The sequence below is a fragment of the Eriocheir sinensis genome, unplaced genomic scaffold (assembly GCF_024679095.1).
Source record: "Eriocheir sinensis breed Jianghai 21 unplaced genomic scaffold, ASM2467909v1 Scaffold909, whole genome shotgun sequence".
Lineage (NCBI taxonomy): Eukaryota > Metazoa > Arthropoda > Malacostraca > Decapoda > Varunidae > Eriocheir > Eriocheir sinensis.
Genome location: NW_026112285.1, coordinates 1 through 60,000, shown reverse-complemented (window position 1 = coordinate 60,000; position 60,000 = coordinate 1). Strand labels below are relative to the sequence as shown.

Genomic DNA, 60,000 nt, shown 5'->3' with positions numbered 1-60,000 from the left:
GAGATAAAACAAGGCAAGAGGAACACATCATATAAATCAACGAGCGAGTGTGCAATCTGAGCTTATAAGGGCGAGCGATCGGCGGCCTTATTTGACTTCTTGATGTAAATTTGACCCGGCTTAGGACACCGATTGCAAGCTGAGTGTTTCTTTGCGAGATTAAAAATGTTGGAGAGAGAGAGAGACGAAAACAGAAATAACTTGCCTCACACACACACACACACACACACACACACACACACACACACTCCCCACCTCCCTCCACACACTTCCCCCCTCCCACACACACACTTCCTCTCCCCACACACGCACAACACCCCCCCTCACACACACACACACACACACACACACACACACACACACACACACACACACTTCTAATCCTCCCCCCTTCCCCTTCCACACACACTTAAGTCTTCCATCTTCACGACGCGGCCTCTGTCTTACTGTTTCTTATTCGTATTGCCGCGGTAACACTTCGCTCGGTTATTTATCACGTCCCTGACTCGAGAGGCGCGCTACAGCATGCTTTATTCCTGACCCTCCCTGTGTTTTTTTTTGTCCCTTTTTGTGTTATTTATCTTCCCTCGCTTCCTTTTTCGCGCGTCCAAGGTCACGGGCGCCATAAACCAAGCGGCAAATAGATCGTCTGGTTTATTTGTGGCCGCCGCGAGATAGATGTATGGCGGTGATATCGAGTGTGTGTGTGTGTGTGTGTGTGTGTGTGTGTGTGTGTGTGTGTGTGTGTGTGTGTGTGTCTTACTGTCTATCCGTCTTTTTTTTGTCGGCTTGCCTCGCCTCCTCCTCCTCCGCCTCGGCTTTCCAGGGTCCCGATGGCGTCAAGGTAAGCTCCGATAATCTTTCCTTATTTATTGGTGATGGGTTGGTCGGTTGCTGGATGTGCCTTGCTCAGCGCCCGGCCTCGTGTGGCGTATGTCTGTGTGGCTCTGTGTGGATGTTTATGCATGAAGTGGTGTATGTCTGTATATCTGTATGTGTGTGTATGTTTCTATGGCTTTGGATGTATGAATGAATATGGTTTGTCTGTATTTCTCTGAGAGTAGACGTCTGTGTGTGTGGGTGTATGTATTGGGATTATGTATGACTGTCTATGGAGTCTAAATATCTGTCTTCGGAAGAAAGGAGGAAAACAAATAGTTCAATGTGATGACTGTTGACTATTGCATTAAACTTATCAGTATCAACAAGAGAAGCAATCTGGAAATGGATGAAGCTACGTATATTGAACTCACTCATCAGTGACTACATGTTTTCCCTTCCTCATTATGCTATATAGTCTGTCAGTGAAGGGAATAAGAGAGAGAAGAATATATGAAGAGGGTAACGCTTGCTTCTCCTCTCCCTAGACTAAGATATAAATCCTGCTTGCCGATGTCCTGTGTTTTATGTCCGTTTTGGTTTTCTCCCTCGTATCTCTCCTTGGCAGGGCCGTGATTGCATTGGATCGGCCTGATAATCTTCTTATGTTTATAGGCGATCGTATTCTCCTCCTTCCCCTGTTTGTAAGGTTCGGTACTGATGTCGTATTGTATATGCTCTTTTGTTTTCTTCGCTTTTTTCGTCCTTCGGTGTTCTGATGATGGTCATTTTTGCTTCTTGGTTCCCCTCAATAAACAATCTTTCTGTATTTATTAGCGATCGGTTGCTGTTCTTAACCATGTATTTAAGGGATGATTGTGATGTCGTATGCTATAGCTCTCTTGTTTTCTCATTTTAGTCTCGGTGTTCTACTGGACATGGCCGTTTTAGCTTCTCAATTTCCCTCAATAAACAATAGTTCTGTATTTATTAGTGATCGGGTGCTGTTCTTTCCCGTGTATTTAGGGACTGATGGTGATGTCGTATGCTTTGTGCCTGTGTTTTCACCTTCTTGTCTCGTTTTTACTGGTCATGGTCGTTTTTGCTAATCCAATGCCCTCAATAAACAATCTTTCTGTATCTATTAGCGATCGGGTGCTGCTCCTTGCCATGTATTTTGGGGTTGATGGCGATGTCGTATGCTTTGTGCTTATGTGTTCAGCTCCTTGCCTCGTCCTTTTTACTAGTCATGATCGTTTTTGCTTCTGGATTCCCCTCAATAAACAATCTTTCTTTTCTTATTAGGAATCGGGTGCTGCTCCTTCATGTGTATTTAAAGGCTGATGGTTATGTCGTATGCTCTGTGCTTATGTTTTCACCTTCTTGTCTCGACGATTTTACTGGTCATTGTCGTTTTTGCGCCTGATTTCCCCCAATAAATAATCTCAGTATTTATTGGCGATCGGTTCCTGGTGGCGGACTCGTAAACTAGGCCTCGATGACGCCGATGACGCCCCCGATAGCCCGAGAGTGTGAGGCGGTGGGCGTTTTTTGTGTGTTCCCGATGGCGCCAGATAGATGACTCGTTTCCGTGTGTTTTGGGCCGTGTGTGTTGGGACGCGCCGATGACGCCCGATAGCCCAGGGAAGGGTCGTATGTGAGGCCTGAGTGCTGGTTTGTTGCTTCGTTCTTGGTTGTCTGGCGGTGAAAATCTTGTATGTGGGGAGTTTGAAGTGAGTATTAGTAAGGTCATTTGTTTTCTTTCGTATGTATTGTTCTTGTGGGTTCGTACGTAAGGCCTTCTCGCTGTTCTGTTCCTTCGTTCCTGGTTTGTCTGCTGTTCGAAGTCTTGTATATAAGGGAGTGAGCTGAGTTTATTAGTACAGCCTTTCTTCTTCTTTCCTGTGTATGTATGTAAGTAAGGGTTCTTGTAATCTTTCCTATGTATTGTTCACGTGTGTTCGTACGATGAGGCCTTAGTGCTGTTTTGTTCCTTCGTTCTTGGTTGTCTCTCATTGGAAGTCTTGTACATAGAGAGCGTGAAGTGAATATGTGAGTGGGTCTTCTTGTATTTTTTTCTGTGCATTTTGTATTTGTGTATATATTGCTGGATTCTCTGAGACGGCTCGAAAGAGTATGCGAGAGGCGTTATAAATCTTTCCTGGTGCTTGTCTTGTTGGTATGCGTGAGTCTTTATATGTATCTTGTCTATATGTTTATTTTCACCTGGAACTCCCCGACGGATACCAACACCCTGCTCTGTTTATCCCGACGTTATAACATACAGTGCTACACAACCTTGTCCGTCAGTTATTAGTAAGCGTGCTGCCTCCTTATCATCATTGTTTCTTGCTGTGAGTCCTGAGAGATCCCCGATACCCTGCCAGGCTTGTTGGTGTCTCGCGCTGATCAGTTTTGCGACATTGATTACTCGTGTGATATCCTGATAGTCCGTGCGAGGTGGTAATGTGTGTGCTTTGGCGACTCCTAATGATTACTCGTGTAGTGTTCTGATAGTACATGAGGGGTGGTAATGGGGGTGTTTTGGGGGGAGTCAGGTATGTGGTTCTTTCTTTGTTTTCTGCTCACCTGCAAGTTTTGACTACTCCAGTGTCCAACAAGTTAGGTGTGTGATGTACTGATAGGCTTCTTTAGGTGGTAATACGTTTCTTATCGATGTCCCAGAGTAGCATTAACTCGGCGTCTAAATGGCCCTCAGAATCTTCAAGGTGTAATAAGATTCTGTTAACACCATGATCCCCTTGGGCTTTACATGAATAACTCTTTTTGTCTTCTCGTAGGCTTGATTTGATCCCTCTAATGCTCATATGAATTTCCTAGTTCTTTTCTTTTCGGCAGTAGTGTTAGTGATATGCATTCATCTGCGAGTTCAGGGACCGCCAGTGCCCTTAAGTTCCATGTAATAACCGGTCCTCCTTCTCTTACAAGATCTCTAAGTTCCACGTAATGCTTCTCTTCCTCATCCAAGGTCTCTGTGACGTATATTACTCCTCCTTCTCTCTTCCTAGATCTCTTAAGTTTCATCTAATGCTCCTCTTATTCATCCAAGCTCTCTTATATATAATTCTCCTACCTTTTCCAAGGCCTCTTAAGTTCCTTGTGATGCTCCTCGTTCTCCTTCAAGATCTTAAGTTTCATGTAATCCTCCTCTTCCTCCTTCAAGATCTCTGTTTTATATAATGCTCGTCTTTGCCTTCTGTCGAGAGTACAAGCAGCTCTTTTCGTCTCAAGGTCTTCGCGTGTCGGTCCCACTTCTCGATGGCGCCAATATTCGTGTAATTCTGGTGCGCCGATCATCTGTTTGCCGGCGGGGCGTCCCAAGGCACCCCGATAAGTCAGTCTTTCGCATGCCGATCGTCCGTTTCTTGGCAATCCCGATGACGGCTGATAGGCTGCGTTCCTCACCCGCGGGAGACGATCGGGAGGAGGAGGAGGAGGAGGAGGAAGACGAGGCACTTAATTTACCTTTACTTTACTTACTTACTTACTTTACTTACCTTTTGCATTTACAGGTTTGAATCATTCGCCGAAGTCCATATTATACTTTTTAATCATATAATCCTTTGTGTGTGTGTGTGTGTGTGTGTGTGTGTGTGTGTGTGTGTGTGTGTGTGTGTGTGTGTCAGTGTATGTATGTATGTGTGGCTTTCTCTGTCTCCCTATGTCTAGCTAGCTTAACTATGTATGTATGTGTATTTGTGTATGTGTGCGTATTTGTGTATCGGTTCTATATCTATATCTATCTATCTATCTTTATGTGTGTGTATTTATGTATGTGTGAATGTCTGCAATATAAACTTTCCCTTCGCAATGTCTCGGTGGGCGGCAGGAAGCATGCGAGAGAGAGAGAGGTCGGTCGTTGGGTCGCGGCGGCGTTGTAAATAATGGCAATGATCGTCCACGGCTTTGTAAGGACCCCGCGCGCCTTGTATCTGCGGCGAGGATCGTGAAGGAAACATGAGGCATGTCCCGCGGGTAGTGGTGGGCCGTCCAGGTTGTCGTGGGGGTCATTTAGGCTCCGTAAATCATGGTCAGGCCGAGTCGAGGTGTCGTGGAGGCGAGGAAGAAGTCATGTCGGAACTTGGCGAGGGCTGGGCGCCGTGTACGAGGTCGTGGGGAGTCTGGTTCGTCGTCTTGGGAGGGGAGGAAGTGGGGAGAGGAATGGTGGAGTGTTGCAAAGACGGTTGAAGAATAGACGAAAGCTGGAAACTATATAAGGGAGATAATGCAGTAAGGGAAGGGAGATATGTAGTAAAAAGAGGCAGGAAGATGAGGAGGGGGAGAAAGAAAGAGGGGGAGGGAGATTAGAAAAAAAAGAGGATAGGAGAAGGGGTAGAGGTAGGGTGTATGTTCGTACGTTCATCAGGGCAGGAACACGAGAAGGGTTATGATGGGGTGGGAGCCGCGGCTGACCCATCCATCTTTTTTAGCCCTCCTCCTCGCTTAAGGGGGGTGTCTTGCTTGCCCTGTGTGTGTGTGTGTGTGTGTGTGTGTGTGTGTGTGTGTGTGCGTGTGTGTGTGTGTGTGTGTGAATATGTAAAGTATCGAGTGTTTTATGACTATTCCACACTTTTTTTTTTTTTTTTTTTTGCGTATTTCATCCATCGTGTTCTGTTTAGCGTAGTTTATCCTCATCTCCCTTTTCTTTTTAATGTTATATTTCACGAGGTCTTTATTCCACATACTTTTTGGTTATCTTTTTCCATCGTGTTCCTTTTAGTGTAGTTTATCCTCACGACTGTTTTCTTTTTTGTCTTGTAATCGTATATTTCACAAAGTCGATATTTCACGTCGCTGGTTGGCATGCAAATATTCTACCTTTTCTCCCTCTACTTCTATCTTTTCCTCTTTTTTTTTCTTTTTTTACATATAATCCTCGTTTTCTCTTTATTTTGCTTTTCCTTTTTCTTTTTTCTTTTTTCTCCTATACAAACGTTCTTCCTTTTCTTTGTTTTACTTTTCCATTCTTTATCTTTTTATTATTATTTTGTTTCTACTTTTCAGCTTTCATCACATTTTTCTTTTTTATTTTCTTCTCCTTTTTCTTTCATTTCCATTTTTTCTCTCTCCGTTTTATCTTAGCTTTTCCTCATCCATCAGATCTTTCTCGCTCTCCTCTGTTCGCGTCGGGTCGAATGTTTCACTCTGGATGTTGTACACGGATGTTTCAATGTTCACTACACGCGTTTCTGGCCGGCAAAAATATATATCCATTCTTCTACTGTTTATTCTCCTTGTTCCTATCTATTTTCCGTCCATCCATCACTCCGGTACGCTCAATTAGGAAGTTGCATGTTTTCCTTTCTAACTTTGATGGGTTAAATGTGTTTTTTTCACTTCGCTGTGGTCTACTGAAGCTGGTGTTTTTTTTTTTTTTTCGTTTATAAAATTTTTGATTTTGTTTGTATCTTTGTTTAATTTATTTGCCATCATTTTTTTGCTTTCTTCTCTCCGTTTCAGGAAGTTAAATCGATAACTTTATTTCTAGTTTTTCCTGTATCTTTTTTCTTCCACACCTCCATCCATCCTTTTAGTTTTAATCTTTTCTTCTATTTCATCTATATATCGTTCAACTATTTTTATTTCATATCCATCCTTCTCTTCTCTTGATTTTTTTCTTCATTTATTCATTTTAATCCATTCTCTTTATTTTTTTTTTCCGGCATGACACTGTTTCTCATTTGTTATTTTCATGTACCTCTTCCTATATTCCTCTCTCCATGTGTTCGTCTTTTAAATCCATTCATCTATTTCTTCCGTCTGGTAAGCCGCTATTTCCCCTCATCCATCCATCACTTTGCTACGCCAGCCGATACTTCTTTTCTCATACATTATTTTTTCCCTCCCTATGTACTCAGCTCATCCCGCGGTTACCTTGCCACTCGGTCCTCCTACCTACGACCGTCTCCTGTTTACCCTCTAATAGCACACACACACACACATGCTCCTCCTCTTCCTCCTTCTCCTCCTCGTCTCCTGCAGCTCCGGGAATTACTTTAGTATGCAAACGATTTTTTGATCAACCAAGCGTTTAGGTGGCGATTTTATATTCGGCCCTTATTGAAAGCTACGACTCCCTTAAGACTCCTAGGCACGGGTGTTGAGGCAATATTCGCTGGCATCTATTTACATCGCGGACGAAAACTACCCTCGTATGAAAGCCGATGGACAGATTAAGGAGATAACGCGATGAGGGAGAGTTAGGCAAGCATGAAAGTTGATAGCAGCGACGCAGGGCCCATAAAAAATACGCAAATGAGAGGTGCTGAAGGAGGGAATGAATATACATCGTCTCAATGGGTAATATAGATTAAATTAGTAGATCATGGAGATAACGCGATGGGGAGAGGGAAGTCAGCAAGCCAGTAAGTAAGTATGAGACACGCGGAGGCCGGCCAAGGGAAAAAACTAGCTAAATGAAAGGTAGTGAGAGAGAAAATTAATATACATCGCCTCATTTGAGTATTACATAGATGATGAGATAAGAGGATTAAATAATGGAGCAGTAGGGAGGGAGAGTTGTAGGCAAGTAAACAGAGCAGACCAAGCGAGGCAGTAGAAGGGAGGAGGAAGAGGGAGAGGAGGAGATGAAAAGGACGAAGATGCTAGGACGAAAACACTGATAAAAGGAGACATAGAGGAGGAGAGAATTAATGTATATGTACTTAGCGCTTCATAGGAAGACTAAATAAGTAGATTAGAGAGATGAAACACGATAGATAGATAGATAGTTAGATAAAGACAGACAGACAGACAGAGATAGAGAGGACGAACGAACGAAAGAAGAACCAGAAATTAAATAGAAAATTAAGTAAAAAAAATGGAAGAGAGAGAGAGAGACAGAACGACAGACATAGAAGACGGACAAGCGAAAACCCAGACCCCAAAAAACGAAAAAAAAATATATTGAAAAAAAATGAAAGGAGAAGATGGAGCAGGGGGAGAAAAAAGAGGAGGAGGAGGGGGAAGCAGGAGGAGGTAGTGAAAGAGAAAATGAATATATATCGCCTGCTTGAGTAATATTCGTGGGCGTCGTCCCCGCGCCAGAGAGTAATACAGCGCCGGGCCAATACTTTATCCACGCCAGCCCAATATTTAGCTCTTAGTGGACGGTATTACGGGAGGCTGCGGGCCGGCGCTCCACTCTTTCCCGACATAATTAGATCGTAAAGTGAGGGATCCAATCTCGAGCTTATCTCCCTGACGGGGCTTTGAGGGAGACTGCGAAGACAAGTAGGAGGAGATGACGAAGGGAGATGAGCAGAGAAGAGGGATGAGGGAGAGGGATGCAGGTGAGGAAGGGAGATGAGACGTGTAGGAGATCAGGATGGAGGGAAGTATTGTGTTAGGGAGGACGGGAGTGTGGGAGGGAAAGGGGGTTGTGAGAAGAGAAGAATGAAAGTAAGAGTAGGAGGGAGGGAGGGAGGGAGGGAAAAGAAGGAGGAAGGGAGGGAGAGGAAGTGTTATGAGATGGAGGGATGGAGGAAGAGGTAGAGGGAAGGCACGATAAGTAAGAATAAATAAGAGAGATGAAGGAAAAAGGAGAGAGAAGAGGGATGAGGAAACAACGGATAGGTAAAAGGGAGGGAGGGAGGGAAGAAAAATAGATGAAGGAGAGAGAGCAGATGAAGAACTGGAGGAGAAGAAGAAGTGTAAGAACAGTAGCAAAAACAAGAAGAGGATGAAGAAGGAAAAGAAGATAGCGGGGAAGAAGAGCAGAAAAAAGAGAAAGAGAGGATGAAGAGCAGGAGGAGAATAAGAAAAAGAAGAACAAGGGCAAGAACAATAGCAAGAACAAGAAGAGGATGAAGAAAGAAGAGAAGCTAGCGGGAAAGAAGAGTAGATGAAGGAGAGAGAGAGAGAAGATGAAGAACAGTAGAAGAAGAAGAAGAAGAAGAAGAAGAAGAGCAATAGCAAGAACAAGAAGAGGATGCAGAAGGAAGAGAAGAGAAAAAGTAAGTAAGATAAATGAAAAGAATAATAACAAGAAGTACAAGAAAAAGAGAGGAAGACGAAGAAATACGAGAAGAAAAGAAATGCAAGAAGAAAAGAAGAAGAAAAGGTAGTAATGAAAATAAGAAGAATAAGAAACAGAAGAAAAAATAAAGAAATGGAAATAGGAGATGAAAAAATGAAGAAGGAAAAAGATAAATAAAAAGTAAGAAAGAGGGAAGGAAAGAAAGAGAGAAAGACAAGTGGAAAAAGTAGTGTCAGAAAAGAATATAAAGAAAACAGAAGAAAAACGAATGCCGTGTTTCTTAAAGTACTTGTAATAATAATAATAATATGAATGTGAATATATAAGTGACTGCCATCATAAGTTAACGTAGAAAAATAGCGACTGAAAGGATTGCAAAGTATGAAGAGAGTAAATAAAGAAAAGGAAAGAAAGAAAATACGTTAAATGCGCATACCGAGGCATTATTTTAGAAGGTATGAGGATAAGGACTTAAAATACTTGCACAACAATCTCAGGTAACAACAAGTGAGCATGTTATAAAGCGCTGAAGGGAGGAGGAACATGTACCTGGTAAACAAATGGAAATAGTCGAGTAAAGCATCAGAAGGGACGAAGAGAAAGGTCTGGAAGAGAAGAAATGGTTAAGGAAATATAAATGGAAGGAAGGTCAACAAAATAGATTATGAAAATGGAAATGAAATATGAGAGGACTAAGAAGGGAAGAAAATGGAAAGAAACGAAGAAAACAAAAGCAATAAAATAGAATATACATCACAAGAAGAAGTAACAGCAATAAAATGATCTTAAAATATGAAGAATAAAAATATAGAAAAAAAAATAACAGCCGTAAGGAAGGGAGTGGAATTTGAAGGAAGTGAGAAGATGAAGAAGAAGGAGACGAAGACGAAGACGAAGAACAAGAACAACAAGAAGAAAAAAAAAGAGGAAGCAGTAGAAGACGAGGACGAAAAAGAAGTAAAACAACAAGAACAACAGCAATACGAACAACAACCACAAAAAAATAAACACAAGCAATACAATGATAAGCTCGTATATACCATAAGTAAAAAGCAATAATAACATGGGTGCCAAGAGCCTCGGTTACCATGATGTATCGCGGCCGTAACCCTCAGTGAGACCATCGGGGCGAGGTGTTAGGAGGGGGGCAAGAGGCGAAGGAGAGAGGAGGAGGAGGAGGAGGAGGAGGAGGATAAAGAGAGCAGCGTGCAATAACTGAAGTGTTGAGGCCGCAGTAATAATAGTAAAGGCGTGAAGTGCTTGAGTTACGACGATAAATTATGGTTATTGAACTATAAATTTGCATCATCATAGAGAGAGAGAAGTGTGTGTAGTAGGCAATAAGAGGAAGGGAAGGAGAGAATGGGAAGAGAGTGGAAGGAACGGAGGATGCAAGGGAATGGAATGAGGAATAGGAAAGAAGGGAAGGAAAGGAAGGAAAGCACAAGGAAATTGAAAGGAATGGAAGGTGAAAGGGAATGGAAGGGAAGGGGAGGAGGGAGGGAGAGAGGAGTAGTCAGAAAAGGGAAGAGGAGGGAGGGGAATGAGAGGAGATAAAGGGAGGAACAGGGTGGGGAAGAGAAAGAAGGGAGGGAGAGGAATGGGAGATATGGGAAGGAGGGACTGAGTGGGGAAGAAGGGAAGGGAAGGAAGGGGAGACATAAGGGGAGGAGGAGGGACAAGGTGAAGAAGAATGGAATGGAACGAGGAAAGTGAAGGGAAGGGAAGGGAGGAAGGGGAACGAGAGGAGACATGAGGGGAGGAGGGACAAGGTGGGGAAGAATGGAATGGAACGAGGAAAGTGAAGGTAAGGGAAGGGAGGAAGGGGAACGAGAGGAGACATGAGGGGAGGAGGGACAAGGTGGGGAAGAATGGAATGGAACGAGGAAAGTGAAGGGAAGGTAAGGGAAGGGAGGAAGGGGAACGAGAGGAGGCATGAGGGGAGGAGGGAGAAGGTGGGGAAGAATGGAATGGAACGAGGAAAGGGAAGGTAAGGGAAGGGAGGATGGGGAACGAGAGGAGACATAAGAGGAGGAGGGACCAGGTTGGAGAAGAATGGAATGGAACGAGGAAAGGGAAGGGAAGGGAAGGGAGGAAGAGGAACGAGAGGAGAGTTGAGGGGAGGAGGAGGGACAAGGTGGGGAAGCGGAAATACCAGCGATGTACGAAACAATTTTTTAACATGGGAACACAAACACACGTGGACCATTAGGGTAAAAACACATTGGAGCATCGAAGGAAACGCCGCATAAGAAGAGCATTGAAGAGCTGACGAAGAGAAAGGAAATGCTAATAAGGGAGGAGATGAAGAGAGGAACTAACAGTGAAATATGATGAAAGAGTGAAAGTAAAGGTTAAAAAGAGAACAAGTGTAAATATGATAAAAGAGGAGGAGGAGGAGGAGGAGCAGAACATCAAAACATGCATTACTCAAATAGGACACTACGTTTAAGTCGTAGAATCGAAAAAAAATGCATCAGTATATATCTTGTACAAATGTTTTAGCGTCTTGTCGAGTCTAACGTTATATAGTAAAGAGTTCGTAATGGATTCGTTGTTTTCTTCTCGCTTGTTTGAGTAACGAAAAATTTTAACGTCAACATGTTTTCAGCGATGATTTTCCGGCGTTACTTATTTCTTCGGGGAGTTATTTGTTCAGTGTTTTGCAGAACCTAACTTTTTCTCTTAAACTACTTCTAATGGATTTGTGAAGAGCGTCGCCATGATATTTTCTTTCCCTTTTGTTTTATCGTGTTGTCTTGCGAATGTTGTTCCTCCGCGGTGATTTATTTTCCGACGTGAATTATTATTTCTTTGGCTCAGAAATTTGTTTAGCGTTTTGTGGAGTCTAATGTAATTTTTTTAGTGCCGGTAATGGATTCGTAAAGAGTGTCGCCGTATTTTTCTTTACCTTTCGTGCTGTGATTTATTATCCAGGCAGCTCGTTAGTGTTCTGTCGAGTTAACGTAAAGTGCTTGTAAAGACTTCGTGCTTGGGTCACGTGAAAAATTAATTGTTCAAATTGTACCTGTAGATTTTGAAAGAGGTAGAATTTGTGCTTAGATAGTTTTAGATAGTACTCGGATAGTTAGACACTACTACTACTACTACTACTACTACTACTACTTTTACTACTAGTACTACTACTACTACTACTACTGCTACTCCTGTTTGACTACCACTATGGATACTACTCTCAAATGCTATACACGGTCCTGCTTCTTTAAGTGGTAGTCGGGTGGACTCATATATACAAAACTAACACTGCTTTAGGAACCACCAAATCATCTCGTACAGGCAAACAAATGTTGACCAACGTTGAGAGTAAATTTAAGAATACCAGAATATAAAGTAAAATAATAAGTGTACGTATTGTAATGTATATTAAGTAAAGTGTTTAAAATCCCTAGTACAAACAACACCTGCATGGAACTAAACAAGAAACGGAAAGGAAAAATAAACGTTTGGACGGGAAAGAGATATGAAAAAACGTTTAGCAGACAATGAAAGTTAGGAGTGAAAAACGTTGTGAAATAAACGTTTGGAAAGAAATGAAGAGGAGAAAAGTAGTTGAGAGAGAGAGAGAGAGAGAGAGAGAGAGAGAGAGAGGAAAGAAAACAAAGAAAATCCCCCAAAAAGCCAAGAAAAGAAAGGAGAAGTGAAATAAAGGAAGAGAAGAAGAAAGAAGATGTAAAAGAAGACAATACAATAAATAGCGAAGGAAAAAATGTAAGAAAAGGGAAGAAAAGAGAAGAGGAGAGGAACTAATAGAAGAAAAATCCAAGAGACAAGAAGAAAAGAGGAAATGGAAGATATGAAAAGAAAAGGAAGATATAAAAAGAAAAAGATGAGAAGAAAAGAAAAGACAGGAGAAGAAAAGAGAAGAAAAGAGCAAGGAAGAGAGCGAGCAAGGGCGGGCGTCGTGCTCCCCGGGCCGCGCGTGGTGGGCGGGTTACGGGATACAAGGTCAGGCTACACACACATACACGGGCATATTCGGGGGGTCCGGGGCGGGCGCGACCCTTACGTGGCCGGCGCCGCGCGAATGTGTGTATGGACTAATGGACGCGGGCATAAAACAGCTTGCATCGCTTGTGCCGGGCAGGGTATGCTAATATTGATCCGCCTCGACTCGGGATATGAAAAAAGAGGAAAGGAAGAAGGCTGACGCGCGCGCACACACACACACACACACACACACACACACACACACACACACACACACACTTATGCTTACACAGATGTACACACGCTTTCACTCTTCTCATATAAACAGACGCAGATGGCTTTTTATGAGCGTACAAGGTTGTATGATATCGCTCTCGTAGACACACACACACACACACACACACACACACACACACACGCGCGCACACACATGGAGTGACTTTTAGACTAAGTGTGTGTGTGTGTGCGTGTGTGTGTGTGTGTGTGTGTGTGTGTGTGTGTGTCTCTCTCTCTCTCTCTCTCTCTCTCTCTCTCAGTACAAGTGGTAAAGAAGGTTCCTGTTGAGTTATTTGACGCTAATATTTCTCGTGTGTGTGTGTGTGTGTGTGTGTGTGTGTGTGTGAGTGGGGGGGAGGAGAGCGCTAATATTTCTCGTGTTGAAGATGTGTGTTTCTGCGAGTGTGTGTGTGTGTGTGTGTGTGTGTGTGTGTGTGTGTGTGTGTGTGTGTGTGTGTGTGTGTGTGTGTGTGTGTGTGGCGAGGTGTCGACGGGGAGGAGAGATACGATCGCTTTCTTGTTGTTGTCGTTGTTCCTGGCGGGGCAGATGATGGAGGAGGAGGAGGAGGAGGCAGAAGAAGAAAAGGAAGCAAGAAGAAGAAGAGGAGGAAGTCTCGGTCAAGGAATCTGAATATTGTTAAAAGAAATACGAAGCAACGCGTTTCTGTGCTGTATTTTATCTCACTTTTCTTACTTTTTCACGGAGCGGAAAAAATAATCAAGTGATGTTATCTTCGAGGGCGTGGAGGTGGTGGTAGTGGGAGGGGATAAGGGGGAGGGTGGTGGGTGGTGGTGTGGGTGGTGGGTGGTGGTGATGATGGAAAAGGAGTGAGGAGGGGAGGTGGTTAGGTAAGGTAAGGTCTGTTGTAGTGGTGATGGGTAAGGAAGGGAGGTGGAGATGGATAATAGTGGTGGTGGTGGTGGTTAGGGAGGGGTTTACATGGTCAGGTGGTGATGGTGGTGGTGGTGGGGCGGTGATCCAGTAAGGATAGGTCAACATCAATGGTGGTGGTGGTGGTGTTTTGGTGATACGATAGGAAGGGGTCAACATTGGGTGGTGATGGTGGTGGTGGTGGTAGTGGTGGTGGTTGGTGTGATTATGGTAGGAAAACAAAAGAAAAGTATGAATACAACACAAACAAAACTCAAATACTCTCAGAAATAATTATATAAACGTTAAAAAATCGCAAACGTTAATAGGTACAATTGTTATAACCAAATGAAAAGAAAGACCTAAAACTATCTAACGTTTCAGAATCACAAACGTTATTAAGTACAACAAATAATTCAACGAAAACTGAAAAGAACCTGAAATTATCAAACGTTTCAGAATCACCAACGTTGTAAATAAAAGTACAAAGGTTATAACAAAAAGGACCCAAAATTCAAAAGCAAATGCGTGTGAGATATTACAGGACCTCACGATGAGGAAAAAGGAAGAAATAAAACAGCTGATAATGGCGAGTCTTTTCTGGGGATAATGTTCGTTGTGGGAGGTCCTCGGTGTGTGTGTGTGTGTGTGTGTGTGTGTGTGTGTGTGTGTGTGTGTGTGTGTGTGTGTGTGTGTGTGTGTGTGTGTGTGTGTGTGTGTGTGTGTGTGTGTGTGTGTAGATATAACCTGAAATACGAACATGTCATTTTAATGTTTCTTAGCAGGTTCCTAATGCTTCTTTATTTTTCAGTTTCAGTATTTTCAAGTCCCTTCACCACAGGCCTCATCAAAGGGTCAATGCAACGGAGATGAGCACTGAAGCCTCGGGCAGCAGCAGTGTTTGCAACCAACTTTACCTTAACTTTTCTACCCCTATATCAAGTACATACATATTTTTTTATTTGATATATATATATATATATATATATATATATATATATATATATATATATATATATATATATATATATATATATATATATATATATATATATATATATATATATATATATATATATATATATATATATATATATATATATATATATATATATATATATATATATATATATATATATATATATATATATATATATATATATATATATATATATATATATATATATATATATATATATATATATATATATATATATATATCAACGACAAAACAAAGACCAAAAGGATAGTGTGAGTATGAGTGTGTGTGTGTGTGTGTGTGTGTGTGTGTGTGTGTGTGTGTGTGTGTGTGTCTGTATGTGTGTGTGTGTGTGTGTGTGTGTGTGTGTGTGTGTGTTATCCAGTAAATTCCAATTTCTCTTCAGTCATATATAACGTCATCTCCCTCACACTTGTTCCGTAATGAATTACCTATGTATTTTGTCCTTCCCTCTACTATTATTATTATTATTATTATTATTATTATTATTATTATTATTATTATTATTATTATTATTTCACTCTGCTTCATCCTATAATCCTATATAATTTCATTTGCTTCTATATACATTATTTTTTTCTCTTTCTTTATTTTAGTTTGGTTTATTATTTTTAATTATGGTATTTTTTATTTTGCCGAGCTTCTATTATGTATGTATATTCTACCACTGTTATATTTCTAACTAATGTTCAGTATTCTGTATTTTGTATATTTTTTTGTTCCAAGATATATTTGCATTATTCCTATTTTTTTCTTATATATCTATTTTCTTCACTTTTGCCTGAAAAGCTTATGCTTATATAAAGGCAGGCCTCTAACAATACATACATCGACATATGTAACTGCACCTAGTAGGCTATTAATAAATGTTTCAAATGTTATACAGATGAACCTTCTCATAAGTGACGCCAGACAGCTTCTTGACGTGGCTGGGCACAGCAGTGTTCTAAAACTATGCAACAGTAACAACAGCCTTGTATACACACGACTGTTATAGCGCGTCCCCCAAGAGGCTGCAACAACGGCTCCGAGTTACGATAAGAAGTTTTGAATTATTCGTCAGATTACTCGTAGAACCCAAACACCTGCATGTGTGTATGTATGGGGGAAGGGGAGGTTGTGTTTGTGTTTGTGTGTGTGTGTGTGTGTGTGTGTGTGTGTGTGTGTGTGTGTGTGTGTGTGTGCCTATAACTGTCTGCGTTTGTTGTTTGTGTATCGGATTGTGTGTCTGTGTATTTTTCGGTGTGTGCTTGTGTCTGCCTGTTTGTTTGTCTCACTCTGGGTCCCCGTGCGTGTTCACCATTCTGTTTGTGTCTGCGTGGTTGTCTTTCTCTCTGTCTGTACAGCTGCCTGTGTGTGAATATGTGACTCAAAATATTTCCTCTTCTGATACCAACACGAACGCCATATTTCCGGAACAACGAACTCATAAAATCTATCTAAGCCAGTCCATTATCGATACCTTCACTAACGCCATCTGTGCATTAAAAACACAACTCTTCTGTCAAATACAGTGAGCACACTTTGACTTCTGTCAGGAATTTTTGGAATACAATTATACGAATACTTCCTAATACGGTTTTCCACTACTACTACTACTACTACTACTACTACTACTACTACTACTACTACTACTACTACGAGAATCAGCACTCTCTTAATCAATCAATCAATCAATGGGGGCATACGCCAGGGGGTGCGTCGCCTCGCCCACCCTACGACGCCAAGCCCGGGGGTCCCTCCGGGCGAGTCTCCTGCAGGCCCCCTTCCCAACCCGAGTACCTCCCGGCAAGATCTATCGACTTGCTTAAGCCACGAACTCCGTGGGCGTCCCCGTGGCCTCCTCCACTCAGGATTGTCTCTCACAGAGACAACCCGATGAGCAGGATCAGCTTCCGGAAAACGTGCCCGTATAGCCGGAGTTGGCGTTGACGGACTATGCAGGTAATATATGTCGAATCAGCCTCACGGAGTAGTCGCCTGTTTGACACAAAGTCCTTCCAGCGATATCCCATGATTCTGCGTAGACACTTATTACTAAAGGCATCAATCCGCCTCTCCAAGTCCCCGTTTAGTGTCCATGTCTCACAACCATGGAGTAAGACAGGGAGCACAAGGGACTTGAAGATCCGCGTCTTTGTACACCTGCACAGGTATCGACAACGCCATATACTCGTGTTGAGCGAGTCCATAGCACCGTGGGCCAGACCAATCCGCCGTAAGACTTCCTGGCCAGACTCACCGTTGTTATGAACTACGCTACCAAGATACGTGAAACTTTCCGAGATTTCAACGTCCTCGCCACGCATGAACAGACTGTACTGTGTCATCCAGCAAGCCTCCAAACACCTGTACCATGGTCATGGCACAGGATACCTGGAGTATAAAGGTCTACGCCGCCTCGTGCAGTGCCTCGAGAGCCATCACCAAGACCTCCAGCGACTCCGCCAGGATTACTGCATCATCAGCAAAAACAAGGACCCTGGTATTGCCAATGGATGCTCCGCAGGTCCACAACTCTGCCCAGTACCCAGTCCATACAAGTGTTGAAAAGCGCTGGGGCCTCACTCCCGCATTCACGGGAAAGAAGCTGGACAACCCCCCACACACACACACACTTCACAGCACTCTCTGTCCCAGAATACAGGCCAGTCAGCAAACCAATAGTCCTCGCAGGAATCCCACGGAGTCGCAGAAGATCCCAGAGTGCCTCACGATCGATGCACTGAATCAAACGCCTTCCTGAGATCGACACAGGCTGCAAGCATCCCCTGTCGAAACTCACCTCGGCGCTCCACCACTCGTAAACCTTCTATCAGTCGATCAATCTCATTCATTCATTCAGTCAGTCAGTCAACCAGTTTGTCTGTCAGGCAATCGGTCAGTCTGTCAGACAGTCAATCCATCATTCATTCAGTCAGTCAGTCAACCAGTTTGTCTGTCAGGCAATCGGTCAGTCTGTCAGACAGTCAATCCATCATTCATTCAGTCAGTCAGTTAACCAGCTATATAGTCAGTCAGTATATCATGCGGTCAGGCAGTCAGTCAGTTAGTCAGTCAGTCAATTAGTCAACCAGTCAGTCAGTCAGTTAATCAGTCAGTCAGTGAGTCAGTCATTAGAGGAAACAAGAACAGTTTTGTGGTGAGGAAGGTGCTTGAAAAATAGTGTCTGTTGAATGCAGCACTTATATTTACCGGGATGATGTCAGCAAGGAGAGTCAATTAACAGTTTAACTGGAGCACACGAGTTTAGCAACTAGACGAATACAAATGAATAAGAGATAAATTTACACATCATAGATAGACAACTATAATATAAGGTAAGTACAATGTTCCAAGTACGACAATTTCGTATCGCTGGCGAGTCACACGGGCGTGAAGTTGCCAGCTCGTTACACTCAGCCTGTTATATTTGCCGATCTCCCACCCAAAACCTGTCTCTGGCGCCCAATAACGAGACTCAGATATAGTTATCACTAAAACCGTTGATTCCTGATGTGTTTTAGCAATGGTTAAGCGTCGAAAACCGGTACATGCACGAGGGCGAGATGATGAAGGCAAGTTATCCCAGCATCGTTTCCAGATTGTCGTACTCGGAGCATTACATTTACCAGCTTCTCCCGCATAAATATCACCAGGAAACATGAATAATAAACCATTTCAACAATAACTACAAATAAATATCGTTATTGTGACCCAGGAAACAGTTTTGGGGATGGAAATTGGGAAACATGAGAAACTGAGTACGACAATCTGGCAACGTTGTACAATAATCCCAGCCATCAGCTGTTCAGTGTTTGTTTACCTCGCGCGGGGAGAGAGGAAGGGCTGTGCTCCGTGCTTCCCCTTGTTATCCTCGTGCTCCCGGCCTTGTAGCGGTGCCGTGGCGGGGCGTGTAGGCGTTGACATGTAAGCCCCGGTCGTCTACCCTCCGTGCCCTATGGGGGTCCGTGGACGGGGCAGGTAGTTTGGGTTAACCCGTCCGCTGCGGTTGGCACGGGTTTGGATTTCACTGTTAGCCTAGTATCATATATATAGTTTCATGTCTTTCTCTGTCTCTGTGGTGGATAGTGGAGTGTTTCCCATGTGGTATTGGTGTGCTGGATATCCTCTCCCAAGGTGCAGGACTACATTTTCTTCATTGAATTGTAGCAGCCACTTTTTGTTCCACTCCTGTAGCTTGATGAGGTCTTCTGCTAGGAAATGCACATTCAAGGGGACAAATATACTTTTCCCATTTCATTTCAACAGAGTAAATTTTAATGTAAGTGGAATTTTTCCATGTCAAGAATATGCTAACAGCTCCTCATTTTCATTTTCCATTTCCATCTTGCAGCACACACGGTCAGCACTGCCCATACACTCAGTCCACCCTGGCAGGGACCTCACCAATGACCTCCATGAAAACAGGGTCCCAGACAAGCCAGTTGGTCTGAAGGGTGAGTGTTTCCCTCAGTGTTGTGATTTACATCCTCTGTCCCCTTCAAATTGTCCCTCCTACCTCCTACCTCCTTATCCATCACTTACATTCTTAATTCCCAACAAACAGTATAAACCTAATATATGTGTTGTGTATAGAATTTAGGATAACTTACAGGTACAATACATTTGTATAATTTTGTTTTCATGGTACAAAATATTCATGTTTGGAAGCCATGATAAAACCTACATAGTGATCATGATGGTGGAGTCACTGTGTTATCTGCAGTGTCTTGTGGTCCATTACAGCCATGGCGCTGACTGACCACATCAGGGTGTGTTGGCAGCCCCCCGCACAGCACAATGTGCTGCTGTGCGGCTACACCATTGCCTGGGACCAAGGCGTGGCGGACATCTACTCCAAGATCGTGGACAGCAAGCAGCACGGTTACATCATTGATAAGCTGGGTGTGTAAGATGATCATTTGTGACTAATTCTCCATTTTCTGGCCCAGTAGTATGCAGACCTGCAGTGTGATTCTCCACAAGACAGGGATTTTGAATTAGCCACTTCTACATTTGTGTTGAGCCAAGAGAAGGTAAAGATTTTGTTAGCCTGTCAAATGCGATTGGCACGGATTTGCCCTCACTGTTAGTCTGGTAACCTTTCTCTGCCTCTCTGGTGGACAGTGGAATGTTTCCCATGTGGATATCCCCTCCCAAGGTGCAGGACTTTACATTTTTCTTCACTGAATTTTAGTAGAAACATTTTGATCCATTTCTATAGCTTGGTGAGGTCTTCTGGTAGGAAATCCACAGTCAATGGGTTAAATGATATCATAGTTAACCATTTATTGAGTCTGGAGTTAACATTACATTCACCCCCCCCAAAAAAAATGATGATGGAGTCCATAACAAGTTTTCATTTAAGCAAAGTAAAGTGAAGGTAGAGATCTTGCTAAGTAGATCATAGTTAAACATTTATTGAGTCTGTTAACATTTCACACACACACACACACACACACACACACACACACACACACACACAAACACACACAGAAAAGTATTTACACACCATCATAAAGTTAGCTCTCCATATTGTGAAGACCCTGGACCATGAGAGCAATTATTGAGGGAAAGGAGGTGGTATTCTGAGTTGCCATTTTCAGACTCATCATCGTTCAGGCTCATTCCTCTGTCTGCCCTGAACTCTCAGATATTTCCTGGGTGGTCATAATGTTAGTCAGGTTATTCATTGGTTATCCGTGGCCTGTTATCTGTCTTTCTACCTGTTGTCTGTTAGTCTATCTCATTTGTTATCTGTTCTGCCCAGTTTAACCCCTTGACTGCGGATTTCCTAGCAGCAGACCTCGCCAAGCTACAGGAATGGAACAAAAAGTGTCCGTGGCTACAGTTCAGTGAAGAAAAGTGTAGTCCTGCACCTTGGGAGGGGATATCCAGCACACCAATACCACATGGGAAACACTCCACTATCCACCACAGACAGCGAGAGAAAGACCTGGGACTATGTTACCAGGCTACCAGTGAAGGCAAAATCCGTGCCAATCGCAGCGGACGGGTTAAGGGTCGTGAAAAAATTGTTGTATTGTTACGATTAGGTCCATAACAAGTTCTCCATCTCCTCAGAACCCAACATGGAGTTTGTGATAAGCCTGCGAGCCTTCAACAACGTGGGTGACGGGCAACCGGTGTACCAGCAAGTCCGCACCCAGCCAGAGGAGGAGGTGGTGGCACCCACGCTGGACCCGGCGGTGTGGGTGAAGGCCGTGGTGCTGACGCCCTTCACCGTGGTGCTGCAGTGGGCGGACACCATGCTGAGCCAGAACCAGGTGATTTATTTATTTATTTTTTTATTATTACTTTTTTTTTTTTTTCAAGGGAGGCAACTCAAGGTAAACAAATTAAACAACAATTAAAAGGCCACTAGATGCCGTTCCAAACACAAGCATGAAGAATGGGAGGTCAAAAGAGGTCAGTTTTGGGTAGTGTTGCTGGGCTGCTTCAGGGAGGGCAGTCATCAGCTGGAAAATATATGTTTTATCTCATGTTCTTTGTGCACTGTGTCACAGACTTGCCACTTGCATCAACACAGCAGCGGAAAAGTTAGTCATTTGTCAAGGAACTTATTCACCACTTACACATTCTTGTTTCCCTGCACACACTCCCTTATTCACCTCATATCCACCTCTCCACATCCTTATTCGTAACTTGCATCCTTCTCCCTCCTACAAACAGCCCCTCATTCACCTCATATCTTCCTCTCTATATCCTTATCCATTACTTACTCATACTCTCGTCCCAGCAAACTCCCTTATTCACCTCACGCCCACCTCACATCCTTATCCATAACTCATGCATCCTCTTTTCCTGCAAACAGTCCCTTATACACCTCATATCCTCCCTCATACATCCTTATCCTTCACTTACACATCCTCTTTTTCCTGCAAGCACTCCCTCACACCCTTCCTATCCTCCTGTCATTCATGTCTCATTTCACAAGCCAGTCCTTCATCCAGTGACCTTTCTTATGTTTTCCTTCCGTCCTTGTACCTGACTCCCTGTTAATACTGACCTTTGACTCCTGCAGTACAACAGCTGCACCACCTTCTCGTCCTCATCCTCCAGCCGCTACGTCAACGCCACGGATGTGACCTGCCTCATTGACAGCCTCAAGCCATCAACAGTGTGTGAGTTTGCTGTGAAGACCATCAGGGTGAGACCACAGTGCTGGAAGCCTTCGTTCTTCTTTCAGTAAATATTCACTCAGTCCTGCAACACTTCTCAAGGAAATCCTGCACAGCTGAATCCTTGCTGTGATGAGGCACAGAGAAATTATGACTCATAGGGTGAGCTATTATTAGTGTTTGAGATATTGATTTTTTCATTGACCTTTTGCAAATACTTAAAAATGAACCTTACATAATGGTATTAGAAACAGCACAGCAGGGTTGGCAATGATTTAATCAAATTGATTTAATCAAATGATTAAATCATTGACTTTATTTGTATTTTTTCTGAGTAAAAGTATTCCATAGGTTAAATGATGTGCTCCAAAGATGATAAAGTAAAACAACCTATTCATGTGCAATGATTCATTTATTCTCTTCAAAGTATAAAAAAAAGATTCCTACATTATTATATCCTCCTGCGCTAATGTTGCCAACTTGACATGTTTTTTACTAGGTAAAAAATCAGCCTCCTCTAGTCTTTACTAACTTGGCTGGCAATGTATCATAATAGCAACCAAGGTTTGCAACCAAACTGTAACAGAATAGAAGTAGATATTCTTCTGTATGGTAATAATATAATATTCTGTCATGAAAATGACAACTTCAGGCAACTCTATCTGTCCTAAACCTGCTCCTGTACCAACTACAAACAAGTACTGAACAAGTATGTATCTGGATCCTTGACTGTGCTCAGACTTACAGGCCTAAACTTAAACTTAAAGTAACCTATGGAAACTTGAATCACTCACCAGGATATATATATATATATATATATATATATATATATATATATATATATATATATATATATATATATATATATATATATATATATATATATATTTATATTTATATATATAAATGTATGATGGGGGAACTTTGAAGTTTTGGTGTGCCAAAATCACACTTTTTCCCACACACTTGTCCCCATCAGGTTTGGCGTGAGTCCCCCTATAGCCTGGTGGCCTCCAACACCCTGCTGGTGGCCCGGCCGTCCTGGCCCTCCCTGGCCAGCCGTCCACCACCACCTTCACCCGGCAGCCGTCCACCACCACCTTCACCCGGCAGCCGCTGCAGCGGAACAATGGGAGGATCACAGGTGAGCTGATGGGTTACCAGGATGGCATCTTCAAATTATAAAATAAAAAAGTCAGTGTGCCAAACCACAGTGATGTACTAGACTACATAGTTAAGGGAACACACCTTCACTGACGTGGAAAAGACCTGGATATATAGTAAATAAACAGTGACTTAGGTCATGGTGGTGGGCAGCGTGGGCCAGGCAGGAAGCAAGAACCATACATCCTGTCAGCCACTATAAATACAATTTGCCTGAGCCACTACTGGGCTGGGGTCATCCAAGAGGCCCCTCCAAAGAGCCTACTGGAGCTATGGGCAGCACTTAACCCAGTAGCTGCAGGGATCATGTTTCTGAAAGGCCACTCTAAGCACTGCCTTGGGCCGACCATCAGGACCCACCGGGAAGAAGCCTACCGGCGCAATAGGCCGCGACGTAAAAAAGAGAGAGAGAGAGAAAATCATCACTCAGGCAAGCCATTTTATAATATATATCAATGCATTTGTGATCAGTTTATGCATCATCTATTTAGGCCCGTCGCTGCTACACGGTAAAGCCACAAATTTTGCCTGTCACTGGTACACGGTTAAAATAAGATTATTGAGGGAGTAATTTTGTTTGTTCCAGGCTACTTGATATTCCTCACCACGGACCAAACTGTCAGTGACTGGGTGACGGGGGAAGTGACGGGGGACTGGCTCACCCTCACCGTCCATGGACTGACGCCTTCAAGGAAGTATTTGCACAAGATGCACTCTCACAATGTCAAAGGTTTTGGTCCATTCTCCTCCGTGGAAAGCTTCACGACTTCCAGGTAAGGAAGTGTTAGTCTTAGGGAGCCGTCATTGCTGTGGTGCATCAGTCACTGTTCTCCCAGTTATGCACATGTTGTGTCCCACCACACTGTCCCTCATCATGGAGCACTCCCTCCCTGAGGCTGACTTGAGGCCCATTACCTGCATGCTGTGTGTTGTGGTGCATCAGTCACTGTTCTCCCAGTTATGCACATGTTGTGTCCCACCATACTGTCCCTCATCATGGAGCACTCCCTCCCTGAGGCTGACTTGAGGCCCATTACCTGCATGCTCTGTGAATGCCACCTCTGGCTCTGTGGACATGTGGGTAAACCCTGCTTACCAGGTTGTTTATGTAAGACACAATCCTTAGTAAAGAGTGTGCCCAGAAAGTTGGGTTAGAGCAGGTTGATGGATCCTGCTGGGAGGTACATGGTATGGGGAAGGTGCCTGCATGGGGACCTGCACAGAGGAACCCCCAAGAATGGTGTCATAGTTTGGGTGAGGCAGGCTGGCAGAGGCCCCCATTGATTGACTGATTGATTAAGCCAATGTTAAAAATATTATACATCTGCTCCTGTGTTCCAGCTGTTGACAAGAGCATCGGTGAGCCCCCAGGCTGGTGTGTGGAGCGAGAGGCCTGATTGTGCTGGTGATCGCTGGCGTGGCAGGAGCCATGACCAGCTGGGGGCCTTCTTGGCCACCACACTGTACTGCCGCGGGTCAAGGCGGAGCCCAGGCCAAGCATTGTGTAAGGTGGCAGGACAGTTTCTTGTTGGTGTGTTTCATCCCATGACTCATTTCAGCAATCCTTTACACTGACTGCAGGAACTTTTTATTCACTTTGTAATATGGAGAACAAGGCTGCAGGGCATAGTCCACAAAGACTTAAGTTTGCCAAGATTAGAGAAAGAAAAAGAAATGTTCAAGATGGACTTTCATTTTGTGCTATACATAGTTGCAGGGTAACAAGTGACCTCTGTTTGTGATATCTGTGTCTCTTGGTGGAGCAGCTAACACGTGTTTCTAACTTGTGATTGCTTGCAGTGTGCTGGCTGGGAGCTATTTCTTTAAATGAATTCAAATATGCTTTGTTGAACTCAAACCTCATACCTTTAACATCCATCCTGTTCTGAAGATTGCATGTACCCTTCCATCTCCCTCTGGACAGCCCTGCGAGGTACAGCAGCAGCACTCAGTAGTATTTAGCAGCTAGTAAGATGCATCACTTCCTTGCAGTGTTGGCGGCAGCTGCAGTGAGAGCAACAAGCCTGGCGTCCAGCCTCCAGACCTGTGGATCCATCACGGCCACTTGGAGCTGAAGAACTTTGACAAGGGTGAGCGCAGCAACTCCCCCAACCACGCCTCCATCATCCAGCACACAGGTGGGTGTCTTTGTCAGTCAGTGAACAGTGTGCAGCTCATGGGAGTCCTGTCATTTGTGTGGTATTTTTTGTAATATTTGGTTGCTGGTGTTTTGTTGCCAGTCACTGCTGCGTTGTAGTGTGCCAGTGACGCCACACAACCTTACACAACCCCCGGACACTCCAGTATGAGAGTCATCACACATTACAGAGTTTCCATCTATCTCTATCCAGACACTCCCTCCTTGCCTGCTCAAAGTTTCTCAAAGATCTTTCCCCCCTCTCCCTAACGTACTCTTGCACCCTATCCCTCCATTTCACTGGAGGTCGTCCTCTAGCATTCCCTCCCTCTATCTCACTCACATACACCCTTCTGGTCATCTTACTCTCCTTCATTCGCTCCATGTGGCCAAACCACTTTAAAGTCTGTCGCTTCACTTCTTCCACCACTCCACGCTTCTTCCCTTCACCCCCGTGACACATTCCAAAACGCTCGTACACACTTTCATTACTCATTCCATCCATTCTACTCACACCACAAGCACTCCTCAAATAACTCATTTCCAATGCCTGCACTCTAGACCTCTGACTTTCATTGCAGGCCCTCGTTTCACTTGCATATGTGAGGGTTGGTACTATTATTGTATTTCTCAAATCCCTCTTTACCTCCATGCTCACACTTCTGCCATTCATGATTTGTCTCAAAGACCCTACCACCCTTCTTCCTTGCAATGCCCTTTCTCTTGTCACTCTCTCTGCACCACCATGCTTACACATAACTGATCCTTGTTGAAAGCTTGTTAACTTAATTTCAGGGACTGGAGTTTCCAAAGCGGGTCCACAGTAACCGTCGGCTTTGAAGTTCCGGATAGCTTCCTCACTTTCCTTATTAAAAAGTCAACAAACATGTTAGCCTAGGTAACTAATTTCCTAACCTAACCTAAACTAGCTAAACTAACCTAATCTAACCAAACTAACCTAACCAAACTAACTTAACCTAATCTTTATATATCGCTGTCAGCATTATAAATACTTTTTGGAGTGTATATTAAATGGGGTTAAAATTAATCTAAATAAGAAGCTCCTTCTGGTGAGAAGGGTAAGGCCTCTCACACTTGCGGGCGAGACCCGTGTCCGCGCTTATAATGCGTACGCGAGCCTTCCCGCGTATCCATTCAGACAGCGCGGGTGAAAACTGGCCGCCACCCGCATGGAGGTGGAAGGAGGCAGGAGAAAGACAGGAAAATGTAATGAAAGCCAGTGAAGGCACGGCCATCTGGAGGAAAGGAGAGACAAAAATACAGCTGGAGGAGGAAGGGAGATAAAGGAATAAAATTGATAAAATGAAAGACCAAAAATTAAGATAGCTGGCAGAGTAAAAAGAGAAAATGGGATAAAGGAGAGAAGGGAGCGGGAAGATGAGGAAGTAAACACAAGGGAGAAGAGCATCAAAATTCTTCCTACAAATAAAGTTAAAAATAAAAGTGAAACAGGAAAATGAACGCCGACTACCAAACTTTCCAACTTGCTATCAAGGCATAACACACAGGTCAGGTTAGATTAGTTAATATTTAGTGTTTTAGGTTGTTAGGTAAGGGCAGGCTATTTATTTGTATATTTTTGTTTGGTCCATAGTGCTGGTGGGCTTTCATGATGGGGCCTGTTGGCTGGCCCCAGCCTGTTAGTGGTGCTGGCAAGTGTTTTATAGTGGGGCCATCTTGCCTGGCCCATACTGTCCCCCTGGAGGAGCTCCACTTGATCCTCTTGGGAGAGTGTCCCCATAGTCTGGGTTGACAGGCGGGCACCAGGACAGCATGCGGGTAGTCTTGTGCAATGACTGAACAGTGTCAGCTTGTAGGGGGGGAGGGAACTTGATCCCAGGTCATCCAGCACACTGTGCCCACACGCTGTCCACCCAGCCACCGCCTCCCAGACTGAATTTGGTACAGCCATGCCTTGGTGTACGAGCTTAATTCCTTCCGGAATTTGACTCTTAAATCAAAACAAACGCAGACTGTTCTGCTGAAAACCCAAAGATCACACCCTAGAGCACAAACGTGAGCAGGCCTGAGCATGCAGGTGCCGCCTCTGTGAGCGTACAATGTGGACTGAGACCCCGCTCCCATTGTTTTCCGCTCTGGTCCTGCGGTGAACAAAGGGAACGTGTCCTCCACTCGTACAAACAGGATGCTCCTAAACCAGGTCACCACTCCTAAAGCAAGCCATTGTTTGTGATCTTTTTTTGCTAGTAAATCAAAACACTTATGTAGGGGCACTTGAAAACCAAGGTGTTACTGTACTTACAGACAAACCTTGGGTATTGAACAGTCTTTTTGAACAAATTGGATCACAAACATAATGAACAATGCTCCAGTTTTCTCTCTCGGCCTGGGTTCAGGAACAAGCTAAACGGTAACAGCCTCAGGAATCTGTGAACGCCCACATTTGTGCTTTTTATCTTTTGGTTCTGTCAGTAAGCCGCCGTGACTTCTCTCTCTTTATTTTTACTCCTTCTTCCTATCCCTTACTTCTCTCCTCTTTCCTCCCTTGCTGCACATCACTTTATACTCTAGCTCATCCCTATACAGTCCAAACCCCTTATGCAAGAGTTAACCAGCATCTTCATTCTTTCATCCTTGTGTTGTCCAAACCCCTTATGCAAGAGTTAACCAGGATCTTTATTCTTTCATCCTTGTGCTGGTGAATTCCTGAACATCTTTCCTTGGCCTCTTTCACAAGGAGAGTACCAGGACACCTCTCCTCCCGAGACTGATATTTCTTTTGGCCTCTCTTTTGTTGGAGCAGCGTCTAGCGGGCTTGTTGTTGTTGTTTTTGTCCCTTGCTGTAAAAAAGATGAAAGCAGTTTGCCAGTGGCAGTGTTTCTGAGGCTATGACAAGCCAGACATTGGCATGAGGATTTGGCCAAGAAAATCCCAGACACTGGTAGAGAAGCCTTCATTTGGGGTCAGGCTTGTATCACATTGTGTGTCATGGGAAAGTTGGCTTCACTTTACAAACAGTTCACTTTAAGAACAACATTTAGGAGCCAATTGGGTAAAGGTTCCACTGAAGTATTTCTTTTCTGCCCACTTCACACTCTGTGGTGTTTTCTTCTAAAGTTCATATGAGTGTTTGTTTTGAGGCCTCATTGAGTTGTGCCAATGAACAATAACCATAGCACTGCACGGCTTCCTGTACATCAGGTGACCGGGGGGGGTGGGGGGTGACAGTGAGAGAAGAGGAGATGAGGAGGAGGAAAAGAGAGCAGCATGGAAGAGAGGAACGATTGAGAGAATAAAAATAAAAGTAAAATAATGACGAAAAAATGGAAGAAAAATTAATAGGAAAAAAGAAAGGGAATAAGAGAGAGAGAGAGAGAGAGAGAGAGAGAGAGAGACCAACTTTCTATACAACAAAGTGAGGTCATTCCTTGTTGATTTATAACATAGGGTGCTGGCCATCATGTGTTGAAAGATATCCTGAATTTAACCTAACTTAACAAAACCCAGTCACTATATAGGTCTTGACTCAGAAAACTTGTCTATGCTTCCTTACTAATGAGACTTTCTATAAAACAAAGGGGGATCATTCTTTGTTGATTTATACCATAAGGTGCTGGCTATCATGTGTTTGAAGATACCCTGAATTTAACCTAACATGATTTAACAAAACCCAATCGCTACGCATCTTGACTCAGAAAACTCATCTATGCTTCCTTACTAATGAGACTTTCTACACAACAAAGTGGGGTTATTCCTGGTGGCAGTTTAACCCTTCTCCTCAACCATGGACTAAAAATACCACTCCTAAATACCTGACTGATCTCCTTCTTTGGCCCAACCATAAATTACCTTACCTTACCTTACCCTACCTTACCTTACCATACCCTACCTTACCTTACCTTACCTTGCCCTACCTTACCCTACTTCTAATTTTATATTGATTTACATTACAGGAATTAGTAGTGATGTTAGTAAATTTGCAGATGATACCAAGATCGGTAGAGTAATTGAGTCGGATCAGGACGCTAGTATTCTCCAAGGTGAACTCAACAGATTATATGACTGGGCGGATAAATGGCAGATGGAGTTCAATGTAGGGAAGTGCAGTATTCTGAGTGTAGGTAGGAACAACCCCTCACACAACTATTGCTTAAATGACACTCTCATAAGTAGGTCTGGGTGCGAGGGATTTAGGGGTCTTAGTGAGCTCTGATCTCCGTCCAAGGGCACAATGCATTCAAGCTAGAAATCGAGCTAATAGGGTACTGGGATTTATTTCAAGGAGCGTAAGCAACAGAAGCCCCGAAGTCTTCCTCAAACTATATTTAGCATTAGTTAGACCTCATCTTGACTATGCGGTTCAGTTCTGGTCACCCTACTATAGAATGGATATCAAAATGTTAGAATCAGTGCAGAGGAGGATGACTAAGATGATTCAGGTGTTGAGAAACTTGCCATACGAGGAAAGACTCAAACAGTTAAACTTGCATTCTCTAGAAAGGCGAAGGGTGCGTGGAGACATGATCGAGGTTTATAAATGGATGAAGGGCTTTAATAAGGGAGACATTCATAAGGTTTTGTTGGTAAGAGAACCGGGTAGGACACGAAGTAACGGGTTTAAACTGGATAAATTCAGATTCAACAGGGACATAGGCAAAAATTGGTTTACTAACAGGGTGGTGGATGAGTGGAATAGGCTTAGCAGTCATGTGGTGAGTGCCAATACAATTGTCACATTCAAAAATAGACTAGATAAATTCATGGACAGCGATATTAGGTGGGGTTAGATACACGGGAGCTTAGGGTCAAAGGAGCTGCCTCGTACAGGCCTACCGGCCTCTTGCAGACTCCTGCGTTCTTATGTTCTTATGTTCTTATTATCTAACTTTGCCTTGCCACACCTTAACTTTCCTTAGTTTTTCCATACCTTACCTTACCTGACCTGACCCTGCCTTGCTTTACCTTACCTTACCTTACCTTACCTTACCTTACCTTACCTTACCTTACCTTACCTTACCCTACCTTACCTTACCTTACCTTACCTTACCTTACCCTACTTCTAATTTTATATTGGTGTACATTATCTAACTTTGCCTTGCCACACCTTAACTTTCCTTAGTTTTTCCATACCTTACCTTACCTGACCTGACCCTGCCTTGCTTTGCCTTACCTTACCTTACCCTACCTTACCTTACCTTACCTTACCCTACCTTACCTTACCTTACCTTACCCTACCTTACCTTACCCTACCTTACCTTACCTTACCTTACCCTACCTTACCTTACCTTACCTTACCCTACCTTACCTTACCTTACCTTACCCTACCTTACCTTACCTTACCTTACCTTACCTTACCTTACCTTACCCTACCTTACCTTACCTTACCTTACCCTACCTTACCTTACCCTACCTTACCTTACCTTGCCATACCTTACCTTACCTTACCTGACCTGACCTGACCCTGCCTTGCTTTACCTTACCTTACCTTGCCCTACCTTACCTTACCTTACCTTACCCTACCTTACCTTACCTTACCTTACCTTACCTTACCTTACCTTACCTTACCTTACCTTACCTTACCCTACTTCTAATTTTATATTGGTTTACATTATCTAACTTTGCCTTACCACACCTTAACTTTCCTTAGTTTTTCCATACCTTACCTTACCTGACCTGACCCTGCCTTGCTTTGCCTTACCTTACCTTACCCTACCTTACCTTGCCCTACCTTACCTTACCTTACCTTACCCTACCTTACCTTACCTTACCTTACCTTACCCTACCTTACCCTACCTTACCTTACCCTACCTTACCTTACCTTACCTTACCTTACCCTACTTCTAATTTTATATTGGTTTACATTATCTAACTTTGCCTTGCCACACCTTAACTTTCCTTAGTTTTTCCATACCTTACCTTACCTGACCTGACCCTGCCTTGCTTTGCCTTACCTTACCTTACCTTACCTTACCCTACCTTACCTTACCTTACCTTACCTTACCTTACCCTACCTTACCTTACCTTACCTTACCATACCTTCCTGTATGTCACATTACCTTACTTTCCCTTACCTTACCCTACCCTGCAATACCATACCATACCTTACCTTACCTCACCTAAATCAACCCTTCCTTACCTTACTCTACCTTATCAAGCATTCTCAACCTCCATTCCTTACCTTAACTAACCTTACCTTACCTTACCTTACCGTACCCTACCCTGCAATACCATACCATACCTTACCTTACCTCACCTAAATCAACCCTTCCTCACCTTACTCTACCTTATCAAGCATTCTCAACCTCCATTCCTTACCTTAACTAACCTTACCTTGCCTTACCTTACCTTACCTTACCTCCTGAAGTTGATCTCCCCTGTGGCCATAAATAAGAAGTATGAGTGTGGCAATCTGTTTATGAAGGTGATTTTTTTTAAGTAAGGGCAAGTTCTGTACAAACCCAGAGCACCAAAACTCTCTCAGTAAGGGGCCAGGGACTATCTGGAGCACTCTGGGTAAGCACAGCAGTGTCCTGGACAGCAGCAGCCGGCCACTCCACCCGCAGGGAAAGGTGTGGCCTGTGGGTTATAAAGTCACCCCTAGAGTACCTGTGTGCTGGGGGAGTACTCCAAGATGGCACGTCACTTTCTTCACAGCCAACACTGACAGCCTACGTCTCATTCCTCCACTCTTATATCGTGCTTGCATCAGTGGTTATGACAACTTTAAATATACAGGCTTAAACTCTAATGGCTCTGTGTTTCCGGCAGCTGAAGATCAACAGCAAGGAGATGACGGCGCTAGACCAGATGCTTGGGGCACTCCTGGAGGCTCTGCAGGACAAGGCCAAGGAAACAAAGAGTGGCCAGGCTCTGGGACCGAGGCACAGAGAGCCAAGACGGCCGAGGGTTTATCAAGACTGACAACAACGTGACGGTCAAAGTGTTAGAGGTAAGAATCTTACGTGATGAAACATTGTGGAAGCCTTGCCAGAGTATACGGTCCCACAACATGTCCTGTAGCTTCTGAATGAGTGCCTTCAAGCTCTGGTGCTGCTTCCCTTCCTTTGTTATGAGTGTTTCCATACTTACTGCTCAAGATCTTCAACACAAGCTCATCCCGGTGGCCTCCAACTCTCTAATTCAAGAGTTGTAGTGTATCTAATTCTTCCATTTCTTGAACAACTTGATTTCTGGTATTCTAGCACTTAAGTACTGTTACTAAAAGACCTCTTGAACTATTAAAGTTGATACCCTCTTGGCATCTCCTAGTCTGAAAACTCACAGTCCTTTCTTCCTTCCCATGACTTAAACTTCTTCAGAATGGGAGTGCCAAAAGTCTTCCAGTCTCCCCTGTGGTACATTATCTCCTCCCAGTCTTCATCACAGTCCTTTCTTCCTTCCCATGAGTTAAACTTCTTCAGAATGGGAGTCCCAAAAGTCTTCCAGTCTCCCCTGTGGTGCATTATCTCCTCCCAGTCTTCATCACAGTCCTTTCTTCCTTCCCATGAGTTAAACTTCTTCAGAATGGGAGTGCCAAAAGTCTTCCAGTCTCCCCTGTGGTACATTATCTCCTCCCAGTCTTCATCACAGTCCTTTCTTCCTTCCCATGAGTTAAACTTCTTCAGAATGGGAGTGCCAAAAGTCTTCCAGTCTCCCCTGGTACATTATCTCCTCCCAGTCTTCATCACAGTCCTTTCTTCCTTCCCATGAGTTAAACTTCTTCAGAATGGGAGTGCCAAAAGTCTCCCAGTCTCCCCTGTGGTACATTCCCTCCTCCCAGTCTTCATCACAGTCCTTTCTTCCTTCCCATGAGTTAAACTTCTTCAGAATGGGAGTGCCAAAAGTCTTCCAGTCTCCCCTGTGGTACATTATCTCCTCCCAGTCTTCATCACAGTCCTTTCTTCCTTCCCATGAGTTAAACTTCTTCAGAATGGGAGTGCCAAAAGTCTTCCAGTCTCCCCTGTGGTACATTCCCTCCTCCCAGTCTTCATGAGTGTCACCTTCTGTATAACGTCATGTTTTCCCACAGTACTCACCTCCTGCCATGAAGTGTCAAGGTGCTCGAGAAGGCATCAGTTTTCTTCCTTTTCCTCTTCTTCTTCTTCTTCCTTCCTCTTACTTCTTCCTTCTTCCTTCCTCTTACTTCTTCCTTCCTCTTCCTTCTTCCTTCTTCTGTCTGTTGTCACTTCCCAGGAACACCTTTGGCCAGGGTCTCGCTTCCGGGTACAAGCACAGGAAGTTTTTTCCTGATTTTTCCCTAGTTTTTTTTTCATTTATTTCTTTTTTTTTATCATTTCTTCTTTTCTCTTCATGTTTTTTCTTCATTTTTTTCTGCTTTTGTCTTTTTTTCTTCATGTTTTCTTCTTCATTTTTTTTCTGCTTTTGTCTTCTTTTTTTCTTCATGTTTTCTTCTTCATTTTTCTTCTTATTCTGCTTTTCCTTTCTATTTTTTCTTCTTACTATTATTCGTGGTCTTTTTTTTATAGTTTTTGTTTCTTCTTCCTTTTCTTCTTCCTTCCTCCTTTTCTTCTTTTTCCAGGAACAACTTTGGCTACACTTGGAAAAGACTGTCACTCCCTACACTTGAACATCCCTAACGCTAAGTAACCCCTCAAGCCTCTCTCCTTCCCACCCCAGCAGCCAGATGGCCCCAGTGGTCTCATTACTGCTGAAAAAGACTCTACTTACATTCACATCCACAATGACTTAAGTAGTGCCTGAAATCATCCTTTTTTTTTTTTCTACAGTGCTTAAGTACTCCTAAAATCCCTCTTCCCCTTCCTGCCTCTTACCTTTCTCTTCTCTTCCCATCCCTTCCCTTCCCTTCCCTTCCCTTCCCTTCCATATCCTTCCCTTCTCTTCCCATTCCCTTTCTGTTACCCTTCCCTTCCCTTTCCTTTCCTTCCTTCCCATCCTTTCCTTCCCTTCCTTCCATATCCGTCCCTTCTCTTCCCATTCCCTTTCTGTTACCCTTCCCTTCCATTTCCTCTCCTTCCCTTCCCATCCTTTCCCTTCCCTTCCCTTCCATATCCTTCCCTTCTCTTCCCATTCCCTTTCTGTTACCCTTCCCTTCCATTTCCTCTCCTTCCCTTCCCATCCTTTCACTTCCCTTCCCTTCCATATCCTTCCTTCTCTTCCCATTCCTTTCTGTTACCTTCCTTCATTTCTTCCCATTCCCTTGTGTTACCCTTCCTTCCATTTCCTTTCCTTTCCTTCCTTCCCATCCTTTCCCATCCTTCCCTTCCATATCCTTCCTTCTCTTCCCATTCCCTTTCTGTTACCCTTCCTTCCATTTCCTCTCCTTCCTTCCCATCCTTTCACTTCCCTTCCTTCCATTTTCTTCCTTCTCTTCCCATTCCCTATGTGTTACCCTTCCTTCCATTTCCTTTCCTTCCTTCCCATCCTTTCACTTCCCTTCCCTTCGCTTCTTCCTTTTCTGTCCCTTTCCTTTTCCTTCCTTCCTTCTTTTTCCATCCCTCCTTTCCTTTGATTTCCTTTCCTTTCCATCATTTCCCTTCCTTTCCTTACATTCTATTTTCTTTCCCTACCTTTCTCTTCCCATCACTTTCCTCCTCCCTTCTGTTCCCTTCCTTCGTTACCCTTCCTTTCCCTTACCCATCTTTTCCCTTCTCTTCCTTTCCTTTCCTTACATTCTATTTTCTTTCCCTACCTTTCTCTTCCATCACTTCCCTCCCTCCCTTCTGTTCCCTTCCCTTCCTTACCCTTCCTTTTCCCTTCCTTCCTTCCTTTCCTTACCCATCCCTTACCCTTCCCAGCCCTTCCTTCCTTCCCTTCCTTCCTTCCAGTACCCACAGTTACCTAACACCTCAGAGCAAAATTATTAACTCCATTTCCACATGCTATTTAGATCTCAATACATATTCATGGATAACCTAACACTGACTGGCCTGGAGGACTGGACTGTGATAGTAATGAATTTATTTAGGTCTCACAAGCTTGTACAAGTAATAGTGATTTAGTCCAGCAGTTACAAGGCTTAGTGGTAGTTAAAACAGTCCTGCCATATGTTTTTAAGGGCTGGAAGCTTATTTGTTGCTTGTGTGAGGAGTTGTCAATGTATTTCTAACAAGCCTATACAAGTAGTAGTGATTGTAGCCCAGCTATCACAAGGCTTAATGGTAGTTAAAACAGTCTTGCTATATGGATTTCAAGGGCTGAGAGGGAGCTTGTTCCTTGCTTGTGGTGTGAGAGAAAGGCTTGTCATTATATTATTTTTCAGGTTATTGACGTAGGAGTGAGCTAGTTCAGTGAATACAAGGCTTGGAAATAGTTAATAGGTGTTGCCATAGGGTTTACAAGGGCTGGGAGCTTGTTCCTTGCTTGTGGTGAGAGAAAAAGAAGTCTAGTGAGTTGTGTAAGAAAGGTCAGATGTTTATAAGATATGTTAAGCAAAAAAAGAACACATGAAATATGATGAAATTAATTTATAGTTAATATATCGTTTACTCTAAAAACATATATATATATATATATATATATATATATATATATATATATATATATATATATATATATATATATATATATATATATATATATATATATATATATATATATATATATATATATATATATATATATATATATATATATATATATATATATATATATATATATATTAGGGAGGCGGTGGCTGAACAGATAGTGAGACGGCCCCGCGTTCAGGAGGACGCGAGTTCAATCCCCGACCGGTGCCACCAAGCTGGGATTTTTCAGCCGCCGCCGAGTGGTTTAAAACTACCCACATGCTGTCCAGAAGACCACCTATCAACCCGGACTCTGGATTCTAGGATTAAAGATGAGCTCCGGGAGGGCAGCATGAGCCAATGCAAGATGGTGCCACTATAAACACTCACCTGCGCCAGAACGGGCTGGGCCGACCATCAGGCCCCACCGGGAAGAAACCTTGGACCGACCATGAGGGTCCACCAGGAAGAAGCCTACCGGCGCAATAGGCAAAGACGTGAAATATATATATATATATATATATATATATATATATATATATATATATATATATATATATATATATATATATATATATATATATATATTTTTTAATTTGATTGCCTTGTGCGCCGGTAAGCATCTTCAGTGACCTGATGGTCATGGTCGGCCCAAGGCATCTTCCCGGTGGAGCCTGATGGTCGGCCCAAGGCTTCTTCCAGGTGGGGCCTGATGGTCGGCCCAGCCCGTTCTGGCGCAGGCGAGTGTTTATAGTGGCGCCATCTTGCATTGGCTCATGCTGCCCCCCGGAACTCGGTCTTGATTCGCTTGGACGGCTTCCTCTAGAGTCCGGATTGATGGGTGGTCTTTAGGACAGCATGTGGGTAGTTTTAAGCCACTCGGCGGTGACTGAAAAATCCGAGTGTAATGCGAGGATTCGAACCGCGTTGTCCATCACGCAGTGAATATGGGCCAGTATGCTACCATACATACATATATATATCTCTATATATATATATATATATATATATATATATATATATATATATATATATATATATATATATATATATATATACATATATATATATATATATATATATATATATATATATATATATATATATATATATATATATATATATATATATATATATATATATATATATATATATATATATATATATATATATATATATATATATATATATATATCTCTGTGCTAACTACTGAATTATCAATTATTGTACCTGTTGCTCTTGAGCTTTCGGCTAAGGCTTTAGGCTTATCAAATAGCCTTGGGCTATTTCAGAGGCATTGTCGAAACCTCCACAAAGTGTGAGAGTGAGTCTCATCTCAAAGGCCAAAGTGTACTCATCTCCTGAGGGTTCGGCTAGCAGCAACAACAACTCTCACGTCATCAGCCGAGTCAGTGAGTCAGTAACCACTTACAAAGTGACCAGTGAACTATAGGAGGTGAACAATACTATTTTTCTCATATCTCATCATTTCTGTGTCCATCTTATCTTTTCATTCATCCATTCATCAGTGATTATCATCCATTTATTCATTGGTGGTGGTTATTATTATTTATTATTATTGTGTGTCATTTTGTCTTTGGTTTAATCTTCGTTTTGGTATATTATCTTGTTATTTTCCATACTCGTATTGAACTATTTTGTGCTTAATGACCTTCACACCATTTACTTGATTTAAACGACCATAAGGTCTTAAGAGCAAGTAATGTAATTACTCTCACTTGCTACAGGTGTTGTTAATATTGTTGTTTCTTACTTATACATTAAATTTATGTTAAGGACTATCTTCGTATTTTCATCACCTCATTTAATGTTCGGGTAACCAGTTTCTTAAATTATCACCCTAGACAAAACTACTTTCTAGCTCTTAAAATTATATATATATATATATATATATATATATAGATCTCTATATATATATATATATATATATATATATATAGATATATAGATATCTATATATGTATATATATATATATATATATATATATATATATATATATATATATATATATATATATATATTATATATATATATATATATATATATATATATATATATATATATATATATATATATATATATATATATATATATATTTATACTGGACGGGCGGCAATTGTGAGGTTTCGACCAAAAATGACGTGCATTAAATATTTTTTAAAAATATTGATATTTAGAGGTCGCTCAGTGAGGTGTAAAATTGTGATATTTTTTCTGATTTTTTTCCCCGTATATTTGTTAAATATGTTTCGTGTTCAGTTATCGTGTTTAAATATTAGGATATGGCGATTGTTCTATGTTCAGTACCAATTGTTCGAGCTTGAAGGTCATTCCTTTCTAGGTCCCCCTCATTCTGTGTAATGAGTATTAGCCGCTCAAAGGGCGGGGGTGTCATGGTCGTCAATCTCCCTCTCAGTGTCGACTAGTGTGGGTCTCATAAGACCTGCTGACGGTAGGAAGGACCTTCGGTGCGCCTCTACAACTTGTAACAGATACTGCTTTTGTCCTTCATCCTTGGTTAGGGCCAAGTTATATGTCTGCATCATAGCAACTCCGCGCTCCGCGAAGTCGTTGACAACTCGAAGGGCTCTGATGCGGCGTTGGGCATCCAAGCCGGATCCTTGTTCCAGGCAGCAGGGTCACTGGCGAGAAAGGTCATATCGATGCTCATGAGCTGCAACAGCTTCATTGATCCTGTTGTCACGAAGTCCGCGATAGTCTTATTGGTGAAGGTGGCTTCTCTGGTGTCAACTGTGGCTCGACGTGGAGGTCCTCTGAACCTTCTTGCTCCTTGGAGCCTTCACCATATCTCGTTTTGTCGCTAGGCTAACGTTGTCGTCGAAGAACGCCAGAGCTACCAACCGCTCACTTAAATACCACAGGTGGCGCCCCAATGTCGCAGATGTGGCTTTCGCCACATCCGTATCCGGGTAGGCCAGCAGGCTTTTCAGTAGGGCTAGGTCCTGAGCCGGAGCTGACGTTGGGCATGGAGCCTTGTACCAGGGGGCCACATAGGTGGAGACGCTGAACTCTACGAACCGCTTGATCCTTGAAAGCTCCGCTCGTGTTAGCTGGAATTTATCTTGGTCACGGAACAAGAACACCTTCACCGCATAAATGATTTTTGCCATCCATCGTGAACGATGTAGAGCACCAGGGCGGGTGATACGGATGCCTCGCTTCGGCTGGCCACCAAGGACGATGATTGAAAGTTCAAGTAACTCACGGTAATCGTCTCGTGGGTGCTGCCCGTCGAGGAGGCGCTGAAACTCCACCAACAGATCATCACGTCGCTCACGGAGGTTTTGTGACATTTTGTCCATCTCCATTGCCTTCGGTGTCGTCCTGTCCAAGTATTCCCACTTTCCTTTGAACCTTTTGAAAAGTTGAATTTCAGGACCGCTAGAGGGTCCAAAGCAAGTGAAGAACGCCTTCTCACAGATTAATTCGTAAATGTGGTGGCGACAGGCAAGGTGGAGGACATCACGCCCTAGTCGTTGCTCTACAATGGAACATGCCCCTGCTGACAAACCAGTGTTTGAATCGGTGTTGTCAAAGGAGAGCAACCACCCGATTCTCAACTCCCCAATCTTCGAGTGTTGTTATAATGGCGTGAGCAGCGGCCTGTCCGGTTCCATTGGGGAGACTAGGCACGGCGAGGAGCTTTTCCACTCCGTCTCCGGAAACCAGTACTGGAAGACGGTCGACGGCTGGGCCTCCATCCGCTGTGGGGATGATCTTACCATCCCAATGAACAGTGAGCGGAACGGACGGCTTGAAGGATTTCTTGATCTCCGCAGCCGCTACAGCGCGGAATTTTCGCCGATCCCGTCGGAAGGACTCACGATTTATCACGAGTTGGTTGGGATCGTGTCCGAGGCTTCGAGCAGCAGCACTGATGAGGTGAACTGCGTCACGGTCGGAAGTCAAGGTCCGATCCAATGCGGCAGACAAGTGACTGTCCAGTACCTTCTTCCACGATCGCGGACGCTTAGACGGGGGCATCTGGGACGCAGATGGACCAGCGCCTTCATCAAATGGTCGTTTTGGGGAGCACGTTGAACTTGAGCTCGATGAAAGTTCGGCCGTTTCATCCACCTTCTCTTGCTCTTGAAGAGCCTTTGTCACACGGCGTTGCTCCTCTTCTTTTCGTTTCTTGCGTCGAGACTCTTGCTTTGCCAGGGACATGTCCCTTGAAATCATCGACCCTCGCCTTCCTTCCTCCCTCTGAGCCTTCAAAAACTCCCGATCTTCTTCCAGCGTGATCATCGACATCGCATTTGCGTGAGCAATGTCGAAAAGATTTTCGAGCGAGTCGACGAACTTTCGCTCATTCGCCTTTTGGGTCGCTGTTGCTCTGTTCTTGTTCTTTTTCAGTGCCACCCATTTCTCCTACAAACGGATGATATTTTCTCTTGCTCGCTGCGGCTTCTGCATAGGAATTCGAGCGCGCTTCCAGAATTCTTCCACCACTGCCATAGTATCCACTGCTGCGTCGTTCTTGGTCTTTCTCTGTTGCAGATGGTGATATAGGAACACCTGCAGCACCTGCTTCTTTGACGGCAGCTTAGTTCCAGTGATGGAGTGCTCCAACGAGCCAAGTAAATAAACCTCGGTCTTAGATCTTGTAGATGCCATTGCCACGGTGAAAAGAAAACAGTAGGCTAAGGCAGTGGAGCGCACGCTGTGCAACAACCGCCCCGCAGTGACGCGTGTAGCTGACTGAACAACAGCTGCACAGCAGGGCACACTTGTCACTCAACACTGCCCCAAAACATACAAGAATTGAACGTGTACCGTACGCGACTTACTACGCGTTTTATACGAGTTATTATGTTCGTGCCAGGTTTGATGTTTGAATTAACAATTATTATAGAAGGTATATTATACAATATGCAATATTATCTGGAATACTATCATATTTGAATCTTGCATTAGATTCTCTCAACATCACACACTTTGAACGATATTTGCAAAAATAAGGATTTTGACACAATTATTCCAAACTTTGACCTCCTTGAGCGACCTCTTGATATTAATATTTTTAAAAAATATTTTACACGTTGCTTCTGGTCGGAACCTCACAATTTGGCCGCCGTCCCAGTAGAAAATCGAAAATTCAATTTAGTGTCACTAATATATATATATATATATATATATATATATATATATATATATATATATATATATATATATATATATATATATATATATAATATATATATATATATATATATATATATATATATATATATATATATATATATATATATATATATATATATATATATATATATATATATATATATATATATATATATATATATATATATATATATATATATATATATATATATATATATATATATATATATATATATATATATATATATATATATATATATGTATATGTGTGTGTAATTCACCACGGCTTGATCACAAGTTGGACTCACTCTCGCCAGCAGGTACCCTGCCGACATGAGCAAGTGCTCATTATCGTTGATCTCTGGGTACTGCCAAGACCTCACACACCACACACCCCATCCCCCTTGCTCAAGGGGGGACAGTAACCACTCCTAGTCAATGGAAAGAATTCGGCCTAAGCGGGGCTCGAACCGCCGCCTGTTTGGCCGTGAAGCCTTGCAGTGCAGCGCTCTAACCGATTGAGCTACCAAAGTGGTGTGTGTGTGTGTGTGTGTGTGTGTGTGTGTGTGTAGTGGTGGTGTTTTCTAGCTTATTATTTCTATATTTGTTTATTTTTGTTTTTGTAATTATTATTATTAATATTTTTTGTTATTGTTTTTGTTGAGGTTACTATTCCTTTTCCTTGTTGTGTTTTCTTTCTGCCTGGGCTGGGATGTGAACCCTGGCCTGTGTGTGGACTCAGCCCGGCACGCTGGCCACTGCACGGCATGGCATTTGATGTACCATTGAGGGGCCTTAACCATGTAGCTTAAGGGCCATTTTCCTACTTATACTGGCCTCATGACTTGCTTTGCCTGAATTATAACTGCTGAACAAGCCATTGTCATTGTGGGACCATAACTTAGGAGGCCAATTTGCCTCTTACATTATTTTTTGAGCTGTTCTAACTCTGTCTAGCCACACAGTATTACCAGAACAATAAATACTTGACTACCTTCTGGGCACGACATTGTTGGGCATAACTAAGCTTCTTTTTTCTCCCCTTCACTGGCAAGTTTTGAAACAGCCTCCTCCTGCCTGTGACTTGACCTACTTCAGGAGCAAGACACCTCCAGGGGAAAGAAATTGAGCCTCTGTCCTGTTTTCTTTTGCTACAGCAGTGCACAGCAGGCTGGTTTGTCATGTCCTTTTTCTTCCCCATCAACTGCTTGTGTAAACATATCTTACAGGCTTGTGTATCCCTTGTTCCACCATGGAGTGGCTTGTAACACCTTTCCCTTCCCTACAGGACTGCCAGAACCATAACAGTACTGCCAGGCTTGTGTATCCCTTGTTCCACCTTGGAGTGGCTTGTAACACCTTTCCCTTCCCTACAGGACTGCCAGAACCATAGCAGTACTGCCAGGCTTGTGTATCCCTTGTTCTACCATGGAGTGGCTTGTAACACCTTTCCCTTCCCTACAGGACTGCCAGAACCATAACAGTACTGCAAGGGTTGTGTATCCCTTTTTCTACCCTTGTGTGGCTTTTAAAACCTTTCCCTTCCCTACAGGACTGCCAGAACCATGAAATTACTTCCAGGCTTGTTTTTACCTTGTTCCTTTTTTTTTTTTTTTTTTTTTTTTTTTTACAACAAAGGAGACAGCTCAAGGGCAAAAAAAAAAAAAAAAAAAAAAAAACAATAATAAAAAAAAGCCCGCCACTCGCTGCTCCCAAATAAGAATCAAACGAGATGGCCGAAAGAAGTCAATTTCGGGAGGAGAGGTGTCCTGATACCCTCCTCTTGAAAGAGTTCAAGTCGTAGGCAGGAGGAACTACAGATGCAGGAAGATTGTTCCAGAGTTTACCAGCATGAGGGATGAAAGAGTGAAGATGTTGGTTAACTCTTGCATAAGGGGTTTGGATAGTATAGGGATGAGCATGAGTAGAAAGTCGTGTGCAGCGGGGCCGCGGGAGGGGGAGGCATGCAGTTAGCAAGTTCAGAAGCAGTCAGCGTGGAAATATCGATAGAAGAGAGGCAACATCGCAATGGAATTTAAGAGGTAGAAGACTTTCAGTAGGAGGAGGAGAGCTGATGAGACGAAGCCTTAGACTCCACTCTGTCCAGAAGAGCTGTGTGTGGAGCCTCCCCACACGTGAGATGCATACTCTATATGGGCGGATAAGGCCCCTGTAAATGGATAGCAACTGCGCAGGGGAGAAGAACTGGCAGAGACGATACAGATCGCCCAACCTCGAGGAGGCTGATTTAGTGAGAGATGAGATATGAAGTTTCCAGTTGAAATTTTGAAATAAGGATAGACCGAGGATGTTTAGTGTAGAAGACGGTGACAGCTGAGTGTTGTCGAAGAATAGGGGATAGGTGTTTGGAAGATTGTGTCGAGTTGATAGGTGGAGAAATTGAGTTTTTGAGGCATTGAAGGACACAAGGTTCCTTCTGCCCCAATCGGAAATGATAGCAAGGTCTGAGGTTAAGCGTTCTGCAGCCTCCAGCCTGGAGTTGTGTACTTCTTGTTGAGAGGGTCTTCTATCTACCATGGAGTGGCTTGTAACACCTTTCCCATCCCTACAGGACTGCCAGAACCATAACAGTACTGCCAGGCTTGTGTATCCCTTGTTCTACCATGGAGTGGCTTGTAACACCTTTCCCTTCCCTACAGGACTGCCAGAACCATAACAGTACTGCCAGGCTTGTGTATCCCTTGTTCTACCATGGAGTGGCTTTTAACACCTTTCCCTTCCCTACAGGACTGCCAGAACCATAACGGTACTGCCGGGAGTGTCATCGGGAGAGAGAGAGAGAGAGAGAGAGAGAGAGAGAGAGAGAGAGAGAGAGAGAGAGAGAGAGAGAGAGAGAGAGAGAGAGAGAGAATTTGCAACCTTGTTTCTGTTCTGTATCATTATTAGAACATACATGCATACATACATGAATCCATATAACAGTAAGACATTAGTCCCAGGTCATGCCATAGTGGTCAGTAATAAGACTATTTAGGTGTATCATAGAATGGAAGCAACACTATCAGACCCAGTGCATAGTCAGGCCAGAGCAAGACTTTACCGTTAAAGTCCTCACCAATTGGCTCACACATTCCTTAACGTTAAGTAGTTTATGTGCTGGAGAGGTGCACTAGAGGGAGTGTTTATGGAAGGGAAACACTGCATACCAGACATAGCCAGGCCTCCTTGCTGACTAAAATGATGTAAACCTTCTCTAATTTGTCTAAAAGGTTAATCAAAGCAAGCCGTTGCCAGACAAGGCACAGAGTTAACCAAGATTGCCGTGGCTGACTTGTCCTCTAAGATGTTGTTCGGGGACTTGCTGCCTCGAGGAACTGTGTGGGAGCAAGATTTTTTTGTGAACTGAAAACGGGGATATACAACACTAATTACTGGTGGAGAAAATTACCTACAAATGTCATGGCGAGCTTGTTAATGTTGTTATATTAGCTACTGGCTGAAGGAACTGTGGGAGAGCAAGATTTGTATGTGATTTATACGTGAACTAAGCACCGGGGAGTATAGGTCACAAATGATGCAGTTAGAGAGTATAATGAAGTCAGAAGTAAATGGGCAGCTTGTTAACTGATGAACCTACTGTGCTGTGACGAGATAAAGGAAATGTTTTTTTTATTTTTTATTTTTTATTTATTAATTTATTTTTTAATTGCATGTTCGCCTATAGCTCCCGTGGGCTTTCTTCAGGGGCCTGGTGGTCGGCCCAAACCCACCATGACACAGGCAATTTACATAGTGGCGCCATTAATTCTTGGCTCATGTTGCCCCCCTGGAACTCATTCTTGATTCACTTGAACGATTTATTCTAGAGTCCGGGTTGATGGGTGGTCTTCAGGACAGCACGTGGGTAGTCTTAGGCCACTCGCCGGTGACTAAAAAATCCCAGGTGGTAGCGTGGGGATTCGCTTTGCCTCAGACCTTACTATTATTTCCGACTGGGGCAAGAGGAACCTGGTGTCCTTCAACGCCTCAGAAACACAGTTTCTCCACCTATCCACTTGACACAATCTTCCAAACAACTATCCCCTATTCTTTGACAACACTCAGCTATCACCTTCCTCAACACTAAACATCCTCGGTCTATCCTTAACTCAAAATCTCAACTGGAAACTTCATATCTCATCTCTTACTAAATCAGCTTCCTCGAGGCTGGGCGCTCTGTACTGTCTCCGCCAGTTCTTCTCCCTCACACAGTTGCTATCCATTTACAGGGGCCTTGTCCGCCCTCATATGGAGTATGCATCTCGTGTGGGGGGGGTCCACTCACACAGCTCTCCTTGACAGATTGGAATCAAAGGCTCTTCGTCTCATCAGCTCTCCTCCTCATAGTGATAGTCTTCTACCTCTCAAATTCCGCCGCCATGTTGCCTCTCTTTCTATCTTCTATCGATATTTTCATGCTGACTGCTCTTCTGAGCTTGCTAACTGCATGCCTCCCCTCCTCCCGCGGCCCCGCTGCACACGACTTTCTACTCATGCTCATCCCTATACTGTTCAAACCCCTTATGCAAGAGTCAACCATCATCTTCACTCTTTCATCCCTCACGCTGGTAAACTCTGGAACAATCTTCCTTCATCTGTATTTCCTCCTGCCTATGACTTGAACTCTTTCAAGAGGAGGGTATCAGGACACCTCTCCTCCCGAAATTGACCTCTCTTTTTGGACACTCCTTTGACCTCTATTCAGGAGCAGTAAGTAGTGGGCTTTTTTTTATATTTTTCTTTGTGCCCTTGAACTGTCTCCTAAGCTGTAAAAAAAAAAAAAAATGCTTTGTCCAGCACGCAGTGAATGCTGGGCCCGCGCACTAACCACTCAGCCACCGCCTACCTTTGTGAGAGTAATATAAGAAGGAATTGGGTTAGTTTACATAGGAGAGAATAGTGAGGAGGTCAGATTACTTTGAGAACTGTCTGGCTGGCTTGTTAGTGGATCTGCTATGCTCTGACTAGCTAACATTCTAAGGGTTACTACATTTATTACAAACTGAACACTGAGGCAGAGATCTATACTGAGTAAACCTGAGCTAAGTAAACAAAGGGGAAGGAAACGCCAAGACCTTGTTTGTGTGGGAAGGAGAAGGAGGGACCCTCACACTGTAAGTGGGGGCGGGGCGTGGTGGGTGTGTCCGGGGCGGGGCGGGGCTGGAGTGTTGATTCCCTGCGGGGCATCACTCTTCATGGAGGAGGTTGAGGACTTTTATGAGGTTGGAGATCTTGATGTAGGACTCCCCTTGGGGCTGGCGGGCGGGGGTCCGGGGGCTCCTTTTTGGGGGAAGGGGCCGGGGCTTGCGGGGAAAGTTGATCCATCCTGCCGGGGGACTTGGAAGGGGAGGGGCAGCTCGGGGCGGACTGTCAGGAGTGGAGGAAAGGATAGGAAAGGAAGGGAATGGACAGAAAAGAAAAGAGAGGAAGGTAATGGAAAGGAAAGGAAAGGAAGGGAAGGGAAGGAAAGGAAATAAAGGAAAGGAAGGTAAAAGAAAGGAATGTAAAAGAAAGGAATGTAAAAGAAAGGAAGGTAATGGAAAGGAAAGGAAAGGAAAGGAAGGGAAGGGAAAGGAAAGGAAGGGAAGGAAAGGAGAGGGAAGGAAAGGAAAGAAAGGGAAGGGAAGGAAAAGGAAGGGAAAGGAAAGGAAAGGAAAGGAGAGGGAAGGAAAGGAAAGGAAGATAAAGGAAAGGAAAGGAAGGTAAAGGAAAGGGAAGGGAAGGGAAATTAAAAAAAAGAAAAATAACAGAATAGGAAAGGAAATATAGGAAGGAAGGAGGAGAGAAAATATGATAAAGAGAGGAACAAGAAGGAAGAAAAGAGAATAAGAAAGAATAATGATAATAAAATAATAATAATAATAATAATTAGAACACTAGGTATATTAATGAACGTCTTTGTCCACAGCTCTGAAAAATGAAGAAAGGAAGGAAGGAAGATAATCTCAGAAGACTCATACAGTCCATTACACGTCCTTCATGTTATGTTATTACATTCCTGTACTCCCAACGCCCGGCCCGGGGGTCCAGCCGCAATACTCACAAGGTCCAGATGCAGACTGCGGCCACCACTTGAGCAGCCCGGCTGCTGTACGCCAATCCTTATTTAGTTGTGTTCTTGTAGAGTTAAATCCAGACATCCCATATCCTTAGGCCAGGTCAAAAGTAAAGTTTGGTGTGCATGGCCTCAGTGTTCATCTCTGTTACACTGCCCCTGGAGGCCGTGGAGTCAGGAGCCCAGCACCCTGGGACACACTCAGACTACCACAGGTGCCTCCCCAGGGGTCTCCAGGTACACATGATCACCCAGACACAAAGAATGACCTGCATACGTCTAGGGATTCAAACCCTGGCCAGCGGATTGGTAGGTAGGCATGCCAGCCACAGCACCATGGAGCAATGTATTATACTAGTACTTGGCACTGGTATCCTATGCTATTTATTCCTGGCTAGTTGGACACCAGAGATTTCCTGTATTAATTTCATGGGTTTTCTGTTATATATTTGTTTATTAGGTGTATCTATTTATTTAGTTTCATCATGATTTTTATTGTTATTTAGTGAAGCAGCTCAAGGGTGAATGTAATACAAAACACACTCTGCAAATTGATATTTTTATTGCTAGAACACAAACACACACACATACACATAGTGACATAAGGAAGGTCATGTGGCTATGTAGGGGGGCGGGTCAGGATAGGGTCCATTATGTGTCTGGGGGAGGGCATGTGTCTGTGGGATGTTATCAACTTCCTGTGGGTGACATCCTGTGTGGCCTGTGAGCTGAGAGAGAGAGAGAGAGAGAGAGAGAGAGAGAGAGAATAGGATTGACAAGAGAGAGAGGGATAGAGACTGGTAGCCCAAGGAAGGAGTAGATAGGTAAACAGATGAAGAAAGATGCATGAAAGGGAGGGAGAAAGAACTTGAGTGATAAATAAGGAAGTTAAACAGAGCTGAGAAAAAGGAAATATATACAAGGTTAATGTGTAAAGTACAGTTATCTGTAACTGTATATTTGAGGCTTTCAGAGGAGGCGGGACATAAGGAACAGTCCTATTTTTTTCTCGTTTGTACTGGGAAGGGAAAGTCTGGCTATCCTACACATCCCAGGAGGAACAAAACACAAGTTACAAGGGGAAAGCAACTCTTGGTACGCCCAACACAAGGTCGCTTTTCCCTTGCAACTTGTTTCTCGGAATGCATAGAATAGCCGGACCTTCCTTTCCCAGTGCAGACTAGAACACAATGGGCCTTTCCCTTACGTCCCCTCCCCTCCAAATGCCTCAAATATGTGTGTGTGTGTAATGAAAAAAAAAGGATAAAAACCTAATGAAGAGATAGAAATATGGAATGGAAAGGAAGCAGATATGAGGAAGGAATGGAGAGGGAGAGAGGGAAGAAATAGAACAGGAGAGAAGGAATACAATGAACTGAGCACAAGAAGAAGGAACCTAACTGGAGTATAAAAAGATAGGGAGGAGAAAACACTTGTGTATGTACGTATATGTTCGTGTATTTACTATTGAGACTGACTTGGAAATTGATGTAAGAATATAAATTAATAAACATTAGAAATAAGGAATTTTCAAGTGTTTTCTCTGTGTGTGTGTGTGTGTGTGTGTGTGTGTGTGAGAGAGAGAGAGAGAGAGAGAGAGAATGTGTAGAGTCAAATACTATTACTACTGTTCAAATTCTTGTTCTTCTTTTGGTATTCCTCTTATTATCACTTCCTCCTCCTCCTTCTTCTTCTTCCTCCTGTTGACTCAAATCTGCAAAATAAATACAAATTTTATCAATATAAGGAAATGGGAGATAGGAAATGCTAATAATGACCAACTAGACTCCCTTAATAATAATAATAATAGCCATGATAATGAACGACCCCTCTCTCTCCCTTTTTTTTCATTTTCGTTTACTCTAATGTTTATTTGATTCTCTCTCTCTCTCTCTCTCTCTCTCTCTCTCTCTCTCTCTCTCTCTCTCTCTCTCTCTCTCTCTCTCTCTCTCTCTCTCTCTCTCTCTCTCTCTCGTGTAATAACATGTAACACAATTAACTCCTTTAAAAACAAGCTCGACCGTCACTACCTTGAACTTAATATTAACTAGAATAGAAAAGCAACGTTTTGGAGCCATCTGATTAATGTAGAATCACTTAGGTTTAAGGACAGACCACCTAGTCTGGACCATGGGGTCTGACTTTCTATGTATGTACACTCTCTCTCTCTCTCTCTCTCTCTCTCTCTCTCTCTCTCTCTCTCTCTCTCTCTCTCTCTCTCTCTCTCTCTCTCTCTCCAACCTTCCCATGAGCTAGGAAGGGAAGGGACAGAAAGGGTCACTTTGGCACTGTAAGCAGGCACTCACTGGCACCAAGATAACATGAACAAGACTTAGGGGACTTAACTGCTAAGACTGGACTCTGGGGCCATCCCTAAGAGCTGAAGGACTGGGTGTAATGAAAGACTATGTTCCCTATTGTACACCTTGCAGAGTAGAGTGGGATAGATAGATTAAGCTATTTTTATCCTCTCCTGTCTCTCTCTTTCTTCATTCCTTTCCTGTTGAGGTAATAAAAATATATAAAAATAAAAATGAACTGCAATAGATATACATGAAATTTTGGAATGGATAAAAATGGTGTTGATGCATGTTTCACCACCACACAACACCACTAGACACCAATTTTTCATCACCACTGCCTTCAACACTGCCACACCACTAAAGATGCATATTTACAACACCATTAGGTATAGAGATCATCACCACCAATTTTCATCACCACCAACACAAGTACCTCCACCATCAACACCAGAACCTCTAAAAATGCCTATATTTCATCACCACTGCCATCAACACCTCCACAAAGGCTATCAACACCAATTTTCATCACCACCAGTACAGTAAACACCGTTCACCACCACTCATCACCGTTTAAAAGAGGCTAGTTTTCAACACCACCACAGACTGACATCACCACCACTTCATCACTACACACCAGCACCCCTAACAATGCTTCTCATCGCTGTCATTAACACTTTCAACACCACCACCACCACTCAGGACTAATTTTGGCAGATATTTTGGGGGTCTAGAAGGCATCCTCAGGTGGGGGAAATTTTTGAAAACCCAGCACTCTTCGGGGCATTTGGAGGCCGATGCAGAAGATATTTGGGAATCTCTATCCAGCCCCAGGAATTACAACCCTGCCACTGAAAACACCGCGGGCCCACCACCAGGCCACTGACCAAAGCCTGCCGCTGCTATAGGCTAGGACATAAAAAAGATGATAATAATAATAATAATAATAATAATAATAATAATAATAATAATAATAATAATAATAATAATAATAATAATAATAAAAATTGACACAAAAAGTGACCACCAGTGCAGGATGGGGGTTTGGGTCCCGCCCACCACCACAGACAGTATTTTTCAGTCACCACCGAGTGGCCCAACACTACCCACATGCTGTCCTGGTGGATGCCTGTCAACCCAGACTCTAGATTCTCTCTCTAAAAGAGGGGATCAGAGGTGAGCCAGGCAAGGTGGCGCCACTATAAACACTTCCCTGCACTATAGAGGGCTGGCACTGGCCGACAGGACCCACCACCAAGAAAGACTACCACACCTAGAGGCAGAAAAAAAATACTGCTGACACATTACTATAGCCGCCACCGCCACTGCAGCCCTCCGCCCTCCATTCCCTAAGGCTGGAGACAGGTCTGAAGATCCCCGGCACTGGCAGTGGGCTGGGCAGCCCGGGGTCTTGTGGCCTGGTGTTGGCACTGGGCTGCTGCTCCCAAGGGCTGGTGATGCTGAGGCCTGGAGAGCAAGGAAGGACTTGGTAAGTTATGAAAGAAACAAGATGGATGGCTGGAATAAGCAAAGTGATGATAAGCATCTCCAAAAGCCAAGAAATGCAAGTAAATAATTACTAAATGATGGAATTTGTAAACACATAAAAAGACAGACATATATCAGAGTTGCTTTGATTTAAATTATGTGATTTAATCCATTACAGGACAAATATTAAAAAGCATAAAAAAGATTATCATTATAACGGAAATCGTGATCTTTTCCTACCCTGATTTTTCATATATATATATATATATATATATATATATATATATATATATATATATATATATATATATATATATATATATATATATATATATATATATATATATATATATATATATATATATATATATATATATATATATATATATATATATATATATATATATATATATATATATATATATATATATATATATATATATATATATATATATATATATATATATATATATATATATATATATATATATATATATATATATATATATATATATATATATATATATATATATATATATATATATATATATATATATATATATATATATATATATATATATATATATATATATATATATATATATATATATATATATATATATATATATATATATACACAGATAAACATAGATAAATATTATTACAGAGATAAAAGGCTATAGTTTGAAGGGCTTAACACACACACACATACACACACACACACACACACACACACACACTTTTTTTTAAATGCAAATTGGAGTGGGCTGTACAAAGCCAAAAGTACCCAAGACAAGTGGGAGGAGTTTTTAAAGCTGTACAAAGAAGCCGAGAATAGATATGTCCCTGAGGTAACCAAAAAGGACGTTGGTAAAAAGGAGTGGTTTAACAAAAGATGCGAGGCAGCTAGAAAAAGAAAGGAGGAAGCCTGGAAGGGATGGAGGAGACGAAGAAGAATCAACGCGTGGAACAATTTCAAACAAGCAAGGAATGAATATACAAAGATTAGAAGAGAAGAAAAACGGAAATATGAAAAAGATATAATCGACAAATGCAAAGACCAACCTAAATTATTTTATAGACATGTGAACGGCAAATTAAAGAATTGAGAAACAATCAATAAACTGAAAATGGATGGAACTACATATGAAGACCCAGCAGAGATGGCAGAAGTGATGAACAACAGCTTTCAAAAGGTTTTCACAAAGGAAGACGAATTCGTACAACCACCGGGCCAGGAAAGAGGAAGGGTTATGCAGGAGATACAGTTATTGGTGCAGGAGGTCAAGGAAAGCTTGAACAAGTTGGATGTAAGAAAGGCGACAGGGCCGGATGAAGTATCAGGGTGGATCCTGAAAGAATGTAGTGAGCAACTTGCAGAAACTGCACTCCATAATGAGCACCTCCCTGAGTGAAGGAAGGGTACCACAAGACTGGAAGAGAGCAAACATAGTACCAATTTATAAAGGAGGAGAGAGAGAGGACCCATTAAATTACAGACCGGTATCACTCACTAGTGTGGTTGCGAAGATATGTGAGAGGCTAGTTAAGAACAGGTGGTCGGATTTTTTGGTAAGTGAGAGAATTATCTCGGATTGCCAGTTTGGATTCAGGAGGGAGATCGTGTGTCACCAACTTGTTGTGTTACTACTCAAGGGTGACAGATTTAATACAAGAGAGAGACGGCTGGGAGGATGGAGTGTACCTGGATTTGAAAAAGACATTCGACAAAGTACCGTACAGAAGACTAATTTGGAAAATTAAAAATAGGGGTGGAGTGGGTGATGGACTGATTAAGTGGCTGGAGGACTTCCTAACTAACAGGGAAATGAGGACAATAATCAAGGACAAGGTTTCCAACTGGTGCCCAGTGAGGAGTGGGGTCACACAAAGTTTGGTGCTGGCACCAATAATGTTTGCTGTTTATATAAATGATATGGTGGAAGGAGTGACCAGCTATGTGAGTTTGTTTGCAGATTATGCAAAGCTATTGAGACGAGTCAATGACGTGAAAGACTGTGAGGCATTGCAGAGGAACCTGGACAAAATATGGGAGTGGAGTGGTACATGGCAGATGGAATTCAACCTTGGGAAATGTAAAAAAATAGAGTCTGGTAGGAGTGGTAGAAGATGTGAATATGATTATAAGATGGGAGGTGAGATAATATGCAGAGGAATGGAAGAAAAAGATTTGGGAGTGACTGTCTCAGAGAACATGTCACCGGACAAACACATCAACAGGATAACGGGACAAACTATGAATTTGCTGAAGAACATAAGGACGGCATTTGTGTATTTGGACGAAGAGATGATGAAGAAAATAATAGTTACAATGATAAGGCCAAGGCTGGAGTATGCAGCAGTGGTCTGGTCTCCTCACAAAAAGAAGAACTTAAGAAAGCTGGAAAGAATACAGAGAATGGCAACTAATATAACATAAGAACATAAGAACATAGGAGTCTGCAAGAGGCCGGTAGGCCTGTACGAGGCAGCTCCTCTGAACCTAAGCTGCCGTGTAGCTCCCGTGTATCTAACCCCACCTAATATCGCTGTCCATGAATTTATCCAATCTATTTTTGAATGTGACAATTGTATTGGCACTCACCACATGACTGCTAAGCCTATTCCACTCATCCACCACCCTGTTTGTAAACCAATTTTTGCCTGTCCCTGTTGAATCTGAATTTATCCAGTTTAAACCCGTTACTTCGTGTCCTACCCGGTTCTCTTACCAACAAAACCTTATGAATGTCTCCCTTATTAAAGCCCTTCATCCATTTATAAACCTCGATCATGTCTCCACGCACCCTTCGCCTTTCTAGAGAATGCAAGTCTAACTGTTTGAGTCTTTCCTCGTATGGCAAGTTTCTCAACCCCTGAATCATCTTAGTCATCCTCCTCTGCACTGATTCTAACATTTTGATATCCATTCTATAGAAAGGTGACCAGAACTGAACCGCATAGTCAAGATGAGGTCTAACTAATGCTAAATATAGTTTGAGGAAGACTTCGGGGCTTCTATTGCTTACGCTCCTTGAAATAAATCCCAGTACCCTATTTGCTTGATTTCTAGCTTGAATGCATTGTGCTCTTGGACGGAGATCAGAGATAGTACCGGAACTTAGGGATCGGACTTACGAGAAGAGACTCAATAGGATGGGGCTCACAACCCTGGAGAGAAGACGAGAAAGAGGAGACCTGATAGCGGTGTACAGGGTGGCGAGCTGGGTGGAGAATCTGGACAGGGAGGACCTGTGTGTGGAGTGAGAGAGAAACGAGAGGACATGGAAAGGAGTTGAGGGCGACCACGTGTAGGCGAGATGTGAAAAAGTTTAGCTTCCTAAACAGAAGCATTGAGGTGTGGAATGGACTGGAGGAGGAGGTGGTTTGTGCAAGAAACATTCATGATTTTAAGGAAAAGTTGGATAAGAGCGGATATGGAGACGGGACAGCGCGAGCGTAGCTCTTTTCCCGTATGTCACAACTAGGTAAATACAACTAGGTGGACACACACACACACACACACACACACACACACACACACACACACACACACACCGCTCCGGTAGCTCAATCGGTAGAGCGCTGCACTGCAAGTCTTCACAGCCAAACACGCGGCGGTTCGAGCCCCGCCTAGGCCAGATTCTTTCCGTTGACTAGGAGTGGTTACTGTCCTCCCTTGAGCAAGGGGGATGGGTTGTGTGGTGTGTGAGATCTTGGCAGTACCCAGAGATCGACAATAATGAGCACTTGCTCACATCGGGAGGGTACCTGCTGGCAAAAGCCAGTCCAACTCGTGATCAGGCTGTGGTGAATTACACACACACACACACACACACACACACACACACACACACACACACACACACACACACACACACACACACACACTTTAAGGCACTCTGAATAGGGGCCCCAAAACCCCTTCCAGGTTGCCGGCACTTCCCTTGAGGCTCTGGAACAAGCACTGCAGACAGACAGACACACACACCTCACCCTTGGGACCTAAGATGACCTCCACAAACACGTGACATGACCCACACAAACCTAACAGGACTAGTTTTTTTTAATACTTGATACTTATATTTTACCTGAAATGACACACAAACACCAATAATGTTCATAATATATATAAATGATATGCCAAAGGGTATGAAAAGTTATACGAGCCTTTTTGCAGATGATGCAAAATTAATAAGGAAAGTGAAGATGGAGGAAGACTGTGAAGAGCTGCAAAAAGACCTGGACGGAGTGTATAGAAGGAGCCAGTTATGGGAGATGGAATTTAATGCAAATAAATGCCATGTTATGGATATGGGGAAAAAATAGTTTTTTCAAATTATAAAAATGTGATATGTATTCCCTTTTTGAAAACTATACCCTATAAATCTCTCTTGATGTGAAATATAGGAACACAATCAAATTTGTGTCTCCTAATGAACAGAATGTAAAACTAAACAATTAATTAATTTTCCAAAAGGTATCCCCTTCTTTTAGACTAGTAATATTAGACAGCTTCCCTTTCTTCTGAATTTTTGTAACAAAAGGAACATCTACTTTCATGAAAAATATATGGAACTAAATATTCAATTAATTTGATAAAATATGTCCTTTCTGTTGAATATTGATATCTGAAACAGTTAAAAACACCAACTTCCTTATAGTCTCAAACTCAAAAGTGTTCACTTATGGATGCCTTTCAAAAACTTAAACAAATTCTATTTAAAGCAATACTGTAATGCCTAATCAGACTTGCAGTTTTGACATACGTACAGATCTAGGCCTACTCCAATTGTACATTCTGCATGTACTCATACCTTTATACATGTCCCGAGGGAGACAAGAAGGGGTGGCGGTGTTGGGATCTTTCTTTCGAATTCTTTTAAGAAGATTCGGAGAAAAGCATCAGAAAGGTGGGATACCTTTGAATTAGTGCAAGTCATCTGTGAAATTGATAGAAGGAAATGCACCTTTATTGTGGTGTATGGACCTCCGGATACAAGAGCAGAGGTCTTTATTGATGAATTTCGCACATTTTTGGAGTCTGTGGATATGGTGAGTGCAAATGTGTTCATCCGTGGTGACTTTAATCATTGGATTGATGATCCTGAAAATTCTTCTGCCATGGCCTTCATTGAGATGATGGACAGTTTCAACCTGATTAATAAAGTGAACGAGATGACTTCTTTAGGGGGTCATGTGCTAGACTTGGTTTTCAGCGATATAGACGGTGATCTAGTGCAAGGGGGGGGTGTTGATGAAATATGTTGTATTTCCCCGGTGCATAAATTGGTAACCTTTGAAATTTCATACGTGAGGGAAGCAGTGCAGAGAAAAAAGATTACGTTCAGATTGCGAAAGAATTTTCAACCAGAAATACTGATTAACTCTGTAATACAGGAAATTACTATTAATTGTCGTGAAATCTGTGAACATGGCTCGGTGTTACGTGGAAATTGTGCTACCTGCCTGGTTAAGCTATATAATGGTTTAGCTAAAGATGAGTATAACAGCCTCTGTCCTCTGAGTGAAAAGGAGATAGTGTTGAGAGATCATGCACCTTGGTTTAATGTGGAAATACTGTGGGCAAAAAGAGAGAAGAAGAAAAAAGACAGACTGTGGCATAGGCAAAAAACAGATGAGGCAAGAAGAGCATACCAGGAGGCGAGAAACAAAGAAAATCGGCTTGTGATAAAACGGAAAAAGAATACTATCGGAATAAGGTTGTGGAGGCAGGGCCTGACATCAATAAATTATATAAGGTGCTTGACAGTTTGACTGGAAACAGAAAGGTTAACAAGCTTCCGGATGGTTTCTCGGATGAAGTGCTGGCAAATAAGTTTTTAGACTTTTTTGACAAGAAAATTGAGAGAGTTATCATGAACTTTAGAGGCGACCGCGGTTACCATGGATCCGCTGTGGAAACTCCAGTCCCTGAAATAAAGTTAACAAGCTTTCAACAAGTGGATGTGGCTGTGGTGAAAACTATCATACACAGGTGAACCTGACGTACTGTGATGACGATCCCTTGCCGATAAGTGACATCATTAAGAGTGGAAACTTTAGTGATTTCTTAAATATTATGACTGTGATGGTTAACACTAGTATCGAAAACAAGACTTTCCCTGAGAGTGAGAAAGCGGCGATCGTGAAACCTATCGTTAAAGGTAAACTGGACCCACAGTGTTTAGTTCCTTTAGACCAGTATCCAACTTGACGTTTCTATCCAAGATACTTGAAAATGTGATCTTAAATCAGCTAATGGAGCATTTGCTAGTGGTGCAGGCTTTACCGGATAATGAATCTGCCTACAAGAGGCTTTACTCAACTGAAACTACTCTCTGTTTGGTGGTAAACAACTTGCTTGTGCTTATGGATGAAGGGAAGTGTGGTGTTCTGATTTTGTCAGACTTGAGTGCTGCGTTTGACATGGCGGAGCACAGTCTATTGCTTCAGGATTGTAAGAATATTGGATTTGAGGGTAGTGCGCTGGATTATCTGAGGAGTTACCTTGAGAACAGAACTTACTGTGTGCAAATAGGTAAATCGTTCTCCACTCATAAACTTTTGCAAAGAGGAGTCCCCCAGGGAAGTGTACTGGGTCCAATTTTATTCTGTGTTTATACTATTGGTCTTTCACATTTGCTAAGAAGGCATGAAGTTGACTTTAAACTGTATGCTGATGATACACAGTTCTATTTGTCGCTGAGTGACGTGGAAAACACTGAAGATAAGCTGAGCAGAATTATGGATGATGTCGGGAAATGGATGAATTCTAAGCAACTGAAGCTGAATGAGGATAAAACTGAATGTTTGATTGTGGGGAAGAACAAGGATGTCAGGAGGCTAGATGTTTCCACTCTTCGGATAAAAGATGACACTAGGACTGTAAAAAAGTCAGTCAAAGATTTAGGTGTGATACTTGACTGCACTCTACCATTCAAAGAACAGATCAATCAAGTGGTGAGAACTGCAGGCTACCATCTCAGAAATATTGCATTTGTCAAGAAATACCTGGATGATAAGACTATGAAGATGCTTATATATATATATATATATATATATATATATATATATATATATATATATATATATATATATATATATATATATATATATATATATATATATATATATATATATATATATATATATATATGCAATATATTTATCTTTTCATTTTTAATTTTATATTTTATCTTTCATTGATTTTTTTTTTTTTTTAATCTTTTTCTCTTATTATCTTTATACATACTGTTATATATATATATATAGATATATTTCATATATTTTATGTTTACATATATATATATATATATATATATATATATATATATATATATATATATATATATATATATATATATATATATATATATATATATATATATATATATATATATATATATATATATATATATATATATATATATATATATATATATATATATATATATATATATATATATATATATATATATATATATATAATCTAAATAGAAAGCTGGATTATTGTAACTCACTTTATTATGGCCTTCCTAAATATCTACTGAAGAAACTACAACTTGTTATGAACAGAGCTGCAAGGCTAACAAAGGGTCTGCCCCCCCGTGAGAGAATAACACCTGCACTTACAGACTTGCATTGGCTGCCCATCAAGGCAAGGCTAACAAAGGGTCTGCCCCCCGTGAGAGAATAACACCTGCACTTACAGACTTGCATTGGCTGCCCATCAAGGCACGCATAGTCTACAAAATATTTGTCTTGACTTATCAAGCAATGCGATTTGGTAAACCTGGATATTTGAGAAATATTCTACAGGATTTTCATTTGGACACCACCATGTCACTGAGACACAGTGCAGAACAGTATAGACTCTATGAGCCCAGGGTCAACCTGGAACTGGGTTTCAGAGCATTTGAGAAGAGTGACCCGCGGCTCTTGGATCAGTTATGTGTAAGCATGGTGGTGCAGAGAGAGTGACAAGAGAAAGGGCATTGCAAGGAAGAAGGGTGGTAGGGTCTTTGAGACAAATCATGAATGGCAGAAGTGTGAGCATGGAGGTAAAGAGGGATTTGAGAAATACAATAATAGTACCAACCCTCACATATGCAAGTGAAACGAGGGCCTGGAATGAAAGTCAGAGGTCTAGAGTGCAGGCAGTGGAAATGAGTTATTTGAGAAGTGCTTGTGGTGTGAGTAGAATGGATGGAATGAGTAATGAAAGTGTGTACGAGAGTTTTGGAATGTGTCACGGGGGTGAAGGGAAGAAGTGTGGAGTGGTGGAAGAAGTGAAGCGACAGACTTTAAAGTGGTTTGGCCACATGGAGCGAATGAAGGAGAGTAAGATGACCAGAAGGGTGTATGTGAGTGAGATAGAGGGAGGGATGTTAGAGGACGACCTCCAGTGAAATGGAGGATAGGGTGCAAGAGTACGTTAGGGAGAGGGGAAATCTTTGAGAAACTTTGAGGGCAAGGAGGGAGTGTCTGGATAGAGATAGATGGAAACTCTGTAATGTGTGATGACTCTCATACTGGAGTGTCTGGGGTTGTGTAAGGTTGTGTGTGGCGTCACTGGCACACCACGCAGCAGTGACTGGCAACAAAACACCAGCAACCAAATATTACAAAAAATACCACACAAATGACAGGACTCCCATGAGCTGCACACTGTTCAGTGACTGACAAAGACACCCACCTGTGTGCTGGATGATGGAGGCGTGGTTGGGGGAGTTGCTGCGCTCACCCTTGTCAAAGTTCTTCAGCTCCAAGTGGCCGTGATGGATCCACAGGTCTGGAGGCTGGACGCCAGGCTTGTTGCTCTCACTGCAGCTGCCGCCAACACTGCAAGGAAGTGATGCATCTTACTAGCTGCTAAATACTACTGAGTGCTGCTGCTGTACTGCAGGGCTGTCCAGAGGGAGATGGAAGGGCACATGAAATCTTCAAAACAGGATGGATGTTAAAGGCATGAGGTTTGAGTTCAACAAAGCATATTTGAATTCATTTAAAGAAATAGCTCCCAGCCAGCACACTGCAAGCAATCACAAGTTAGAAACACGTGTTAGCTGCTCCACCAAGAGACACAGATATCACAAACAGAGGTCACTTGTTACCCTGCAACTATGTATAGCACAAAATGAAAGTCCATCTTGAACATTTCCTAAGAACAAGTTTACCTTT

The 60,000-nt window shown here is 42.6% G+C and overlaps 1 protein-coding gene across 1 annotated transcript; it reads left to right on the top strand.

The window, feature by feature from the left end:
• The first annotated feature begins 18,461 nt into the window (after positions 1-18,461).
• LOC126994888 (neogenin-like) lies at positions 18,462-48,976 on the top strand. Its single transcript, XM_050854155.1, has 11 exons — positions 18,462-18,470; positions 19,250-19,352; positions 19,642-19,800; positions 20,980-21,182; positions 21,941-22,040; positions 23,017-23,181; positions 23,788-23,974; positions 24,543-24,705; positions 25,194-25,339; positions 32,089-32,269; positions 46,883-48,976. The coding sequence occupies exons 1-6, from the start codon at positions 18,462-18,464 to the stop codon at positions 23,025-23,027; spliced, it is 585 nt and encodes a 194-aa protein (XP_050710112.1). The 3' UTR covers positions 23,028-23,181; positions 23,788-23,974; positions 24,543-24,705; positions 25,194-25,339; positions 32,089-32,269; positions 46,883-48,976.
• The last annotated feature ends 11,024 nt before the right edge of the window (positions 48,977-60,000 follow it).

What these genes read in the sequence shown, in the direction of transcription:
- LOC126994888 (XM_050854155.1), top strand. An exon ending in CAAGCCAGTTGGTCTGAAGG is followed by an intron (nt 19,353 to 19,641) that starts GTGAGTGTTTCC and finishes GGTCCATTACAG; the next exon opens with CCATGGCGCTGACTGACCAC. An exon ending in TTACATCATTGATAAGCTGG is followed by an intron (nt 19,801 to 20,979) that starts GTGTGTAAGATG and finishes CCATCTCCTCAG; the next exon opens with AACCCAACATGGAGTTTGTG.